This window comes from Amblyomma americanum, chromosome 1 (genome assembly GCF_052857255.1).
Source record: "Amblyomma americanum isolate KBUSLIRL-KWMA chromosome 1, ASM5285725v1, whole genome shotgun sequence".
Lineage (NCBI taxonomy): Eukaryota > Metazoa > Arthropoda > Arachnida > Ixodida > Ixodidae > Amblyomma > Amblyomma americanum.
In genome coordinates this window covers 267,051,492-267,123,580 of record NC_135497.1, presented here as the reverse complement: position 1 = coordinate 267,123,580, position 72,089 = coordinate 267,051,492, and the positions used below count along the sequence as shown (strand labels likewise).

General features: G+C 47.0%; 1 protein-coding gene and 1 pseudogene across 1 annotated transcript; one reads left to right on the top strand and one right to left on the bottom strand.

Annotated features, from left to right (window-relative positions):
• Positions 1–14,654: 14,654 nt before the first annotated feature.
• Positions 14,655–15,005, top strand: LOC144117531 (ubiquitin-like domain-containing CTD phosphatase 1). Its single transcript, XM_077651242.1, has 2 exons — positions 14,655–14,770; positions 14,871–15,005. The coding sequence occupies exons 1-2, from the start codon at positions 14,696–14,698 to the stop codon at positions 15,003–15,005; spliced, it is 210 nt and encodes a 69-aa protein (XP_077507368.1). The 5' UTR covers positions 14,655–14,695.
• Positions 15,006–45,925: 30,920 nt separating this feature from the next.
• On the bottom strand, positions 45,926–46,087 carry LOC144116789 (U2 spliceosomal RNA; annotated as a pseudogene).
• Positions 46,088–72,089: the final 26,002 nt, after the last annotated feature.

Genomic DNA, 72,089 nt, shown 5'->3' with positions numbered 1-72,089 from the left:
ACTAAAATTTAGATTTATTGTGGTACGAGGGTACATAAATACACTTCATGAACATGCTGAAACAATCAATTCATTGCCAACGGCTGTGTCGCACGCTCCTTCGTTTCTTGATTAGATGCACCTCCTCACTTCATAACAACACCGAGGGTGTGCTTACGCACTCGTCTTCACCGGCCTCCCATATCTCAATGGCTTCTTTTATTTCTCTTTCTTTTCCTTTGCCCAAGCTAAAATTGTAGTCCGATCAAAGTAAGGTGAACAATTGTGATTTGCGAAATGGGGGCGATGTTTCCAGGATTCGTTATTTTTCCTAAGTTATTACTGTGACCTTTCAACCTGGTGTTTAGACATCTGCCTGATTGACCTATGTAGCTCATGCCGCATGACAAGGGAATTTTGTAGACTATACCGGCGGTACAATCTACTAACTTTTCATGGTTTGCGATGCCACAAGTGTTAGCTAATTTTTTCCTCGACTTATTCATTTCATGAGAAAGGCTCACTAATTTCAGGGGTGCGGTAAACACCAGGGGAACATCATATCTGTTTGCTACTTTCTTTAAGCCGCGCGAAACATTATGTACTTAAGAGATGACAACCACAACAGCACCCTGCTCTGCATGCTTTTTCTGCGTTATTTTTCTACCCAGTAGCCTTTGTAGATTCTTTTCAGCCATAGACGTTGTTAGCGCATCAGGGTACTCACTCAACTTTAGCGTGTCAATTTGGCTCTTGATGCTACGCTCTACCTGATGAGAACATGATTTCTTAAGACACTGCGCCAAACCATTGCTCGCTTAACTCCTTTTCACCAACTTAGAGTGAGCGGAATGATTACTTAAGAAGCTTTTTTTCGTATTCTTCAGGTACGTCCAACACGTGTGCTTGCCACCTTCTTTTATCTCTATGTAAACGAATATAATCACAGAGTTCTGTGGCAGCTCGAACGTGAATTCCAGCCCGGCGAAAACCTCTCGGAAAACATATAATGTGCTGCTTACTGACAATCGGTTCGCAATCGCAAAAAGGAAACAAAGCAGGAAATCATAAACAAAACGAAATGCCTTTAGTAATTCAAGCTGTGCCAATCTTGATTTCAAGGCCCGGTTTCCCCTTGCCATGTAGATATCCGAAATGACCGGAGCAATGCACGACCCAGTGCTAATACCACTTTTTTTAGCATACGATTTCGAGCCAAATTCCACAACCAAAGAACTGAGGTATTTTTCCAGCAACTGTAGGAAACCTGATACACCAATACCACACTCATTTTTGAACCTGTCTGCCCCAAAGTGGTCAACACGTTCTTCAACTGCAGTTAATGCAGCCACGACTGGAATACTAAAGTACATGCCCTTAACATCCACTGATACACAGGCAACTGGTGTGCTTTTCTTCAAGAAGGCGATGACTTCTTCAGAACCACGGACTTTAAACGGGTCGTCCACCTGCAGTCTCGAAAGGTTCCTTTGTAGAAACCGCGCGACACACCTCTGTCACGTATCCCTGTCATCAATGATTGTCCAGAACGGATTCCCTTGTGTGTTTTCACGGTGAACAATGGTGTGAGGCTCAGCTGTTTGCAGTCCTTGAATTGTTTAGCTAGGTGTCCCAGATCCAGATTTACACAAGTCTGCTGCTTGCTTCCTCACTCGCTTTAGGTGTATTTCTTTCAAGTTGGTCTCAGCAAAATTCTTCTCCAGTGCAGTCAACGACATTTCTTTACAGTAACCGTCTTTCATCACCACGAACCTCTCTGTTTTATCCGGCAGTAGTAACGCTAAGTTGTTTGGCTTCAAAAAGCCCAGCGTCTCAAACAGAATGTAGCAAACAGATATGATGTTTCCCTGGTGTTTACCTCACCCCGAAATTAGTGAGCCTTTGTCATGCAATGAATAAATCAAGGAAAAAATTGGCTATCACATGTGCTATCGCACAACAAAAAAAGTTTGTAGAATGTGCCACCGGTATAGATTCCCTTGTCATGCGGCATGAGCAACATAGGTCAATCAGGCAGATGTAAACACCAGGTTGAAAGAGCACAGTAATAATTTAGGAAAAATAACGAATCCTGAAAACCTCGCCCCCATTCCGCAAACCGCAAATGTTCACCTTACTTTGATCAGACAACAATTTTAGCTCGGGCAAAGGAAAAGAAAGAAAGAGAAATAAAAGAAGCCTTTGAGATATGGGGCGCTGGTGAAGACGAGTGCGTAAGCACACCCTTGGTGTTGTTATCAAGTGAGGAGGTGCGACTAATTAAGAAACGAAGGAGCATGCGACACAGCCGTTGGCAATGAATTGATTGTTTCAGCATGTTCATTAAATGTATTTATGTACCCTCGTATCAGAATAAATCTCAGTTGTTAGTACGCGCTTGTCCTGTGTCCCCCGTTCCAGTTGTCGTTTTGTTAGTGTGTAGCGCGTTATTTCCACCAAATGTACAACCAACTAGCCAACATTGCTGCCTTGCTTGAAGCAACGTTATGCGTTATTTGGGTCGAATCCGATTATCACCCACCCTCTGATCTTCACCTTTGCACATGGGGTTAATCTCATTATACATGCTCACGGTCATTCGCCATGCTAGTTTGCAGACATGGTTGGCTAAGAGTAAACCAGGCAGATCGGAAATGGGACGTCATGTGACGCCTATTGTCCGCGGGCCAACGGTTCCTCGTGTAAAAGTGGCGTCAGCTCATAAGCATCTTCTGTTTTTGCTGCTTTTAAGCTAGGTATTAGCGCGTTTGGTGGCACACAACGCCGATGGGGTCAACCGTAGTGTCTGTAGTGTTAAGTTTTGATCAAAATATAATGTTTAGGCTTTTTTCCTCCAATGTCTACGGGGGAACACGGCTATTTCCTCCATTACTGGATTGTAGTATGGTCATTCTCTACGTTTCGTCCAAAGTAGAAGTGGTTCCATTTTTAAAACGTGGAGAGTCTACGTTATAGGTACGGAATTTTTTGCAGTGATAGCGCAGTTGCGTCTCTGCATCGTGCGACGCATTCGCTCAGCTTTTAGCATCTTATTGTTTCAGCAGAATATCATGCAGCCGGCCTTATTTCAAATGCGTGGCGTGAGTCAGTGGGCTGTGTAGACGATCATTTATCCCAGTTGCGTCCCTGCATCGTGCGACACGTTCGCTTAGCTTTGAGCATATTATTGTTCGACAGAATGTCATGCAGCCGGCCTTATATGAAACGCGTGGCGTAGGTAAGTGTCAATGGACTGTGTAGACGATCATTTATCCCAGTTGCGACTGTTTTCAGGCAAGCCACTGACTTAAGATGTCTGTCTTCCGGAGCTCAAGATCGATTCCACCGCCAAGATCATGATGGTTGGGAGCATGGAAAGGAGTATTCAGGATGCGTTGTCCACTCTGCCGGAGGACATCCCAGATGTGATGAACGACTTGAATAATGACGAAGACTAGAAGGACGTGCCGATCGAAAATCGCGAGGATAAAATTGCCAAGCGAATCAAAACCTACACGATCAAGTGGCTGAATGAATCAAGAGCAGAAGAACGGCTGCTGGTGCTTGACATTGACTAGTTAGTTATATTGATTTTAATGGCGCAAAAGCAACTATGGCTATGATGCGCCAAACACAAGGTTAGGTTCTTGTTAAATGTTACACTTTTTATACCTAGAGTTTGTTTAAAACATTGGCTTCATTAAGAAACTTAAAAATACTTGAAAGATCAACCAGTGCTTGATCACCTAAAAGCAACTTGGGGTGCAATGGGATGTATTCATTGTAGAGTGTTGTAAAATATTTTTTTCTCAGTTGTTCCAGTTTTGTACATGAAATTAAAATGTGGTTTACAGTGAGTACTTCGCCGCACATTTCGCAGAGAGGTTTTTCTTGTTTTGTCAGTAAGAAGTTGTGTGTAAGATGTGTGTGCCCAATGCGTAGCCGACATAAAATAACTTCAGTGAAACGTTCTTGATGTCTACATGATTTCCATTCTCCTAAAACGAGTTTTATAGAATGCAGTTTGTTGTTTGCCTGTTCTTCCCATGCAGCCTGCCACTTAATTCTGAGTTTACTGTGCACTAATTTCAAAAAATCCCTGTGTGGTATGTTATCTTGTTTTATTTGATGAATTCGAGCTTGTGCTGCGCATGCATCTGCTCTCTCATTACCTACAATTCCAACATGGCTGGGCACCCAGCAGAATATAATGTTATGATTTTGTTTTTTTATTTTAATTATGTTATGTATGATGTTTCCTATAATGGGTTCAGCGGCGTTTCTACAATGCAGCGCTTTGAGCATACTCAGTGAATCGGTGTAAATGACGCTATTTTTAATGTTTTCTTTTACTATTTGGTCTACGGCTACAAAGACTGCATAACTCTCGGCAGTAAAAACCGATGCATACTGTGGCAGTCGTATCATTTTTTCATTTTTGTCTTGAATTACTGCACATCCAACATGACTTTCTGTTTTTGACCCATCAGTGTAAAAGTCAGTGAAGGTGTCATATTTTTCTTGCAGTTCAAAGAATTCTTGTAGTATGAGCTGATGTGGCATTTCCTTTTTATGTAAGTGTGTCAGTGTGAAGTCGCACACTGAAGGCAGGTTGTACCATGGTGGTAAATTTTCATATTTTTGTGCAATATTCGACAGGGCATCCAGTACTCCTAACTCTTCACATTTATCTTCAAAGCGCATTATTAGTGGCCGGATGGATTGTGGTTTATTGTTAAATAATCTTTTGGATGGGCACTTGGTAACAATGGGATGGCAGAGATGTTTAGGAAGAGTACGGGTTTTTAGGACGTATGCGCATGTCAGTGTGACTCTTCTATCCTCTAGTGCAGGCTCATTAGCTTCAATATAAAGACTGTTTACCGGGGATGTTCTATATGCTCCAGTTGATAGTCGCAGACCAAGATTATGAACAGGGTTCAGTCTTTTCAAGTAGGATGCTCTTGCTGAACCGTATACTATGCACCCATAGTCCAGCTTGGAGCGTACCAGAGAGCGATAGATGTGTAATAGGCATGTTCTATCGGACCCCCACCGCTTTCGCGAGAGCACCTTTAATACATTGAGGGCTTGGGATGCTTTCTTTTTAAGGTTGTTAATGTGTGGTAGAAATGTGAGTTTCTTGTCAAAAGTGAGTCCTAAAAATTTATGTTCTGGTTTAATTGGTAGTGTGGCTTGATTCAAGTATAGGTTGGGATTGAATTGTAGGCCTCGTCGCAATGAGAACAGAACAGCTACTGTTTTTTGAGGAGAGAACTTGAACCCATTTATCTCTGCCCAAGCAGCTAGTTTATTTAGTGTGATTTGTATTTGTCTCTCGCAGGACGATATGCTGGAGGAAGTGCATGCTATCTGTAGGTCATCTACATAAACCGAATACATTATGGACTTGGGTATTACTTTGGCTAAAGAATTCATTTTTACTACGAAGAGTGTCGTGCTTAGAATGCAACCTTGGGGTACGCCATTCTCTTGGGTGAAAGTCATGGAGAGAGTTGTTCCTAGGCGGACCCTAAATGTGCGGTTAGCCAGGAAGTCGTTCAAGCAGTTCAGCATCCTGCCTCGGATACCTAGCTCTGCTAGGTCGCGGAGGATGCCGAACTTCCACGTGGTATCGTATGCCTTCTCCATGTCGAAGAAGACCCCGATACACTGCTGCTTGTGGATGAACGCCTCCCGTATGGTGTTCTCTAGGCGGACAAAGTGATCGGTGGTTGAGCATGCTTTTCTGAATCCACATTGATGAACATCTAATAGTTGCCGAGATTCTAGTACAAAGGTGAGTCTAATGTTTATTACACTGTCAAAAGATTTAGCAATGCAGCTGGTGAGGGCTATTGGTCTGTAATTGTCAGGACTTGTTGGTGATTTTCCGGGTTTCAGAAAAGGTACTATTACTGCTTTCTTCCACTCCTCAGGTATTCTGCCAGTCATCCATATTTTATTGAAGAATTTTAACAGTGCCTGTACGGCTGTATCAGAGAGATGGGCAAGCATATTGTAATGCACATTGTCTGAGCCTGGTGCTGTCTTTTTACCGGAAGATAATACACTATTTAATTCCTGGAGCGTAATGGGCTGGTTCTAGTCTTCCTGCATGCCTGTTCCGAATGGAAGTTTTTGTTTTTCAGCTATAGCTTTGTGTTTCCGGAATGCGTTTGTGTAGTGGGACGACCTTGAGACTTCAGCAAAGTGCTCGCCCAATAAATTGGCCTGTTCTTCCAACGATGTTTGTGTACCGGGTGTTGTCAAAAGTGGAAGTGTGAAGGAAGTACGGTCACCAGTGAATTTACGGACTTTGTCCCACATTTTCTTTGATGGTATTGAACTATTTATAGAGGACACATATTTCTGCCAGGAGGATTTCTCAGCATTCCTGCGCTCGTACCGCGCTCTGGCCTTGGCCCTCTTAAAGGCAATCAAGTTCTCCGCTGTGGGATACCGACGCAGAGAGCCCCAAGCTTTATTTTGTTGTTTTTTTGCCAATGCGCATTCTTGTGTCCACCATACTTTATGTTTTTTGTGTACGAGTCCTGTTGTTTGTGGTATTGCTAGTGTAGCGGCCGATATTATGCATGTAGTAAATCTTTCGTTAATTTCATCTATGCTGAGGTCTTCAGAAAATTCTTTATCTATAGAGTGGCACTTTCTGTAAAAAGTGACCAGTCGGCGAGGTGAAGTTTCCAGCGCCGTGGTCTTGTGGGGATGACTGCAGTAGACGATGAGAGGCTGATGATAATAGGTAGGTGATCACTTCCCAGAGGGTCATTTAAAACATCCCATTTAAAATCGGTAAAAAGCGATGGTTATGCGAAAGCTAAATCGAGAAAGCTCATTTTTGCCGAGCTTGGGCAACAATAAGTTGCTTTTCCTGTATTTAAAAGACAGATGTTATTTGAGAGGATAAAATCTTCGATTGTTTGCCCCCTAGAGTCGCAGCGCTCGCTTCCCCAAAAAGGGGAGTGAGCGTTAAAATCCCCAACTACCAGATATGGCTCTGGAAGTTCATCTATCAATTCTTCTAGATCATGGACTGTTAATGTAAAATGTGGAGGAATGTATACGGAACAGATTGTTAGTGTTTTATAGCTGACGATGCTGACTGCAACCGCCTCTAGTTTTGTATTGAGCTTGATTTCTCGAGCAGGGACGCCGCTTTGGACGACAATTGCGACGCCTCCTGAGAGTCGATTTGCCTGCTCGCGATCGCGTCTAAAAGTTTGATAATGTTTCAGGATATGCACATGTTGTGGACCAAGATTGGTCTCCTGAAGACATAAAACTATGGGTAACATTGACCCTAAAATATGTGTTATGTCACTATAATTCCGCATAAGTCCTCTGCAATTCCATTGAATTAAAAAAGCCATGCTTGTGTTTTTAAAAGAAAATGAAAGGAGATTTACTTACGTGGTGGGCCCGTTATGAGGGGCCTGTCTTTTTTTCGCTCAACAGAGCTGTTCCGCCGCTGTAATGGAGGCGGAGTGGGTGTTGTATCCATCACCTCAACAGAGGTGCTGGAGGACCGCGCAGCCGCGGTTGTGTTAGTTTCAGGCCTCTCCCGACGGGGGGAGGTCCTGCGGGATACCGACCCATAGACCGGCGGTCCCTGCTTTGGCAGTGACAGGGCAGCTTTCGCTGACCCTGCCTGGGGCGTGGATGGCCCTGCCATAGGCTCGGTGGGAGCGGCCTTGGCAGGTGCCGGAGTGCTGTGTGGTGCTACGCCCCTGCGCACCACATCAGCGAAGTTTTGTTTTGCTGTGAAGGAGAATGTGTTTGTAAGCGCAAAACGCCTTCTCTCTTCTTTAAAAGAAATGTTTTCTTTGGTCTTTATGGTGATAATTTCTTTTTCTTTCTTCCAGGACGGACACGCCCTGGAGTATGCAGCATGTTCTCCTTCACAGTTTGCATAGCACAGGGCTGCGTCACATACATCAGACTGGTGATCGTTAGAGGCACATTTTGCGCAAGTTTTACGACCGCGGCAGCTCTGTGAGCCGTGGCCGAACCTTTGGCAGTTGAAACACCTGCGAGGGTTTGGTATGTATGGTCGTACATTGATTTTCAAATATCCCACGTCGATTGTGTCGGGCAGGGTGCTGGTGTTGAACGTCAGGATCATGTGTTTTGTGTCTATTTCCTTGTTGTCCTTCCGGATTTTGATTCGGTGGACATCTATGACGTCTTGGTCGATGAGCCCTTCGAGCATTTCTTTTTCAGTTATGTGAAGAAAATCATTTTCCGATATTACGCCTCGGACAGTGTTTAGTGAGCGATGAGGAGTCACGGAGACCGGGATTTCCCCTATGGACGTTAGGTTGGAGAGCTTAGAATGTTGGACATTGTCACACAGTTCGAGCAATAAGTCGCCGCTGGCCATTTTTGACAGCTTATAGCCAATGCCTAGGGTTTCAGTCAAGCACTTTGACACAAGGAAGGGGGATATTATTCTTGCCTGTTTATCTTGTTGTTCACTGTGGATCACATGATATTTGGGGAAAGTTCCTTTTCTTTTTTGAAAGAAGTTGTCTGCCTCGTTCCGCCCTCTTTTGAGAGAGCGATCAGGTTTTGAAAGTTGGGGAGCCATAAAAAAACTTTGTTTTTCGGTCATGGTGTCAGCCACCCACCACGGAGTCCAACAAGGGGACGGGACAGGAACTTGATAGCAAGTCCTGCCCACGCCAGCTGTACACCTCAACTATAACCAAATATGACGCAACTCAGGGTAGTTGGTCACACAAGGTTAACCCTCGCCGCCAGGAAAAAAGGAAAAACCAAGAAGTGAGTAGGATATAGGAGAGTTGTGAGACAGAGATAGGAAAGTTAAAGATGAAGAGGAGGATAGGAAAAGGCGACTGCCGATTCCCCCCGGTCGGGTCAGGCCGGAGGTGCCGTCTGCAGGAAGCTGGGGCCATAGTGGTGTGTTGCTTCCGCCAAGAGGCCTTAAGGGTCCAAACGCTCGGCATCGGCTCAACCACCAGGATCCCCTTTTCCCCGGACACGGCGATGCCACGCACGGCGAGGCGCGGGTGCTCGGGTCCGTGGTGATGCACAGTTCACCATCATCCCCTTGCGGAGATGTCCCTGCGGATGCTCGGGAACCCGCGGTGTCGCCACTCACCGTCGCGACGCCTGCAAGCTGCAGGCGTCCCCCTGCGGGGTGCCATTGACTATACTATCTGTGGCAAGTACAAATATTGTGTTGTGGTAGTTCTACTTAAAGTTTTGCTTAAATATTTAGATGCTCACTGCCACATTTTGGAAAGATGGAAACAGCTGCACACAAATCTGTACATTGAAGAAATGATGCCCACGACCTAGATATTCAAGTGATTTCAAGGGCTGTGAAAAATCCATTCTTGTTCTTAGCTGCAGGTGAGGTTTATATGTAGCACAATCCCATAAGGAATAAAAACAGTGCTATTCCTAAGGTCTCGGAGATAGGAAGGCCGCTACTGAGGAAGATGGAGCTTAATGGACCTGTAGTTTTTTTCCTTGCAGGTAACTGTGATTACGAATTGGCATTCTTGTTTGTGCATTTGAGTACTGTTTTCCCACCAGTTCGAGCCTCTTTCTATAAGGGGCCTTCCGCATAGGCGCTTGACAGTTTTAGCACGTCAGAGGTGATGAAGTGTTTAAATTATTTGATAAGCTTCAAGAAAGGTCTTAGCAAAGTATTACTGAATTTTGAATTTAGCATTGCAGAGTTGTTATCCCAAGGCTCTTTCAATGTGACTTTCTAATCTGGAAATATGACAAGTAGTTATGCTAATGTGAAAAGTAGGTTATGCGTGCACTTTGATGTTTGTAGCTATTTGGCATGCTAATAATGGCAGTTAATGTTGATAGAGCCTGCTTTCATTTTTGTACTACTTCGTGTCTTAGTGCATTGTTCATGCTATTTTTACCTGCTTTTAATAGCCTGATCCTATTTTTTGGGCTCTGCATGCAATTTTAGTCTCCTCATTTGAATTAGTTAACTGTTGGGCTAGTTGGCATTTTGACATTATATTCATATTAATTAGTGCACAGGCCAGAACAACAGAAAAGTAGATGTAACAAAGGCGCGAGTCACAATTGAGCTTTTTTGTTGTCCTCTCTTTTGCATTAAATAAGATGAGTGTGATGTCATTATTTGAATGTAGCATTATGCGCTCAACCTGTTTTTTTTATGCGTGCATGCAAAATTTTGCAGCGAATCGGTTCATGCCAGCTTCAAGAAGGTGTCGCAGGACACCATGGCAGCAGGAGGAGGAAAATTTTGAAGCCAAATGAATGCTTTCAATTGGGAAGAAGTGGGCGCAGTGTATTTGGTAAACTTCAAGAACTTGGCATGTTGTATACCATTGCCACAGTGAGCTCAGGCATGCTACAGGTGCTTTTGACTGTGCAACCGTAGTTTAGCGGTTAGCTAAAGTGGGTTGCGGGTACAGTTCTGATTTTTTATTTTTCAAAGTCTTTCTGACATTGTCACAATACCTATATGCTTTCCTGCTTGTGGCAGGAGTTATCAGAGCGCTGTCAATTCCCTTTAATTCTGATGAGCTATGCTGCTAAGGCATAAGTTTCTAAGACAGTGTTGTTACTCTTTCAGCGGCCACTAACATGATGTGGATCGATGCCAAGCTTTGGGAACTTGGTGTGACCCGTCATGAAAGTACAAAAGTGCATTCCTGCTGGACTCCGGAGAAATGATTAGTTTGCACACATCGAAATATGGTTTAGTTAATGTGAGTGCATCGCTGCGATTTGTCATTTTCTCACATTTATTTCTGTTATTTCTGGCTCAGTCATTTTTCACAGTGCTTGGTGCTCATCACGATATTCTCTACCGTCGCAATATGCACCCTGATGGCGCCGACCTCTTTCTCGTCGTCCCGACACATCTCCGCCCCACGGTCCTTTCCCAGCTTCGTAACGCACCTACTGCAGGGCACCTCGGCGTGTCCCGCACGTACGACAGCGTGCGCCGGCGGTTATTCTTGAGTGGCCTTTACCGCTCTGTCCGCGGTTACGTTGCTGCCTGCGATCAATGCTAGCGCCGGAAAACGCCCTCGCTCCCGCCTAGTGGCCCGCTTCAGCCCATCGACATTCCGACTGAGCCATTTAATATGCCGAGAGCTTTTGTCTAACTGCTATCCCTACCACTTTGTGGAAAGGATCCAAAAACAGCCCTTGCAACCGAGCTCGGCCATTCGTACGTTTTTACCGCCACTGCTGGCATTCCGTATGCACATGGTATAAGGGAAGCGTTATCATGTATTTTTGCGGGGTATAACCTACGCATTGTACACGTGCCTTCTAGCAAACCTCGAAGTATGCTGGTGAAAGTCAAGGATTCCTTGTCAGATAACCACTTTCCCGGCATTTTCTACCAAATCTACAGAAAAATTCTCCAGAGGAATGAAAGAGCATCAGCGCGATGTCGGAAACCACGAAGTGGCTTCCAGTGCAATTGCCAAACACGAGCACGATAAGATGCATGATATTGACTGGGACAAAACTGCAGTCATATCAAAAGAGCAGAACTTGACTGCACGTCTTTTGCTTGATTCATCTTTTATCCAAACGATTCCTGATACTATGAACCGGAAGGAAGGGAGGATGCGAAATGGTATACATGCAATCATTACAATATATTCTGCGTATTTAAGTTTCGACAGCTTGCCATTTTAGCCTCAACGAGAAGAAGGAACCCGCACGGGTTCCAAAACGTAAATTTTTTATTTGACTTGGTCAGTGAGTTATACTTTTATTTCTACTAATGTCTGACCAGTAGAACTTTCGTTGAACCCTTGAATATATCTTCTAGTGTATTTTCAAAATATGTCAAGAAGTTGTTTACGTTTCGTGACGGCCGCTGACCCACCGACATGAGTGTAATGCCACATGAATCCACGACCAGAATTTCATAATCTTGTGGGCAACTGAATATTTTTCCAACAAAGCATGAGGCATTCCACGGCAAAAATGCAATGACACACTACCCCCATTTTTATTATTTCTGTGAAGGGAAACTTCTGAGTAATCATCGATGTAGTTTTGTGTAAGCTGTTTGTGAACCAAGTTTCAGTAAACGCTAAAACATCAAATTGAAGATTTATGTAGGTAGTGACATCAACTTTGTTCTTTAAGCTCCGAGAATTTAAGCAAAACATAGAATAGAGTTTACTTTTTGATGCAAGTGGTTTTAAGAGAGTTTTAAAATCATCCACACTATAATACGTTATTGAAAGGCGGCGCGCCCGGGCTATTGTGGAACATTTACATTCAGTTTTAGAATTGCGGATTTACTATCAACAAGTATCCTGTGCAACTCCATCATCTGAGTGGCGTCCAAAGGTACAGATGGTGGACGTATCATGGATAAGTCAGCTTCACTGGCGATGCGCAATGCCAGTTTATCGGGAGCCCTTCTAAGAAATACTGTGCCGTCGTTTTGTCATGCGAACTGATAACCCATTTCTTGAGCGCGTGTGTGTGCCAACCAAAGCTGGCGCTTGTTCTGCAGTGTCAGGTTATCATGAAAGCTCATTTCTGAGCTTTTTTCGCATTACATTATCATACAAGCTTACTCCTGAGCAGCTTCGCTGCTTCTGCTTTGTTTTTTCTTTCCAGTTTTTCTTAGTTTTCCTTGAGACAAAACGAATTAAAACGGGTCACCCATGCTCGCCCTTTGATGGAATGCGATGCAGGCCATCCAGTTCTTCTTTCAACGGAGAAACATCCATGGTTGTTGCGAACTCATTCACTTTCGCTGGCAGGTTTTCATTCTCCTGGAATTCAACACCATGGATCTCTAGGTTATTTCTTCGACCGTATTGTTCTGGGTTATTGAGTTGTTCTTTGAGGCATGAAACTTTTTTTGCTTGGGTTGATTTTTCCACGCGCTCAATGCGAGCCAATATGTTGGAAATAGCATGGTCTTGCTTTATCAGTCTGTCCAGAACCTCATCATATCTGTATGAAATATGCTGTACGGAAGCTTGAAGGCCGAGCACTATTTCTTTTATTCTTTCGAGTAGTGGTCGATCTTTCCTGCCAAAGGCAATATGCTGCGCAATTTTTCATGCATGGCCATTTACTTCAGTGGTTAAGTTATGTTCACGCGCTGAAGTCAGTCGAGTGGCCATGTGGCCCCAGCGTTCATTTCCAGTTGTGCATGTCCGGCATTCCCAATGACTTATACTACCATCACCTGTTTTGGCCCTGTCACCTTCGTCGTTAACCCTGAACAGTTACCGGTGGGGCAGCTGTTGTCACATTCAGAGCAGGTAACAAACAAGCTATTTTTTGGAAAACCAGACTGACACTCCAAGCAGGTCTCTGAACCCATTTCTAAATCAGTGACAATTGGCAGCAGCAGAATACATGCGAAGCAAAATGTAAAAGGCACCAACCTGAAAAACAGTGGAACCGTGGCCTGAGTTGCGTGTGCGCTGTGTTGCTACTACTGCCAAAGTGCCCGAATATTGTCGCTTTGAGCTATGTGGCGGTAGTGACAGAGAGATGTGCGCTGCATGCGTTGGTGGCAGAAACACGGCACTAGAGAAAAACGCGTTGGCACGACAACATTGCTGCAGAAAAGCAGCACTGGAGCATAGGCCGCGAGCGTGCTACTAGTGGTTTAATAAAATAATAATAAAAAGGAAGGATAAAATTTTTGCTAGCCCTAGCACATGCCATCGATACTAAAGCACCTGAGCAGGGGCACCGGAAATAAAGGATAGCAGACAGAATGGAGAAATGAAATGAAAAATGTGAGGAGACAGGAAGAGGGGATAGGGCCAGTGTACCATAGGTAAATTGGCAGTGACGATGAAAAAGTTGCAGACGCGCATAACTGGCTCCTTGGGTCAGTGGACACCTCATTCGTGCTTTCAGGTATGTGGCGGTGGTGTCCACTAGCAAAAAACTGTGCTTTCGTACAATATTTCGTGCTTAGCAATGTTAAACTGCTACCCATTTTTTAAGCCCTTGATAGTATTGATGAGAGCTGCTAATGAACATGGCTTCATTTGTAGCGCACAAACAGAAAACTCGGTGGCATAGTTTGTGCTCAAATGCCTGTAATGATGGCAATTCATGTTTCGCTCTTCGCTTGAGCTTGCCATACAGGTTATGTTCAGGCAAAGGGCAGAGGTAAACCATTCTTTGATCTAAGATGAATTTAGCTATAAGTTTCCGCATTAGCTCGTTAATTCCAGCACGCATTGAGACTATGCTACATGTAAATTTAATTTCTTTTGTTTTGGCTTACTTAGCATCATCTCGTGCAGTACTTGCTACATCAGCACTTACTGGCTGGCTGATTTCTGTCACATTTACACCAGCTAGCCAGATCCACGCTGCAGCAGTTTCCTTGCATGAGCTGCTGCCAGCTCGAATAAACTTTTTTACTAGAGGATGCAGTGCAAAAAAGAAAGAATGCAGTGAACATGAGGCAGATGTGAGTGCTGGGCCTTGTCTAGTTGTGTTACACCAACACGCCCATCTTTCTCAAATCTCTGTGAATACAGTTTTTATTGCTTTGTCCCTTCACTGTGCACTCCCCATGTGCTAAGGGCAATGTGCCAAATGCCAAATGTGCAATGTGCCAAATGTGACCTCCGCTCATTTATTGGTTTGCTTTCAGGTTAAGCCACCTGCATAGATATGGGGCCTGGTTTCAGCATACCGTACTGAGAACACAATAATGATCGACGACATTCGCAGGAACGTCGACAACATTCGCAGGAACTTACTCATGAATCCACAATCAGGTCTGAGGGTGAGTTAGTTCATGTTTCATTGATGGGAAGATTGCCCTGCTGGTGCACTTCCTTTACTGTTCTCGTGCAGACTTGTCACACGATGCCTGCACTTTCCAGGTGAGGCCATTCCGCAATGCACATCCTCACCGAAACACCGACCGTGAGCTGGTGCGGCTGGCCCGCTACCTGAAAGACATTGCTTGCTCTGTTAGTGACTTCACAGAGCTGAATCATCGCAACTGGAAAACGTGAGCTTGATTTTTTTCCTCTTTTCACCTTTGGACGGTGCTGTTTGCAGTTAGCAGGGCTAGCAGAATTTGTAGTGCTTGCCGCATGGGTAATTTTTTGTGTGCTTAAGTTGCTTTATACTTTCTGCGCGAGTGGTGGCATTCTCTAAACATTTTCACTTCATGCACCCTGTTGCATCCATCTCAGATTTTGTTAAGCTGCAAGTTTTGTGATTACCCTCTAGAGTCACAAGTTATTATCCAAAAGGATGAAATGTTCAGATCTTCAGTATTCTTCAAGGAACGTGACAAGATAGCACAGAAAAAACTCCCACCTTCCCAGGTGATTGTGATATACAGCTAAACCTGGATGTAACACTTTGCAATATAACGAAATTCTCAATTTGACGAAGTGTTTCAGTTTTCATAACTTCACTTCCTAGGAACACTATGTATTTTTAGCTCCAATATAAAAATGTACATTTTGCCGCACTTTCAATGTAACGAAATTTCATTGCTGGTTCAAAACAAACCCAAGGGAAAATTTTTTACCGCGGGCGAAGTAGCTCAGCAGAGCACAAATGAGATAGTGGGTGAGGCTAGCACGAGCACTGGCGGAGCTTTGGCAGCCTGCCAGGCCAGCCCACAGCTCTTGCTATCCCGCCCGAAATCAGTGCTGAATGGGGTGCGGTGCCTGTGCTCAAAGGCAGTGCACCACATTTATCGTGTTTACAGATTCCCAGAATTCGGTATAAGGACTGGAAATGACAGTGCCATCGGCACACCTGTCAGCTGGGAAGCCGTCTTGCACTTCACACCGAACAACCTAGATTCCCACTCATACAGTGCTCATATGCATGTGCACTCGTGCTCGCGGTGGGGAACACGAGGCGCGGTGTGTGCCTCATTTCATTTGTTGATGAATGGAGGACACTCTTCTTGCTCTGTTGCCGATGAGGACGTGGAGAAAGAGAGGAGTAGGGCAGGGGGAGGGGAGGAGACTGCATGGCCTGCCGTGAGGATGGCTACTGCTGCCGGCGGCCTACCTTCTTCCGTTTCCTTATCTCCTTCTCACAAGGCTGCAGCGGCGGCTGCGAACGCATCTTCATATTGGCAGTGTGCTTGGGGCACTTACAATACGATGGTGATGACGACAAAACTAAAACTCAAAAACAGGCGCACCATCCCCATCACCTGAGAGGAGCTCGGTGCAACAGATGTGTTGAGGCGGCTTACGAGTACACAGTATGCGCAAGAAATAATGATGTCCTAATGGGCATACAAACGGTGCAAAACGCCATTGTTGATGTTGAAGAAAGGGCAGAGGTAAAGCCTGATTTTAATCTCAAATAAAGCTTTTTGCCATGAATTACGTGCAGCGCTTTTTTAATAGATGCTTAGCATTCGTAAAAAATTGAATGTTGCAAACTAAACTTCGGATTTTACTGAATTCTTTAAATTAAGGCTCAACTGTGTCGCCAGGTACTCGTATGTTCATATAATGACTAAAATTATGACTGAATAGTGCTTTCAGGATATCATGTATACTTCGTTTGGTCATTCCTGGTAAAAGAAGTGCTTATACAAATAACCACATTTTTGGCCTTTTAATGCATTATTGTTTGCATAGCAAGCAAGCAAAACCCACAATCATCAGAGCTAAACCAGAGGTACTGTAAAATGCAAAGGCATCCGTGTTCACAATTTTCTGGGTTTTATTTGGATGCTTGGCTTGAAATTGTTCTGCACGGCTTGTTGTACAGGGGTCTGAAATAGAAGTACCAGCCATTCCCGCTGAATTACATGCTAGCAGTAACCATAACAGGCACCAAACACGTTATGTCCACTTGTAGAAATACTAATTGGAGAAGGCACCACTGAGTGCTTGGTGTTGCGACCAGTATTGTAAGCAACACTGTCTTGCGGTCTTGCTTGATTTGTACAAATCTATTGAGGCTGAACATTGTGTATGCAAAATTTCACACGAAGGCCCAAGCGACTAAGCAAGTGACAAGTGCACGCGTGATTAGCCAGTAAGACCCTGCTGTACACACTTCTGGGCTTTCGGTTTACATGCTGCTCCCAGTCTTTGCCTCGGCACATGGACCGGCCTGGTCAGCACTGCTGCTGCTGCACCATTGCTGTAGAGAAGATGTTTCATTTGCTCTGACTGCGTGGCACAGCCGTAAAATTAAAGAACAATCTGCTTGACAGTAATGGAGGACTAACAGCTATTGGAACGAGCTATGGGCAGGAGCACTGCAGAGCGAGATGTGTATTGAGCCGGCCATGCGACTGGCCTGGCACAGAGCAGACAGATGGGAGCTTGTCAGTGAATTGCTTTTGTAAGCTCACATTATGTGCGTTGTGATTCCTTAAGTGATTTTGTCTACTAGTGTATTGTGGGATTCACGCAAAGCACTTGGAAAAGACTGTCAGAGTGCCTTCACAGTTTGAAGTTTGAAGTTTGAGTTCGCTGATATGGCTTCCGAGCAATGCAAAGACCCGTGGATCATTTGCCTTTTTGATCTCCTATCTGGCCAATCGTCTCGACCTCCTTCCCGTGCTCTCCGTCGTGAGTCCCACCATTTCGCCATCCGAGACGAGCTCCTTTACCGCCGCAACTATCTCCCGGATGGTCGCAAGTGGCTTCTCGTCATTCCGACACATCTGCGCTCCTTCATTTGCTCTTCCTACCACGATGATCCCCAGTGTGCCCATGCCGGATTCTTGAAGACTTTCATCCATCTACGACAGCGGTACTACTGGCGTGGGATGGCCCATTACGTCTGCCAGTACGTTCAGTCCTGCACTGCATGCCAGCGACGGAAACATCCACGTCGCCGACCCACCGCTCCTATGCAGCCGCTGCCTTGCCCAGTATAGCCCTTCGAGCGTGTTGGCATCGACCTCTATGGCCCACTTCCCAGCACATCAGCCGGGAACCGCTGGATCATCGTTGCCATCGACTACCTTACACGTTACGCTGAAACATCGCCTTTACCATCTGCTACAGCCCACGACGTTGCATCCTTCATTCTCCATCGCATCATTATTCGCCATGGTGCGCCCAAAGAGCTGCTCAGTGATAGAGGTCCGGCCTTCCTCTCAGAAGTTGTAGAAGCTCTCCTTCAGGAATGCAACGTTGTTCACCGCACCAGCTCCGCCTACCATCCCCAGACAAATGGCATGGTTGAGCGTTTTAATCGCACCCTCGGCGACATGCTGGCCATGTATGTTGCTTCCGACCATTGTAACTGGGACCGCGTTCTCCCTTTTGTCGCATACGCTTATAACTCCGCTGCTCAAGCCACCACCGGATTCTCTCCGTACTTTCTCCTGTACGGCCGTGAGCCTTCTTGCACAATGGACACCATTCTACCTTACCGCCCTGATGCTTCCGAATTTACAACTCTTTCTGAAGCCGCAACTTATGCCGAAGAATGCCGACAGCTTGCCCGGTCCTTCACTTCTCACGCCCAGCAGCAGCAGAAAAGAACCCGTGATCCCCCTGCACTTCCTCCCGCTTACCTTCCTGACTCTTTGGTCTGGCTCTGTGTACCCTCCTCAGGTCCCGTCCTTTTGTCCAAACTTGTTAGCAAGTACCAGGGACCCTACCGTATTCTTCAGCAGACATCCCCCGTCAATTACCTCATCGAACCCCTTACGCCATCCTCTGATCATCGCCGCCGAGGCCGCGAAATTGTCCACACGACCCGCCTCAAACCTTACTACAACCCCGCCGTCGTCACATCGCCCTAGGCCGCCAGGATGGCGCCCTTTCGCCCGGGGGGAATTGTAAGACTGGACACGGGCTTTAGAATCTTTAGACGCTGGCGCTCAACGAAGAAGACGACGAGAACCGCCGAACACTGTGGCGCTCGAGCGCCAAACGCTCGGTCGCTCGTGCGTGCTCTGGACTAAACGCGGTCTCTGATCTGTGCCTGGACGGTTCCGCTGGTTGTTCGTGACGCTGTGCTTATTACTGTGGTGTGCTGTGTGTGCTGTATTAGTAGTGTGATATGTTCTTATTACATTGTTTACATATAAATTACACAAAACTGGCAACAAAACTGAACTCCGGTGTTGACCAGATTGCAAAACACTTGAGCTAAAGTAGTAACCTGTTTGCATGACCTGAGCATAGCTACAAAGGTAGTTGCAAAAAAATAATAAATACAATTTTTCACAAATCTTTCGTATCCTGTGTTTTGCACTGTGCTTTCTATTCTTAAATACTCTGAAAGCAACAGTGATGTTACTGGTTACCTGCACCCACTCCTTATTCACATACTACTCTTGTAGTGCATATGCATGCTTACTGCTTTGAAGTTATGCCTGTAAAATATCGGTATTATGGCTGCAGGGCAGTGCGCACACCCGTGAGCGAACCTTGGTGAGCCTCTGTGCACTTCTCGAACAGAGGGGCTTGACATCCCGTCTGTTTTGCATCAAGTAGTGCCGTGCAGTGACCGTACGCTCCGCGTGTGCAACCTCGGACGATTAACAGCTGGGCACCCTGCTGCAGCTGTTGTGTGCGAACTGTTGTGCGCGTGTTTTTCCGTTCTTTTATTAACTCTGCACGCGCGCGACTTGTACAAATGTATTATGTAAATAGTGTATTTATCACCTCATCCTCTCTCCTTTCTTACTGTCCGCTCACCTCTTTCATTTCATTTCTTCAAACTGCCTGCTGTCCTGTATTTCCGCTGCCCCAGCTCAGGTGCTTCAGTATCGATGACAGATGCCGGGGCTGGCAAAAATCTTTTCCTTCCTTTTTGTTAATTTTAAAATAAACACTTACTGCTATTGCTAATCACATGCTGTTGTATCATGAATGCAAACCAACAAATATTGAGCATTCATAATAAATGTTCAGTTTATTTATTTTATTTATTTAAAATATCACCAAAGGCCCTCATTCGAGGTTATTACATGGGGGGGGGGGGGGAAGTGGGTACAAGGCATTGTTTCAAGGTTATAATAATGCACTAAACCAAACCGGTGAAATCACAAACATCTTTTTTTATGGTGCAAAGGCATCTATGGCCAAAGAGCGCCATGACACAAGGTAATTTTCATTTTCTCAAGGTGGGGTCAAAGACCCATTTCCCAAGCATTTCACCCTAAATAAACCGAGCACCAGGGCAGGGGAAAGCTTGTACCCATTGTATCATCAGTGGGTACCCGGCGGCACTGGGGATCGAACCCCGCACCTCTCGCATACGAGACAGATGCTCAACAACTTGGCCACCGCTGTGGTTTCACAAATATCAATGAAAAATAGACATCCACAAGAAGAGTCTGAACAATGCACATAGCAGCAGAATTTTAGGAACAGATAACAGCACCGCAAGGAAAAGACAACGCCGGGAAAAGTGCGCTGAAGTACATATGAAAAATAAAAGAAGACAAGGCAGAAGACAGTACGCTGAAAAAAACCTTTTTAGTTGTTGAAACATGCGTGATTAAGGTCGCATATGGCAATGTGTGATGGTAAAGTTCAGTTATTGTGCAGGGTAAAAAAGAATATGCATAATGGGATGACTGGTAGTTAATGTGTTTAACTTTGTGAGGATGATCACGACATGGAAAGGCAATAGGCAGTGGCTTAAAGAATTCACCATGAAGGAAAGGATGGTGATAAAGGTTACGGAAAGTGATAGGCAGGAAATTTTCTTACTAGGCTGTAAACTTCAATGAGGTGACACTGGTGTAACATGAATAATCAGAAAAGATGAATCACGCAGCACGGTTTTGCAAGGATTTGATGTTACTTATGATATAAGTCTGATGAGGATCCCAAATGGCAGACGTGTATGAAGAGTTTCGGACTGAATAATGTGGTATGCGCAAGATTTTTTTACATTTGTTGCGGCCTCTCAAATTATGTTTGAGAAGTCTGAAAGTACGATTAGCGGAGGCAAGAGTGAGATTAATGTGATGATTCCATGATAAGTTGGACTGAAGGTTCACGCCAAGATACTTGTAACTTGTGGCGAGTTCTACACTATAGCTATGAAGAGAGTAGGTGGTAGGAACATGTGGCTTGTTGGTGAATTACATGACCTTAGATTTGGAAAGATTTAATGGCATTAACCAATTAGAACACTGTGCTTATCGCTTCTAGATCAGACTGCAGTGATTGGTTGTCAGCGTTGCAGGTTATACATCGATAAAGCACACAATCATAAGCAAATAGCCTGATTATAGACGTCACGTAACTGGGTAAATCATTAATATAGATGACAAAAAGTAAACTGCCTTCCAGACGTAACATTAGCAAAACATGAGTTGTCAACTGCTGTGAACTGGATTTTAGATGAGAGGAAATCTGCTATCCATGCAATAATATAAGGGTGAATGTTCAGTTGTGAAAGTTTAACAACCTTTGGTGAGGAATGCAATCAAATGCTTAAGAAAAATCGAAAAATATTGCTTCAACTTGAAAACCAGCGTCAGTCAGTGCATGTATGTCGTAAATAAAACCGGCAAGTTGGGTGTCGCATGAGTAGCCCTTGCGAAAACAGCACTGATGATCGAAGATAATGCTATGACCGTCAGGGTAGTTGATGATAGGAGTATGTATGATATTTACTGCATTTACTGGTCATTTTACTTGAGGGGATGCTTGTAGCGCGACAAAAAATAGACAAGGGACAGAAGACGAATGGGACAAGTGCTACTCTCAACTAGTTTTATTGAAAGATCGATGGCACACATTTATAAAATTTCTTTTTTCCTTCAAGAACACAATCACCAGAACACTCATGCGAATGACACACAAATTTCACACGCTTGCATCAGATCAGGCTATCTAAAAGCTTATACTCGTAAGAGTACATCTTCACCGAAGGGCTGCTGACGCAGTCCGACCCTTTCTTTTTAGCACCAGATGTAGAAAAATACATAACCTGTAGTAATCAAAATTTATATATACGATCAACTTGTATCATGTTACATGCAGTAAAGTATGCATAGTTGTGTGCATTGGCTGTATATTCGCTACATGAAGGATTGCTTTTTCTGAAGAAGTAGAACTTTGTTTTAGTTGTACTCCAGACTAACATGCAATAATTTATATATGAAGAAACAAGGCATGATATATTTGGAGTTTAGCAGTTTGAGGAAGGATCATTCGGCCACGTGACAATATTCCAGTAACAGCCGAAAGCTTTCGCAGGTAGTCTGCATGACTGTCCCACTGTAGATGAGAGGAGAAATAAACACCAAGGGTTTTATGTTTCAGTTTCAGTTTATTTATTTCTTGCTACAGAGAACTGGGCCCCGGGAAGAAATGCCGTAGCTTGGCAAGCTCCCAAGGCCCACAACATCCAGCAACAGTGGCACCATTGGTCACATGCAAACAAGAAAGGCATACATAAACCTAAGGCATAATTCACAATCCATGAATGAATAGCGGAAACACAAACTAAGCGCACAATATAACATAAAGAACAAGTTATATACAAAATTCAAAGCAAGCACTGGAAGCATGATTTAAACATTCTATATCTCCTTCAGCGGCGGTGTGTACAATTGTACACATCAAATTTGGCGCCACTTTGCGCTCCCGCCCTTGCTTCAAACGGGCCGACACCCCACGTGAGCATTGATGAATGCCTTATAAGTGAACAACTAGTGAAACCTAGTTTCACCTAGTTCAGACGGCATGGCTCATGACTTTGAGCTCTATCAAGGGAAAGGCACTGGCGCAAGCAACGACCATTCACATTTCGGCCTTGGTGGTTCGGTTGTGATGCGGCTTATGGAAGCGCTCCCGCATGGTCTCAACATGAGATGCTACATGGACAATTATTTTTCTTCTGTGCCGCTCTTCCGAGAGCTGAAATTGCTTGGAATTTTAGCGTCTGGCACGATTAGGGCCAACAGAATTCTAGGCTGTGAGCTGAAAAGCGAAAAAGAGCTGAAGAAGGGAGGGCGCGGAAGCTACGACTTCAAGATTGTTGAAGAGGAACACATGGTAATTGTTCGCTGGCACGACAATGGTCCAGTCAACATGATCTCTACAGTTGTAGGACTAGGCAGTATCACTAAGGTGAAGAGATGGAGTAAAGCAGCAAAGGAGCATGTCGACATCAACTGCCCGCAGGTAATCGCCGAGTACAATCGATTTATGGGTGGCGTTGACAAGTTGGATTTTTTGATGTCGCTCTATCCCCTTCATACAAAGACGAAGAAATGGCCAGTAAGTGTAATCTACCACTTCATTTCCTTTGCAGTTTAAGACAGCTGGCTTGAGTACATTCGCGATGCTAATGCAGAGGAACTGCCAAAAAAGGATGTGAAGGACGTTATGGCCTTTCAGTCCGACATTGCAAGGAGCTTGATTGCAAGCAACAGGACTGCACCAAACAAGAGGGGAAGACCGAGCACCAGCTCTGCAAAGCCTGCCCGAAACTCACATATCGGCATGCCCATGCCGACAAACTCTACAAGGTTTGACGGAAACAATCACTGGCCCATTCACATGAATGCCAACTTCCTGCAAAGGTGCCGAAACACAGGCTGTGTTTCGAAGTCTTGAGTTTGCTGTCGCAAATGCGCAGTTTTCCTCTGCCTAAGTGCCGCAAGGGAATGTTACTATGAATTTCATGCCAAAAAGTAGAAGCAATCGAAGTGGGCAAGCTGAGAGGCATTGAAAATTTATTCTGAAGTACTTGTGAAGAGTCACAGCACCTGGAAATAGTTCTGCCTATGTTAGTGGTTGTCGACATACTTTACGGCCTAGAGGCGCCAGGTGTACAAATGTCCACATCACAAAAATTTCTGTTGACCTAATAAACATGTTTTTCTTCATACCACTCAGTTTGGGTAGCTGTTTATAGGAAATATTTGAAGGAATCACAATTTTTCTTCTTCTTGTCTTAATTCGCGCCTGAAGGAGATATACAATTATAGCACTTAATTTCACAGCAGTGAACACATTGACAACGTATAAAAAAGAACAATTTTCAACATACATGAATGAAGACAACATGATATTGGCGTGCTGTCGGGTTATGCTAAGTTTTCAACGAACCTGCATATTTCGACCATATACGTAACAGCCACAAACCATAAAAAAAGAGAATTATTTAGTGAAAGAACGCCCGGAGGTCAGCATTGCTGCATTTATTAATGTCAATGCCTGCATCAAAGATGCGGTTGAGTAGTGCGGGTAGATAATATCTAAGCATCTGTATCCCGTAGTTAGTTCGTGGCGTGTTAAGGTTGTAGTGCCGCAGACGGCGTAGCGGGTATGTAGGTACAAGGGGCTCAAGCTTAGCGATTTGAGATACTGTTGAAATTTTGTCCCAAGTTTCCTGTTTGTAGCGCAAGGACAGACGTATATCAAAGAGACTAAATATTCTCGGCACGTTACTATTGTGAAAAAGGGCTGCGGAAGGATAATCATAAAGTTGGTTAAAAATAATTCTTAAGGCCTTCTTCTGAAGGAGGTAAATATTTTGAAGAGTGGTCTTTGGAGCAGCTCCCCAAACTAGGTTTCTCTTCAATGCACTTAAGAACAGAGCTAAACAGTTCTTTGTGGGGAATAGAATAGTAGAGATCTTCAACGTCTATGGCGGCAGCCAACTCTACCGGCACCAGCCCTTTCCTTATGCAATACGCCAAGCGTCTTGCCTTGCATGTCGTCCAAGTGATGTGGGTGATTAACACAGACTCTTGCGATGGAGAGGAAAACACGAAAGAAGGGCCCACTGTACTAGAAATGAAGTTCAATAAAACTTTTTGTTGGGCAAGTTGGTTCATTTTACTTGAGGCGATGCTTGTAGCGTGACAAAAAGCAGACAAGGCACAGAGATGAACGGGACAAGCGCTACTCTCAACTAGTTTAATTGAAAGATCGATCGAACATATTTACATAGTTTCCTTTTTCCTTCAAGAACACAATCACCAGAACGCTCATGCGAATGGCACACAAATTTCACACGCCTGCATCAGATCAGGCTATCTAAAAACATACTCGTCAGAGTACATCTTCACCGAAGGGCTGCTGATGGTCTGGCCCTTTCTTTTTGATATGGAACGCCTATATCAGTTCCCGCTTTAGCGCGCATTTGCTTTGACCAATGACCTCTTGTCTTTTTTAGGAATGACGAGCATTTGCAAGACTTGCAGTGAACTACCGGATTCGTTCCACTCCCATTCTCGACGCATTTTTCATGCTCGCACTAACACGGGAACTGATAGAGGCGTTCCATATCAAAAAGAAAGGGTTGGAGTGCGCCAACAGCCCTTCGGTAAAGATGTACTCTAACGAGCATAAGTTTTAAAATAGCCTGATGTGATGCGTGTGAAATTTGTGTGTCATTCGCATGAGTGTTCTGGTGATTGTGTTCTTGAAGGAAAAGGGAAATTGTATAAATGAGTGCAATTGATCTTTCAATAAAACTAGTTGAGAGTAGCACTTGTCCCGTTCGACATCTGTCCCTTGTTTGTTTTTTGTCGCGCTACAAGCATCCCTTCAAGTAAAATGAACCAACTTGCCCAGCAAAAAGTTTTATTAAATTACCTGTCATTATTTTCTTTATCCTCTTTTGATTTCATGTACTTGTCTAACAGCCGAACCAAGTTGGCGTTAATATCATTGCCCTCTTGTGTCATTCTAAGCATTTTCTTTCTAAATTTGTGGACCCTTTTCTCCGCTTTCACCGCCTGTGCGGCTTCGTCTTTATGAAGCGCAAGAAGCTGGTGCACAACGGAACTGCTGTCCCGCTTGCGTCGGCTTCTGCCGCCTCCACTTGTTCCTCCTCGGTTGCTGCAGCCCATAGTTCCACTCGTACTGGGTAGCACAGCCAGGGGAGACGTGCTCAGCAGTTGGGGGTCCGCTCTGTCTCCGAGGGGCTCGTCTTCCCCTGACGCCAGTACCTCGGCAGTGCCTGGCACCTCATTGACGACTGGCAGCTGCACACGACCAAACATAGTATATTGCATTTTTCATCTTCCCAGGTGAATGGTCAAAGCTGCCGTAATAGTATGCAATCATCAGCTGCCCCAACCTATGCCAGCTAGAACAAAGGGACAGTTCAAATCTTTTATCTGCATATAACTGCATAGATATATTATTGAAGAACTTAACACAGTCTAGTAGCTGCATAGATATATTATTGAAGAACTTAATTATAGAGTCTAGCAAAAACTAATCACTGAACAGCAATAATGAATAGCATGTTTAAAATGAATGAGACATCGATAGTGTCATTGGTAATATATAACCAGTCTTGTACACGTTGCATAAAATAAGTTACCAACTACAATTACAATAACTCCATCTGAAATGTAACTGATTACAGTGGTCAATTACCGCCCCAGTATGGCTAAACGGCTCTGTTCCTGAGACCTGGAAATTGGCCACTGTGATCCCAATTACAAAAGCAGGGAAGCCACCGACGGATCTTGGCAACTTCCGGCCTATTTCTCTAAAATCAACACTGTGCAAGCTCACAGAGGTATTTTAGCCGCACGACTGAGCGGCTAACATTATTATATATGTTATAATAATAACGCGGCTCAATTATTATATATGTTGATGTCAGTACCCAGGGCTGTGTAACAACAACTGCAGTTTACTGTCCCTGCAAGCCTGCACTTGACAAGACGGTCAGGTTTCGATTCGCTGGAACCTTCTTCCTTCTGTGCTGAGCTGGTTGCTATACAAGACTCGCTTCCCTCTGTAGCCGCAGTTACCTTGCTTCCCTACAGCCCACATTATCATTCGCACTGACGCCCTTCAAGCAATACGTCTACTCCGACGCGTCAGCCGCAGCCCAGAAATCTGCCAGAATATACATCGCCTGGTGGCTCGCATCCCGCAAGCCATTCGAATTGAATGGGTCCCACGTGACCTAATCAATTCACAAAGCTCTGCAGATTCTACAACCTGCTTGCCGACCCTACCCACATCAATGCCTCAATTCCTCAGTACAGATGATGCTACCCTCCACACAAGGAACACCTCCGGCGCCACACACGTGCTCTCGTCCCTCAGAGTGCGATAACCGTCCGCCTCACGGTCTTACCCGTGCAGAGGAGATTGTGCTCCGGAGGATCCGGGTAGGGGTTGCCCTCACTCCTGCCGTAACTGGGACGTGGCCTCAATTTCGCCACTTATATCCTTCCTCTTTTCTTCCCAACTCTCCTTATGCCCAGAGGCAATAAACAATGCTATAAAAATAAAGGATAACTGTATAACCCGTAATGTTAGTCTGAAAAAGTAATTGACTACAAAATTACATAAAATGTATTCAATTACAAGTAACAGATTACAAGTAATCAACTACGTACAACTTGGTATATAACCTTGGCAAGAGGCCAAACCAATGAACCAAAGTAGATAGAGATGAGGTGGTAACTGCAGTATGGCACTTTGGATTTAACTGCTGTGGGTTAAGAACCTTTTGTTCGCGCTTGCCTGACAACCATGGTTGTACAAGTGTCGTTTTTTTCTGTGCAACCTCTTCCCTCCCTTTTCTACTCAGTTCTCTAGTATCCGCAGCCGGCGTGCCTTGTGCAGTATTCTGTACATTTAAAAAATTCATAGTGATGGAATTCCACAGTGACTGAGCGGTCTAATAATGGGTAATGTTTGAAATTGTAAATTACCTCCAAACTTTCCTCGACCCGCCCATCATCATTGATGGGTAGGCTGCCGAGGAAACTGTGCAGCTGCCAGTAGAACTGCCACGGGACACCAGGAGAGCCAGTGGCAGTTCCAGTTCGTCTCAGCTGCCTGGAAAGATAGAAATGATTTCAATAATAAATGTGCTCTTGGCGATCTCTTTAGGCCATCAAACTTCCTGTGAACACTGGTACTTAAGACAAATGTTACATCAATACGCAGGTACCAACTGGCAGGTACTGGTGAAAATGTCACTTAACTGCACCAGTTGGAGCTTTTCAAGTGATTGGTTCAGCTGATAGCATTCTAGCAATATCTGCATAGTAGGCCAGTGAGGCCTAAAGATATATATTTCAGAAAATCGAGAAATTTGCTGAACTGTTATCTTAGCTGGTAGCCAGAAGTACCCGAGCACTCTATAAAGACACCTTAACTCAGAAAAAAAAAGAGTGAAATTTTGAAGCACGTTTATTCGGTTCTGCACGCAATGCTTACACTTGAGCGGAAGTTGATTGACTGAGAATTTTGCCTGCCAATCAATCAGTGCAAGTTAAATAGGAGATAAGTAATGATCACAACGCTGGCCATGCGTGCTGCCATGCGTGCTGGCGGCTGTATGGCAAGGTCACTATGTACAGCGCTCTGTCAGTTTGAAACAAAAGCTTTGAACGACAACAGCTGCCGCGAAAATGAGAAAGACAAAGTTTGCATGCAGAGCGGTGCATGCACGCGTACACAAACGAAGACGAAAAGGTGCTTTTCTTTTTTATTAACTCAGTACAGGTGAATAGCCACCCGATTCTTGGCCGATCCCCCAGTGTGGGTATGTGTCATCTTTTGTTAGGCCAACAACTACGCAGTTTACGAAGAAAAAAAAAACGGACTGGCGCTGTGTAACATACGCTGCTCCCGTCACACGGCACTCGTTGTTCAGTTCTTATATGAGTACATACATAATTGAAACATCTTGGGCGCTCGCGAGGTAAACAATACGCGACGACGGCGAAAAGTTTGCACGTTGCTGAACCAACACACTGCTGCCGCACACGTGGGGCTGACGTCGCGCCATAAAAACTGCGCTAGGTGAGCAATGCAATGAGAGTAAAGATAGCACTTACCGGTATTTTTTGTTCAGATTATCCATTTTTTGCTTCACCTGCTTTGCAGTGTAGGGGCCTTCGCCCGGCGCTAGCCCGGCGTTCAGCTCCGCCGCCATGGCAGCGTATATACGCGCATTGCGCGTATTTCCCCGCAGAGCGGGTAGCTGGTCCTCCCAGATGCGAATCAAAGCCGCTGTTGTTACATCAGGCCAGTTGACACGCCTCTGGGAGGACGATTGCTGCGACACTGCTGCTGCTGCCTCCATGCCTTCCACGGACGCCGCCATTTTGTCGGTTAAGCGCAAACGGAGGTTAGCCAGCTCGGTTTACGGTAACTACGGTTAGTGGCGTAACTACAGTTTGGCTTTCCGTGTGAGCGCGGCTAACTATAGTTAAGGGCAACCGCAGTTTACTTAACCATGGTTAAGGGTGCCCGTGTAAATGCGGTATCACATTGTCGCACTGCGGGGAGGCGGTCAATGGCCACTTTTTTTCGTTGAGTTGAAGAGCGAAGTCCCTGGGCATACACTTGGGGCAGGTTTCCTTTGGTGCGGTTGATGTTCGGGGAGGCTTGAATTAGAGTCACTAAAGAAAAATTTAGAGTACCGGCACTCGTTTCTCTTATTTGTCATGTGCCGCCACCACGATCATTGGTCAATTTGCATCACGTGATATTTGTTTACACTGCGACTGTTCATGGGGGCTGCCATTTTGTGGCTTATGCGTTTTAAGTCGGCCAACTGTGGTAGTCCCAGTGCTGCGACGCTATAGAGGCTAGCGACGCTGCAAGTGCTGTCAGTGGCCGACGCATTGACCACGAAATGCCTCACTTCACAGCATTTCAGCTGCACAAGAACATACGAGGATGCCGTCTTGGTGCGTTATTGGCTGTTTCAACTCGCAAAATTACGGAAAACGCTTCATGCGTTGTCCGTTGGGGAAAGAGGACGGTGCTCGACTACGCGCATGGCTGCAACTCGTGGGCCGCGGTGATTTCGAGCCTACTCCGTACTCCAGGATTTGTGAGGTGAGGCAGTTTGTAGTGCATTTGTGATTTAAATAATCGCTTTGTTTAAAATTTAATTACCGCACGCTGTTTAAGTTTGTCTCCGCGTTTGCATGCCGTTGTGCGGACGTCTAAACTCACAAGGTATTCTGATTAACGCTGGTGCATTCAGTGTGGACCTTTTCCCCCTTATTTATGGGAATTTGAAATTGCTTGAGGGATTTCATGACGGCAATTTAGCGTTCGCCGAAGTGCCAAAGAATTGTTGTCACTTCTTAGGTTTTTTTAAAAAATATTTTCGGCGTGCACCTCGTTGTTCACGTGCGTGCTTTTCACTGCGATGGCCGGTCACAAACCCCTTTCTCCTATTCTTTTGGTGCCTGTTCGGTTACAGTGATTGGCCTGTTCACGTTACGTAAATTTCCGTGTTCCATTTGACGAATATTCGCCCATGTTGCTACAAGGTTTTGCATCCTTGAATATGACATGAAACTTGGCACCAATAGCAAGTAAACTTAATGCATTCTTTGCAAACTGAGTAACGAATCTACTAAAAGAGTCCCAAAGCGTTTTCACAGCCTATACGATGTAACTGAGCGTTTAGGCGCTAGCGTGTTTTAAAATGCCTTAACAAATATAGTTCAAAAACAGCTTACTTCGATAGCTCTTGTACCTTAATTGTCACTAACTTAGGCTGTCCCATTTGCGATTTCTTTCCCTGTGGGATAAACTCAGAAGCTCTAATGTGATGCTGGTGAATAGCTGTACCTCTGCACGAATTTCAATAATCATTAGTAAACCTGAGAGGGAGGCATTGAAGCAAATTTAAAGCATTCAAACAATGTTTTGCATTCACTAAAATTTTCATTGTTTGCTGATTGTTTTCTATTTTTGCTACGCACACTTTGAAGACAGCCAGTTTGAAACAGGCAGGTCTGACGGCCGAAAGCTCCTCAAGTGTAATGCTGTTCCAACAATCCCAGCATGTGACAACCGGCAAAAACTGGCTAAGCGAAAGGTTTCCAGGAGGCCAGACAGTGACCAAGCGCATAGCATGGCGTTTAGCTGATACACTGCTACATATCTTATCATGCATGATTTCAATGGTGTGTAAGGTTTCTGATTTTCTTGGCACTTCAGACACATTGGCTACCACCGAGGTGCTTGCTGCCTCTACCGCATTTCCCGGCAATGTGCATGGCTGTGAAGTGCAGCTTCCTACACCAGAGATCGAAGCTCAGCCTAATGAGACAGGTAAGCATATCTGTGTGTGAAAGTGGATATAGTTCAATGAGGCATAGGTGTGTATGGGTGAGTTGGTAATCTAATTCAAGCTCATGGCACGAAAGAAAAAGGCAGGGAGTAACAGAATAGGGTACGTGATGCATTGTGTCATGCGCTTTACTCTGTTCATCTTTTTTGTGGAGTGAACGTGAAGTATTATAGTTGTAGACATAATTTGGCCGGGAGTTGTGTTGAAGATATTTAATATCAAAAATTTGAATGCGTTTCAACTTTCCAGAAGCCTGCATAACAAAATAATTACGTTGTATTTGTCTTCGAACCTGTCATTTTATTAGTGTGACTTCTTGATTGTATAGAAGCATTTCCTTATTCGACCACGTGATGTTTACATTTCAGGTGTGTGTAAGCAGGCCGGCAGGCAGTCAGTGAAAAACAGCGTTTATTGCCGATAGGAAACTGGTTTATGAAGAGACAGGAGGGTGACGTAATAGGTCACGATGCTAGGTCGCTGTTACCGTGACGTCAGAGTGACTCAGCTCTGCTACAGTGTGTTTAAGTGCAACTGTCAAATAATGTTAATCAAATCAATCAAACCAAAGCTGCTTTGCTGAGTGATACTAATGTAAACAGTTGCGATAAAGATGTATTTCTGCTTTTTAGCACTGCCATGCACCACTGAAGTGGTTGGTTACCTGAGAGTCATCTCCACTGGGAATGGAAGTAGAGGTCGAAACAAGTAAGTATTACGCTATAGAGTTTACTGATTTTCTATATCTTAGAAATAGGAACTCTGACAGCACTCTTCTGGCAGGTGCACTTGTCCTGGAAAAACAGCACATGAATGCTTGGACCATGCCTGATGAGCAAGGTGAGGTACCTACCATAGTATGAAAGACCAGCGGCCGTAATACCAGAGTGGTTGTGTGCAAAATGTGGCAATAAATGTTTCATCATCATCAGCCTGACTACACCCACTGCAGGGCAAAGGCCTCTCTCATGGCTCTCCAATTGACGCTGTCCTTTGCCAGCTGCGCCAACCCTATGCCTGCAAACTTCCTAATCTCATCCGTCCACCTAACCTTCTGCCGCCCTATGCTACGCTTGCCTTCTCTTGGAATCCACTCTGTTACCCACAAAGACCAGCGGCTATGTTTTATTTATTTAGTTTTATTTAATGACTCTAGCTTGAATGTGACAAGATTCCAGAAGGAGCTTTTTGTGGTAATTTGGTTCCGAGGGTACGGGTTATGTTTGAAGTTGATTCTATGGTCGGAGTCCTCGGAATGTTCGGCTACAGGATTGCGCTCTCTTGCAAAGTTGCTGGAAGTCGTTTTTATGTTGCCGAATTCTTTCTTTGAAATTTTTGGTTTCGCCGATGTAGCTTGCGTCATAGTAAGCGGAAGGAATTTTGTAGAGACTGCCTTGGGCTCTTTCTCTCCGCGGCCGGTCTTTGGAAACAGGTAGGCAAAGCGCAGCAGTGTTTGTGGACTTGTGCGCAACCTGGAGACCCCCTTTTTTCAGGATTCGGGCGATGGTTTCGCTGACACCTCCGACATAAGGTAAAATGACGTATTTTGGCAGTGGCGTTGGTCTTTGTGCGTTGATTTCTTGACGAAAGTCGTGTTTTTGACGTCGAATGATTTTTTGAATAAAGTCGTTTGGTTAGCCGTTCATGATGACTTTGAATATCGTGCATTGTTCTTTCTTTCTGTCAAGTTCTGTGCTGCAGTGTGTCTCAACTCTTCTTGACAACGTCTTCACCACTGATGCTTTATGAACTGCCGGGTTCTGTTGCAGCAACAGATGTCATCAGGCCACATGTGTTCCGCTCGTGATCGCCAGGATAACCTGCGCAACATAGAACAGAGTCCTCGTTAGTGACTTGTTGGTCCTGGGTCCGCCGTGTCCACTTATATTTTCTGATAATGTGAAATAACTAGGAGCTCTGTTCAAGAGTGATATTTCTTGGAAATGCCATTTAACCTTTCTATGCAACAAACTGCGTGATTCATCATGCGTATTATATAATATTAGAATCTTGTTCCCCTCCAAACTGAAATTAATCACAAATTTGCTCATTTATGATGCTATAAGATATGGAGTTGATCTATTTTTTCGTTGCTCCTCTCTGTGGCAATCGAAATTACTTAGGCAACATTTGCCGAGCTGTGCAGCGGAAGCGAGAGGCCCTACTAGGAAGGAGGATCGGTGGTAGTTGTACCACAGCGCACGTGGAGAGGAGGGCTGAGTGCGTCGAAGGTGTTGTATACAAGATCCCTCTTTCATGCGGTGGATGGTATGTCGGCCAGACTGAGCGTTGTCTCATCGAACGCCTGAGAGAGCATCATAATTCTTTGGACAGGGCAGCCGGTTCGAATTTAGTGCTACACTGCAGGCAACCTAAGCACATGTGTGCCCCATTGCTTCAGCAGACATCCGTCGTCTTCAAACATAAGGATCAGATAGTAAGGGAACTAGTAGAGGCATATCACATTGACAAGGGGGTTCAGCATGCGTTAGCAAGCCCTCATTATCACTGGCTAACCGCGAAATCGCCTTTTCCGAGCATGCATTTGTAGTAATGTAGTTTTAAGATGTTCAGTGATGACGCAGTGCTTCTTCAATATTTTTTGTTCTGTTTAGTGTTTGGCGGGAATAGTATATGTACACATGTGCGTAATCACCAGTTGAAATTCAGCGCTCGTGTCGTCATGTTTGTTCCGTCCGTTTTTTTCCGCGCTGTGTTAACATGGATAATAGTAATCATTTTGCCCACCATTCTGTACTTTTAAACTCAATCCTTAAGCACATTCTCTGATCTATAGCATAGATATGTTGCAGATATTCCGCCAGATAGTAATTTCTTTTCTGTTTTGCAACTTCCCCCATCTGATGCTCTGTTTCTTCACAGCGTTGTTTGCACTCATTTTTTGGCAAAGTCATTTTCTTACTACCGATGTGCCTGTATGTTCCTTTCGCCATCAGTCAAGGTATGCTGTCCCTCGCTGCTACACCCATATTGGCTCTGTAGCTTATGTTTTTCTGTGGTATTATCTGTATATGCTTGTCATTTCTTGTGAAATGAATGACTGTGCCCCTCCTGCTACAACCATATACATTTCTGAAGATTTTAAATCAATAAATAAAATAAATTCACTATGTACTGTTAGGGATTGGGGTCCAAGTCCATCGCACGCCACCAGTGTTGGAAACTGCGCTTCAATCCCACCGGTGCCACCAGAATTGGAGACAGAGCCCTTGAGTAGGCTGACTCCTCCAGCACTGCAGGTCCCGTCTCTGAATGACGTTGTCGGACTCCGTTAAGGAAGGAAACTGTACAGTAGGGTTTATTTACATTTTACAGCATCAAAAGTGGGGATCTCTCCGAATGAAGGAGCTTAAGGGAGGATCATAAAGCAGGATCGGATTGGAGGAATCTTCACTGGACTCCCTGTCGAGTTTTATACCGTTCTTCGTCCCTAAATTCCCTAGGTTGAGGACGCCTTCGTCGGGCTGGGAGTGGCCTGAAACTCATTCACGCGCACAAACTCGATCCACCGCAGACAGGGACACGCCCCCGTCACATGTCGAGCCTGGGGGAGAGGATACCGTCAGGTCCATGTCGACTGCGGAGGGTGATGCTTTATCTGGCGAGCCGAAGGTTCCCAGGCGCTGCTAACACCTGTTCTTCCTTATGGTGTCTTCGACTGGTCGCTCCCGCTATCCGGTTAGGATCTGGCAGAGTGGGCGCCGCTCTTGCTCTGAGCGCATTGCGAGACTAGTCAAGCCGAATGGGCAGCGAGTTTTTAGAGCGGAAGCGCAGGGGGCAGAAGGAGCACGTAACTTCCGGAATCACGACGCGGCACCGCTGCTGATGTCAACAGTAGCCGCACGTGGTCGCACAGAGTTTGCATCGCGGTCACAACTTAGCCTGTATCGATCGCTACCCCGGCTTTCCGTCCCACGGAACGCTCATTTTTCTAACATCGCCTTGTGGATAGCACTCGTTCTCGTCTGAGCTGCGGCTGGAGTCACTATTGTCATGCGACAGCAACACAGACCGCGTTCCTAGCGTATGCTTATCCGGCGTTTCTTGAACATTTTGCCTCACATAGCACGGAACCCGCAAAACAACGCAGCAAGCGTGACTGCGTCAAAAGCCTGCACTTGCTTCTGCCTATACGAGTAGGGGACGCCGAGGCCTCGCACCGCTTTCGCGAAATGGCGGAAGTGGCTCTGTCACATGAACTGATTTCGGAGCCGCTCCGACTTTTTTCTCGGAGCACGTCAGAGCGCTGTGAGCTGGAGGCGAGATCTCAGAAAGAATGTAGTCAGAGCGGCCGATTGTGACCAGCCGAATGTGCGGTCACCTCTCGGAGCACTCTAGAGCGATCTAAAGCGACCAGTCGAACACACCATTAGATGTCAGCCGCCGCGCCAGGCTAGATCGCAAGGTCGGGTCGAGAAGCCGCAAGGGGCCGTTTCATCCTTTGAGATGCCTGCGAAGATTGCGGACAATGACCGCTAGCCCTTTCGCGGTACTATAGGCACGCTGTCCGTCTTCCACCGGAAACGAGGCCCCATTGTTCCCCCCACATAGCCAGGACCATTGGGGAAGATAACTGCAGCTCGTTCGCTGGGGCGGCGTCTTTCAGGCCTCCGCTCCCTCGGTTCCCAGAATCCAACCGGGCGACACTCCACGAGGTCTTTGGTGGGAAGCGTGGGAGCGATCACTATCGCGTGGCTCAGAACCATCCTGAAGGAGCATAAGTGTCGGCTGCGAGAAGGCGAGACCTGTCGCGGTTGCCAATCCAGACGGGCTGTCGCCGTCCGTAACAGTACCCTCGGTTTTTAACTCACTGCCTGTTACTACGTTTTTAATTTCGTCAGTGCCCTTTTTAAAGAGTTATTTAAGAGCTAACATGTTGTTTATTTGAAATTATACTTCAAACATGTCATGCTTGAACACAGTTTATGTTCATATTGTCACGCCTGTTTGTACCTCTTCTTTTTAATTCCATGCCTAAAGTTGGCCTCCCCGTCCCTCCTGTACTGCCGGGTACAGACGTATTGGCTTGGGCAGACCTGACTTAATCATATGTAACTCTTTGATGAATAAACGCATTATTATTACATTCAAAGGCCTTTGACTCACTGACCAGTTGAACGTGCCCGTGTGAAAGGGGTATTAGCAAAACATTACACAAAGCCTTTTCATGTCTTAGCAATGTGCAGAACCCTGGGATGTTACCTGTGGCCAGAGAGCATACGGTGACACCTGCATTGTTAATGGTCTCCAGATACTTCCTGAGTCCTTCCTTCTCCATCGCTACACTGTTTGGCACTGGATGTGACTGTGAAAGGAACAAAAAATTACAACATGCTGACTCCTTGAACAACTTCCATTTTTTACAATTGGGGCTCTTGGAGCATCATAAGGAAACACATCATTTTTATACTCTGTGATTTGTATAGGAAACAAGACTGAGCTACCTCATTTTTCTGAAGTAATAGACAAACTGCAGGGCATGGAAAAATAAAAGATCAAGAACACTCAAGATAAACCAGCACTGAAATGCAAGCAAATTTTTTTTGACATAGTGTTGTTAAGTGAGTAATGTGCTCTAAATTTTTGCACAGTGCTATATCAAGACGCCTTTTCAGTTCACTGAGTACTGAAAATTATGTTATCAACTGGTGCCAGAGAAGAGAAATCAGTTTCATTACAAAGTTCTGCCCAGTGAGGTGATAATTAAAAAAGTAAACAAACAAAAAGTAGTAGCCCAGCTGCTTTTCATATATTCCTAATTGTTTTAATGCTTTTGAATGGCGACCTGCCTATATAACGTTACTTTTCCCAACTACACTAACAATCGTATGCCATTACAGTCATGAAATTTTTCCGAAAATAAAAACTCTCCCATAACTGGCAGCTTGTATACAAGCGTCAGGCCGTGACGCCAAGGAGGTGCTATGGCGCTGGCATTAGCAGTGAGTTTCGTTGTGTAGGCAAAAAGCGCGACCGTCCATATTCAGTGCGCCACACTTGCATGCTTTTTGGCATAATTTATAGCGCCCCGATAAATTGTAGTGCTGTTGGTCAAGCTGCAATGCAGAAGGAAGGAAGCGTCATAAGTTTCCGCAAGTTTATTGCAGTCAGATAGGCGCGAAAGCAACGGGCAGGGGACAAGGAGCAGAACAAGTATATCGACAGATCGGCTTCACGGCTACCTTTGCGTTTCTGCTCTGAAAACTAATCAGTTAGTTCGCGTCTCTTAATCCGCATGGTTGCTCTCTGGTAGCATGACGAAGAGTGCAAGAATCAAGTAACGCCTGCAAATCCTTCACATTGTTGTGCTCTCAACATATGTCCAGGCGCGATATTCCGTGTCCTTGTGATGGTAAGTTGAACGGAGGAGGCCATTTTGAGATGCTAATCACCCGAACAACGTCCCGAGCTTCGCTTCGCACGCGCGCGCAAAAAAAAAAGGCTGCAGCAAGTCGCCTCCAGTGTGCAGCATGCCGCTAGGTGTGCGACATTTCAAGTAGCAGCCGACTCGGGTATTAGCACGCACTACGCGTAGTTTGTTTTTTTTCTCTATTTTCATTTTCGCGACCTTCGACAAGTGTATCGTTTCAACAGCGGTCCAGCGTCGCTGGGATCTCGGCAAAGTGACGCAATGTTATAGTTCCGAGATTATTTGAATTTCCCCATTGCAGGTCAATCAGAACTTGGCGAACACAACAAATACCACAGAATAAGCCATTACGATCAAGCACAATACGCGCACATTAACGCAAGTTCTTAATTAGGAAGCAAAATTATTTACGTATATAGCTTAGCAGAGTGAGCGCAAATATCGTGTGGAGCTCGAGGAAAACGTCTACGTATGCGATTGTGCAGCTCTCGGATCGCATTGCCTTATTCAAAGCAGCGATAGGACTTAAATGTTCAGTAATTTTTACTGTCTCCGGAGTGAATTTGCTCGGCGAAAATAGAAAGCACATCACAATGTTTGTCATGTGAAAAAGCTACTTCGCGTTGTGCATCGCGTCGCCATTTTGGACTAGCAATCGGATAGTCTGTCCGTCTAATTCCGTCTGGCGAACAGGTTGAAAGACTGCAAAACTACTCTCCAAGCCGAGCATCAACAAACATGTTTATAACCACAAGAAACGCGTACGCTTTGAAATATTCACATACGTGAGTTGGTTTCAAAGAACGTCGCTTGGTGCAGTGTAGGCATTCTGTGTTTTTGCCTACACACCGCATAGCTACCGACCGCAGCGCCACCTTTGTTTACAAACATGACGCTTTTCTATGCACGCATTTTCCTTCGCAACAAAATGGATGACGACGGAGGATTTGAGGGCCACTATCGCAATTTTTTGCGCTACAGCTACTTCCTTGGGAATGACTGAAATTCCTTTTTTTTGCTGTCGCGAAGACTGCAGCTTGCGGCCAAATCACGTAGGTACACGTACGACATAGATGATCCTCCACGGCATTCACACGACGAGCATACATATATTTATTATAGTCGCTATAGTTCCGTGTGCATTTCATCCGTTAGCTAACAGATAAAAAAATATAGACGAGGCTGGTGTTGTGACCAGTCATCGCAGTTGCGCACGTTATTCGATCGCTGCATTGCGGTATTGCATGCAGTAATACTTACTTTCGTAGTTTGAAGAAATAACATCGACAGAGCTCTCGGCTTCACCCTTAGCTTCTTCATATCCGCACCTGACCGCCGCACGAATAGGCGAGAAATACCGGCCACAGACACGGGGGAGCTTGTCCGACTGGCAGCTAGAGTCCGATGCGCTGGAGCGAGACAGTGCCTTCATCTTTCGGCAGACCGTGCCGAATGGTAACATCATGGTCCCTGGCCAACAACACAGCACGGCCCATTCATTCTGATAGCGCATGCGACGGAGGTCGGGAGCGAAATCGCTGGAAGCACCGCTTCTAAAATTCCGAATCTCTGCATTTGTTAGCGAGCGTCCTTTTCGTGTCTATGAAAGAGGCGACCGTAGTGTGTCTCCTTTTGTTCTTGCGGTTTTTCGGCCCCACAGCCACAACCTTATGGTTTCGACGGCCGAAGTGCGGACCCAAGAACTCTCCGGTGTTTGGAAAGAGCCACTGCACGTGTGCGCGCAGCTATGTGTGTTTGTGTGTTTCTTTTGTGTAGCGCTGTGTTTTTCCGGTCTCTTGAATTGGTACGAGCACACTAGTGTCGAAAACTGGAAGTGGAGTACTAATTTTTATTGCTGCACACACAATAACCGGGTAAGCATGCACATAAACGACTACTTTAATCGCTAAGATGAGAAACGTTTCCGAAAAAAGCAAAAATTTAAAGCATCTAGCGCTTTTATTTCGGTAATTACTGGCCGATGCGTTTGGTCACGTTGGCATGGCGAACCAATGATCACACCCAGCTGCTGACTTCACATGCGTGATATGACGCAGTCTGCCAGGATTCGCTCAATCCCGACACCGCTTGTCGCCGTGAGGTGCGACAGCGGGGTTTTTTAAAAAATGCAATTGCCACTTGCCCATCCTGGCATTGCGCACCAGTTCATTGTTCTAGGAACAGACAGCGTCCCGACGCACTATTTGAGCAAAAACAAGCCTTACTGCAGCACGGGATAAAAAACCTGGGGCTCACAAGCCACACGTGTAGCTGTGTTTCAAACCGCCACCTGCCGGGGCAGTGGCGTATCGCTTAAACTCTGCACTACTGCATCAGAAGTGAAATGTATGAATCTTAGAAAGAGACTGAGTACTTGCGCGGGAGGGATACCTAATGCTATCGCATAGTACTCCTAAGGAGAACTTAAGCGTCGCCCAAGTTTTCTTTTTCTCTGCATGGATGCTGGTGCCGTTTCTACCTGGTATTTCTATCTACATAAACTATTGGCGACTTAGCGGAGGTTCTAATTGCAGCCAGCTTTCACAACTCAAGAAGAGAAAAATGTCTACGGATACGACGAGAAGCAAAGAAAAAACATGAAATATAGAAGGGAGTAGGTGGGATATTGGCAGGTTATCATACAATGCAACGTGACAAGCATACTTTAGCAGCAGTAGTTTTGCATTTCACTTTTACAGTGATCGCCTTCAAATTGCGTCTTGGAATTAGATTACGCCGTCGCTTTTTCGTTCCGAAGCTGCGTAGACATTTCTGGTGGGCGAACACTTCCGGAGGGGAAGTTAGTGTGGGTGCAGGCTTTGGACACACAGACCACGGCGTTTTCGCCGAATAAAGAGGACTATGATGCTAACGCAGTGATAGAATTACGCGACAGAAGACTGGTGTGCCGGAGGACGAAAAAGATCTAACAGAGTGAGGACGGCGACGCTGCTGCCCGTTCTGTGGAGAATGTATTCACTCGGAGCTAAGGCAGTGCCACTCGCCTGGGAAGAGGCTTTGACGTCTTTGCATCGGTACCACGGCTTTCTGTCCCGCGGTCCTCGTCCTGTCGGCAGCACCGAACAGTTGACCCCAGCAGTGGCAGCGACCTTTACACGGAAAGATCTTTCACCTACAGGATTTACATCCTCGAGTTCCGCTCCTCCGACGGCCCCCAGTGCTCTGACTGTTAACGGCACCAACCGACCAGGCCGACCATGCACCGTAAGCAAAGCGACATTCGTACTGGGTATGTTCGCTCTGACTTGGAGATCAGATCCAGGGGATTTTAAATTGTGCTTTAAATTTAGACGCACGATTGGTTATTTAGCTTTTCCGGAGGAGCCTAGTGTCTTTGATTGTTATCAATTCCCGATTGCACCCAAGCATGGTATTTGTGACCTCCCTCCCTATAGTGCTTTTGTATGCGCGCACGCGCTTGTGGTGCCCGCGTTTTTTCTCTTTGTGTATGTTAGTTATTTCTGTTTGGTTGCCTCGCCGCATGCATAAAATGTCTGCGCTGGTGCCAACGCTAGTGTCCTCGCTCCCATTGTCCCTCTGGTGGGCCTCGTCTGGAATGCGTGACACCGCCGCAAAAAGAAAATGGAAATAAAGCAAAAGCTTGCGAGCTACCATACGACGCGATGGAACAAATCTGCGTTACGACAGCAGCAGTTGTACACTTCACTTTTAAGTTAATCCCATTTCCATTGTGTCTTTGAACATGTTAGGTTAAAATTAGCGTCGGTTTTTTAATAACCATGGTTTTCCCCGCAGAGCTGACGCGTTTGCTTATGGACTCCACTTGGCGCGGCACTGTACTAGTGCGAAGTCAGGATTGTACGCTTTGTGGCACTGCTATATTTGTATAGTTTTGAGAGATGTTCTGTAAGCCCCGACTAAAGCTGTGCTTTGCTGCCGCTTCTGTGTGTCTCTTGCACCCCCCCCCCCCCACTTCCCCGTAAAAACAGCAAGCTCTTTCCCTTGTACAGTGGAACTGTCGGGGTTTCAGACAGGACCAAACGCACAGCGCAAATAAATACTACGACGCAATTAAGACAAATGGAACACACGAGCGCTGACTTGCAACAGTTTATTTCGAAACTCGGACCAGTAATTATAGCTGAAAAACCAGGCAATTATCACACATGCGCAGTTGGTGACCCATTCATATGTTGGCGCAAATATAACAGCTTCTTACTAGTAAGAGCAATAGATGGCTTGGCCACGCAGGACCCACCCAACCGGGCTATCATTTCAGCCTCTATAATCTCTCGTGTGAGTTGGTAACGGTTTTTGGCAATAATAGAGCATTCTTGGTAAGCAGGCTGGCACACAGACCCTTCATCTGAATCGCTATCATTCATGTGTCTTCCTTGTGTCCTCGTCTTTATTTGCGCTGTAAATTTCCATCATGAATCACCAACACGCCCAGACTGCCACCTTAATGGCCAAATGCGCCAACTTAAGGACGTACATTGACAACATCGAACACCCCGCCGCAGTCCTTGCGTTGCAAGAAACCGGGGATGCGGTCAAGCTTTCGGGCTATAGTACTTTTCAACCAGACCCTGTCTCCTAATCCATAACGCCTACACAGCGCAGGAGGTTAATCTCGACCTAAATCTGGAATATTCGTACGTCATGGTCTCTGTCCTCCCTCTACGCCGAACAGATAGCCCCACACACTTCCTTAATATCTACTGCCCCCAAAACTAAAAAAAACATCAGTTTTCTAATATCTTTAGCGCAGCACTAAGGATCGCGGCAACCCCCTCACGATAGTGGGCGATTTTAACGCCCCGTGTCCCATTTGGGGCTATCGCAAAGAAGAGCCGCGTGGTTGTAAGTTGGCGGAACATATCTACGCTGGGCATCACTCTTCTAACCGATCCAGCCCACCCGATACATGTAGGGAATTCCGCTACTAGGGACACCTGCCCGGCCTTACCCTCACGAAACCCATCCGACACGCAGTGTGGATCAACACTGAGGACACCCTCGGTAGCGACCACTGCATACTGAACACTGTCATTTACACTCGACCCTTACATCGCCCCCTTGCACAACCCAACTTCCCGTCTGGAATGCTTTCCGCCAGGCCCTCCCAGCGACTTCTCCCTTGAAGCAAGACAGTTGGACACACGGACTCATGCAAACACTCCGTTCACACGAAAAGAAATCCAGCTTACGGAGCGTGCATCGGACGTGGATAACCACCTGAAGCCCATCTGGGAAGCTCGCCGCAGCCTCACTAAACGATGGCGGCGGCAGAAACGCAATCGTAAACTCCGTGCTCGCATCTCTGGCCTCACCCAGCAAGCTGCTGAGTATGCTGCCCAGCTCGCTGACAATAACTGAGTAGATAGATGCAACAGCGCAGGAAGACAGATTTCGAGCCGCAACACTTGGCATCTCTTTAGGACTCTCAAAGACTCTACACAAACACGCTCGGAAACCCGGAAACACCTCACTCGCGCGATACACAATTTTCAAGAAAACACAGAGCGGCTAGCGAACGTCTTACGCTCAAAATACTTCTATCAGGATCAAGCCCCGCGGGGGCAGGATTATTCATATACAGGCAGCGATAATCCGGAACTGGATCAGCTTTTCCAGCTCCACGACCTTCGCGCGGCTCCTGCCAAAATGCGTAGGGGGACGGCGCCCGGGAGGGATAAGGTAACAGTCAAAATGCTGCAAAACCTTCCCGATCGGGCATACGAAACCCTATTTGAATATATCAACGCCATTTGGACCGGGGACACTCCGTTGCCACCCGATTGGAAGACATCATTGGTAACCTTTATCCTGAAGGCGGGGGAATCGGTAAACACAGACAACCTCCAGCCCATCTCTCTCACTTCATGACAAAGATTGCTTTGAGGTTGTACTCCGCAGAATTTTCAAGAGAGCCCTCGACCTCCCGATCTGCACTTCCAACGCGCGACTACTCCCGTTAGGGGTGGTGAACACCTATCGGGAACTTCGCGGGGCGCATCTCGTTAACCTATACACTCGTCTCGCCCAGACAGTGTCCGGTCGCCGCCTCTTGGACCGGTTACATATCAAACATGACCATCTTACGATGAAACGGGTTCGAATGCCCGAACTGCGGAGACGCGCCCTCTACGTTCGACCTCTTCCGGCTAAGATGAGCAAGGAGGACCATAATGGCCGGCGCCAGGCGCGGGCAGATGCCCTGCACCGCCACTATGGCTCAAAGAGACACGTATTCTACGTCGACATTGCAGGCCCCTACCACTCCATGGGGGAATGGTACACGGCTGCAGTCATACACGATGGAAAAAGAGGTGGACGGCTTCTCACTCAGAGCACCCAGCTCGAGTCATGCGCAGGGGGTAGCGATCGCCCTCGCAGCCTCCCATACCAACTCTAAATTCATCCTCACAGACTCTCGCGGAGCCTGTCGTAACTTTGAGTGCTGTTGGATCACTCCACTTGCTCACAAAATTCTTCACCACAGTACTCGCGACTGCGATCCCACTCATCGCTTAATCATAGGGTCCCCGGCCACCAAGGCATGCCAGGTAACGAAGCCGCCCATGAGGCATCCCGTGCACTCACTTACCGGGCACCAGGTATTCCTTAGAAATACCTTAACCCAGATCACAGCCCTCTTCTTTTTTTAAAGATATTACTGAGCACTACCGTGCCGAACACCGGCGCTACCCGGTTCCTATGAAGTGACTGGGTAAAGCTGGCGAACAATTAGGCTCTTTACAAACACCCTGCGGTGCCCGGCGGTTCTCAAGCACATGAATTCTTCTTTTGACGGCCGCTGCTCATTCTGTGGGGAGGTGGCCGACACCTTTCACAAGGTTTGGGCATGCAGGCAGAATCCTTCTCTCCACCCCCTCCCCATCACCCCTTGCCCTACCCGAGATGACTGGGAGGCGGCTCTGCTCGGCTGCCAGGAACTATCGGCCCAACATACCCTGGTTCGGCGGATCTGCTCAGCGGTCAGGACCAACGGGGTCCCGGAATGAGAGACTCCACCTTCTACGGTAAGGGGTGAGCACACACTAGGGGCCTCTCCTCGAGCACCTCTCTGCATATATAGATAAATGCTTTTCACCACCATCATCACCGCGAGAGAAGGAAGGAAGATGGGAGTGAAATGTTCGGTTTGCTATAGGGTTAAATGCCACAAAGCGACTCGGGCTACGCGGGGCGCCATAGTGGAGGGTTCAGGATAGTTTCTACCATCCGGGGCTTTTTAACGTGCGCTGACATCGCACAGTACACGCGTCTCTAGCACTCCTCCCTCGATTTCGACCGCCGTGGCCGGATTGAACTCGCGCCTTTCGGGCCCGCAGCCGAACACCATCACTACTGAGCCATCGCAGCGGCTCTGGGGCAAGTGGATTTCCTGTTAGTATACCAGCGCGTGGACCACAAGTACGCGCATCGCGAGTAGCATGTTCGCGCCAGTGTGTTTACCAAGTGCAGCACGTGAACAGTCTGGCATAGTGCGACGTTTTATTGGAACAGCGACACAGCTAATACCGCTTCCGCTCGACATTTCCACCTTATTCCTTTGAGCACATCTTCCTTCTTATAAATACGTTCAACGTGTTTGTGTTTGTTTGCATATATATCTCAGCAAAACATCTGCGCATGTTTCTAATAACTTCTCGTACGCCTAAGGCCCACGCGCGCAAGCGTGCAAACCAAACTGTGTTTAAAAAAACACAATTTGGTCACATCACAAGCTCGCAAACTCAGAAATAAGGATAAACAATCTGTCCGGTGTCCTTCATTCGCAAGACGAATTTATTTCTCGGGGCATGCTACAGCGTAGTGGTTTTACTTGAATTCCTTTGCGTCAGCAGTGTTATGAACGTCTGTCTGTCTGTCTGTCTGTCTGTCTGTCTGTCTGTCTGTCTGTCTGTCTGTCTGTCTGTCTGTCTGTCTGTCTGTCTGTCTGTCTGTCTGTCTGTCTGTCTGTCTGTCTGTCTGTCTGTCTGTCTGTCTGTCTGTCTGTCTGTCTGTCTGTCTGTCTGTCTGTCTGTCTGTCTGTCTGTCTGTCTGTCTGTCTGTCTGTCTGTCTGTCTGTCTGTCTGTCTGTCTGTCTGTCTGTCTGTCTGTCTGTCTGTCTGTCTGTCTGTCTGTCTGTCTGTCTGTCTGTCTGTCTGTCTGTCTGTCTGTCTGTCTGTCTGTCTGTCTGTCTGTCTGTCTGTCTGTCTGTCTGTCTGTCTGTCTGTCTGTCTGTCTGTCTGTCTGTCTGTCTGTCTGTCTGTCTGTCTGTCTGTCTGTCTGTCTGTCTGTCTGTCTGTCTGTCTGTCTGTCTGTCTGTCTGTCTGTCTGTCTGTCTGTCTGTCTGTCTGTCTGTCTGTCTGTCTGTCTGTCTGTCTGTCTGTCTGCCTGCCTGTCTGTTGCTGCCAGGAAGAAAGAAAGGAAAGTGCACAGGCCTGCTCACTGGCTCAAGCCGAGCCACAATCGCTACCACGTGCAGAAAGAAGGAGAGTTGAAAGATGGGACAGAAAGACAGGATAGAAAAGACGCGCTAAATACAAGGCCGATCCCGGAGGTAGTGTAATACCGGGCCAACCGGTGGCGGGAGTGAAGCATCCTTCAAACTCTCCGCCACATTTCCTAAAATAAGTCCAACTTGGACCCGTAACAGATACTCTACGGGGTCCGGACATTCGCAAATCATGAAGAAGAAATGACAGTAGAGAAAGGCTTTGACGGCCAGAAGATGAGTGCTCCTTTTACTTTATTCCTGTCTCGTGCTAGCGCCTTAGCACGTGCTGCACATAGTTGCTTTAATTAGCTGCTGTGTGAAGCTTATTCACTCAGGTTTCTTTTTTCCTCCTCCACAACCTGCCACACCAAGAGCACGTGATCAGGTTTTACCCATTTTTCTCTTCTCAGCAGTGCATGCGCTTGGCCGCTGAAACGGCCGCCCTCCTCTTGCGAAGCTTGTTTCGGATAACTGATGCGAAATTTCAGGAACCATCGGAAACAGTGAATGGTGGAATGTATTTCGCAGTGTTGTATTCTTGTGTCAAAGGCTTCTTGCTTCGTTGTTATAGGAGGTTCTTCGTGGAGCTCTGCTCCACAGTATTTGTCGTTACCCAAACGCATAAGCAATGCAAAACGCGCATGCTCACGCTAACACTTAAACGAGACGCAATACCGGGAACCACGTTGGATTCTTTGAAGTCACAATTGCAGCCCTAACCGAACACCTGTATTCACTGCTTTACGGATTGTCTGCGTCGACACCACGCTGTTTAGCTCAGCATTTCGATAAAGATTTATTTTGCGTGCGGAATATCCGGTACAGCGAAGCGTGATTCCTTTAATTTCCATGGTTCCCGCACGGATACTTCCCCCTTTCGTGCATCGTGGACTGTTTTTAAATCTTGGAAAGAGCTTTTGGATTTATGTGTTTACGGGGGTTTAACGCCGCAAAGCGACTCAGGCTATGAGGGACGCAGTAGTGAAAGGCTCCGGAAATTATGCCACCTGGGGTTCTTTAACGTGCACTGAAATCGCGCAGTACACCTGCCTCGAGAATTTCGCCTCCATCGAAATCAGACCGCCGAGGCCGGGATCGAACCCGTGTCTTTCGAGTCAGCAGCCGAGTGCCATAGCCACAGAGCCACCGGACGGCATCCAATATAACGGTGCTTTGTAATGGCGAGGACCATGAAAGAGCTGTATACATAGGCATTGTTAGCGTGTGTACTGCTTTCACGAGATAAGAGCTGCACCGACCTTTTTTTTTCTGCCTCACTCTTTCGCTGCTATGGAAGGAGGAGTGGAAAGGAGGAAAGAAGGAGTAGGAGGATAGAGACAGAAAATGAGAGCAGTGAGTACAGGCAGCGTAAACTACAGGTATACATGGCCCGACTACGGGAGAAAAAATATCCTTGTGACAATCCTCTACGACAGCGCATATACCCTTTGAAAACAATGAGCGAGTTCACTTGTAAAGACCGAGGCGACTAGAACTAATAATAATAATAATAATTGGTTTTTGGGGAAGGAAATGGCGCAGTATCTGTCTAATATATCGTTGGACACCTGAACCGCGCCGTAAGGAAAGGGATAAAGGAGGGAGTGAAAGAAGAAAGGAAGACGCGATCCGCTTTGCATATAAGCCTCAAGGTGAACAATCGCTACTTATTGTTGCGCGTAAATGAAAACCATGCACTAGTCCAATGCGCCTTTAGGTTCCATTATCCAGCCCCGCTGATTTTACAGGAGCTCGAGCTGCACGTCATATACCTATAAGGAAGACTCATTTGCCTTGTACGGGCGACAGAAAGCTGACCACCCTCTCATCAGTTCAGACAAAACACGGCCATTGCGGTATCTGATAAGTCGCAGAATTCGCGTCTCCCTTTTTTCTTTAGCAGTACACGTACACTGCAGTGAATGACCGGCTGACTCATTAATGTGACCGTAATTCTTCAAAACCTAACTGCGATCGATCCTCGCCAGCCACCAAGCCGATGGCCAAAATGCGAGCAGGAAGTGACCGGCTGCGTGAAAGCATACGTTGGCACACACGTGGAACTGAAACATACAAAGAGTATGGTGGAGCTGCCATAAAGAAACGTAAACCAATAAGCTCCTGCCTGTACCACTAAAGTATCACAGGCTTAACCCAATCGTAATATAAATGAAAAGGCCCGAAGGCAATGTTGTGCTTTTGCCACCCGCAGGTGGGAAAATAAAAAAATGGGGTAATGCTACTAAGCCACCCACAGCCGGGGGAGCGGGCCCGGGGAGACTCCCCTGATCTCCCCTGGGACGTAGCGGAGGGGGTGGGACATAGGTTGTGGGAATGGGACTGAGGGAAGGGTTATGGGTAATGTGATGGGAATGGGGACAGCGAGATATTGACCCTCATTTTATCATCGCTCGACTCCTGTCTGGCCAGGACAGGGAGGGCGTCGATGTTGTCCAATGGTGCGGCTCCACTCACGGGATGCCCGACCACCCAACGACGCAATAGCTCCGACTCGGAGACAGGGAATCCTAACCCGGGGCAGCTGCCTCGGGCTCCTCCACGACTTTCAGGGGTCCGGTTCGGACTTGCGTAACGCTGCCCAGCTACTAACCGTCAAGTGTTTTTCGCGGCTTTTCAGACTCCGGAAGTATGTGTGGTGGATCCAGCCAATGGAATTAGACTCCCGGGGACCCACCTGTGCTTCCAACCAACCAACCTTGCACTTATTTCCTCCCCTGGCTTGCTCCACACCTACTGAGGAGGGAGTGTTCAGGGCCGGGCTGACCGGGCCACAAACCAAGAACCTGGCCGAGGGTGAGATAACCCGGGCCTACTCCACCGCTACTCCACAACATCGACGGTTTTCGCATCGGTCGTACTAAGGTCCCCCTTACCTCGGCGTCCCGCGCTCTAGCCTCACGGCCCCGCGGTCAGCCATCCCTGGCTGCTTCCCCGAGGACATCGCTCCCAAGGAGCCCTTCTGCTGGAAACCCCCGCGCGGACCTGGCCTCTCCGTGGCCAGAAACCGACGCGCCAGCCGGTAGCCACGCACGCCCCCGCGTGCAGAGGCCTTTTGATTTTCGAGCACTTTTTGAGCCCAATTCCGTGAGTCCAACCTGATTATGAAACCAGGCCTGCCTCCGCACAGGCATCGGACCTCACGTGCGCGACTGGCCCACTCAGTCGCTTGGGAGTCGCTGCCACTCCCATGGGGTTTTGCATCCCCAGAGGACGGGCCCCGGCCAGCCCATCCCCACCGCTGGCGTTGCACCGGAACAAAGCCTAGTAGCCGAAACTACACCGGCCCGTATCCGGTGGCAGGGGGGGCCACGGGCAGGCCGCACAGTCGGATTCCCCCCCCCCCCCTGAAACATACAGCAGGCGCCAACAAACCAGAACTGGTATCACGTTTTTTTTGAAGCGAAAAGCTTCACTACGCCAGCTTTTCGAGCCATCAGCAGGGCCGCAAGTTCGAAGTTGAACATATAGCTAGAGGTCAGTGTGGCCGCAAGTTTCACCTTGAATGTACGTAGAGGCCAAACCATGAGAAATGACGCCTGTCTACCGAATCGCGCCGTAAGGGAAGGAAAGTGAAATAAACTTGGAGTTAAGGAAATGAAATGACGCCTGTCTCATAGGTGGTCGAAATTATTCCGGAGCCCTCCACTACGGCACCTCTCTCTTCCTTTCTTCTGTCACTCCCCCTTTATCCCCTCCCTTACGGCGCGGTTCAGGTGTCCAAACGATATACGGGACAGATACTGCGCCATTTCCTTTCCCCATAAACCAATTATTATTATTATTCCTTACGGGCGCGGTTCGGGTGTCCACTGAAATTTGTGTCAGGTGTCATTTCTTTCTTTGACCTCTAGCTACATTCAAGGTAAAACTTGCGGCACCGCTGACGGCTCTTAAAGCAGGCGCAGTGAATCTTTTCGCTTCAAAAAGTGAGGCTGTGGACTAGCTCAGCTAATCCAATATATACATGCGAAAGCTGCCGGCGTTCATTGCATTCATTGGCGTTGGCGTTGACACCGTTCCAGACGCCGATTAATTTGAGGAAAGGAAAGACGCATAACTGGCTCCCTGGGTCAGTGGACGCCTCAGCTTTGAGGTACGTGGCTGTGGTGAGAGATATAGATGAAAATTGAAATTGAATTTTGGGGAAAGGAAATGGTGCAGTATCTGTCTCACATCTCGGCTGACACCTGAACCAAGCCATAAGGGAAGGTTTGGTTTAGTTTATAGGGGTTTAACGTCCCAAAGCGAATCGGGCTATGACAGACGCCGTAGTGATGGGCTCCGGAAATTTCGACCACCTGGGGATCTTTAACGTGTACTGACATCGAACAGTACACGGGCCTCTAGAATTTCGCCTCTATTGAAATTCGACCACCACGGCCAGGATCGAACCCGCGTCTTTCGGGCCAGCAGCCGAGCGCCATAACCACTCAGGCACCGCGGCGGCTGCGATAGGGGAAGGGATAAGGGAGGGAATGAAATAAGAAAGGAAGAAAGAGTTGCCGCAGTGGAGGGCTCCAGAATAGTTTCGACCACCTGGGGGTCTTTAACGTGCACTGACATTGCACAGCGCGCGGGCGCCTCAGCGTTCCGCGTCGGGTTTCGAACCCGACAGCGGCGGCTGCGTTGGATCAAGTCGTTTTTTCTGTTGTCATTGCTGTTGTTGACGGCGTGTTGAGTTTTACGTTCGTTCACTTCCTCCTACTTTTCAACACACACACACACACACACACACACACACACACACACACACACACACACACACACACACACACACACACACACACACACACACACACACACACACACACACACACACACACACACACACACACACACACACACACACACACACACACACACACACATATATATATATATATATATATATATATATATATATATATATATATATATATATATATATATATATATATATATATATATATATATATATATAATAGCTTAACGAGGGTCTCAGTTCTGGCAGTCTTGATGCCAAAGGTAGCATAAGAGGGCTCTCGCACAGTTTCCGCCCTCGCCGTTAGATGACGTTCCACGTCACGCTCGCGGTATTACAGGACGTGCTACGTCCGCCGCTATGGACGAAGGTGGCGCTGGTGAACACTCTCAAGGTTCGCGTACACCAAATAAACATAAATACCCGCGAGAGCAGCAGATTGGATAGCCGTCGCCGTAGCTCAATTGGTAAGAACACCGGACGCGATATTCGGAGGTCGTGGGTTCGGATCCCACCGGCGGCATGGTTTTTTTTCTGCTGCTTTATAGGTAATTTTCTTTAAGCGATTTATTAATCTTAGTAATATTATCCCACTGATAAGCACAACACATTAAAAAAAAGAACGTTCCCCTATGCACCCTGGTTTCGGTGACTGTTGGCTTCCTTCATAAGTTTGTCAAACGGGCCCCTCATTTACCTTTCCTTGTCTCTCTCTCTCTCTCTCTCTCTCTCTCTCTATATATATATATATATATATATATATATATATATATTGTGCCAGCTCGCCAGCCCAACGGGGGCTCAGAAAACAAGTTGCGTTTTATGTCAAAAGCTGGAAGCTCTAAGGCCATCTTTGAGCCGTCTCAAACTCTTCCGCATTTCAGAAATAAACCGACTGGGGCAAAAAAACAGGAAAAGGTACACACAGAGGATGTTTTGCCAAAGTCTTTACATACATCCCCCCTGTTCGTAGGGGCTTCGGGTAGTTAGTCTGGCTTTCCGTCTTTTCCCAAGGCGAATTTCATCTTTTGGCTTTGTTATTTAGTCCGGTATGAAGACTGACGAAAGCTGACGACATTGTTTCATTCTTGTAACGTCAACAAGTTACATACCTAGAAATCATACCTGCGTCTGCCAAATGTTTACTGTTCGGATTTCATCAAAGCGCTGAGTAATGCACACTTTTCGTTGATTACGTGCCCATGACTGCGTAAATCTGTTCCCAGCACGCCCACAAACAAAAGAAAGAGGGCACTTTATATCTGTTCACTACTGCTCATTGCCACGCACACATGAGGCCATCTGTTACCGAAACAGAACAGCACGCCTTTTGTCCCTTTGCTCCACGCTTCAGGCTGTGTGGAAATGCACTGACAGCTGATACCTTGCGAGGGAATAGAAAGCAAAAAAACTGCTGATGCCCTAGCTCTGTTAGGCCTGCATATACGCAGCAAAAGCGCCGCGACTTCTGCATCGGAAGAGTGCATTTATATGCGGCCATGCAGTATATGCAGCCCTGCAAGAGGCATCTAGCTGGCTCCACTGTCTGGATGCATGTGCATGCGTGTCTCCCAGATGTTTGATGTTTTGGAAGGAGGGTTCATGCAGGGGTAAGGTGGCCTGGTGTTATGTGGCGTAAGCGTGCTTAGATTCTTCTTTTGGGCACAATTTCTATGCAATGAAGAAAACAAAATTAAGCTGTCGTGGCGAAGTAGCAGCGTCTTTGCCTCAAACGCTAGAGGCCCTGGTTCGATTCCGAGCCTCGGCACATGTTTTTTTTTCATTCAGTGAGTGTGCTGGGGGTTTCAGTGGCTCCCATAGATGCCGCCACCGAATTTGTTGGTTAGCGGTTAAGCGGAGGCTCTGTTAAAACGCGTTTATACGGCGACGTAACGCGCGCGCGCCCGGCGTTACGCCAGCCGCCGAGTGGGCCAGCCGCCGCCGGCCCGGCCAGACCGGTTCGGCTCCGCGGCGAGGCACGCGTTGTAACGTCACGTGCCTCCTCGGAGCACCTCCACGAGGAAATCGCAAGTTCGCGGCCAGTAAAGCTTTCGAATTAAAAGGAAGTGCGCAGCAAGCTCAAACACGCTTCACAAAAGAAAGTGGAGTGGTGCGCGGCCTGTCTAGATGGCGTCGCACATTGTGCAGGGAAACACAGGTCGCGGATCATTTTTGCTCGCCTGTGCCGACAAAGTTAAAGGATTATGCGAGGCGATAAACTCAAGAGAAAGCACCTGGCCTGTACCAGGGCTCTATCTGCGTGCTTGCAAAAATGGCCGCGAATGCTCCAGCACACATGCGTAGTCGCTTAGGGACGTTGAAAACCAATAAGCTAAGCTACGACAGCGATGTAACTGACACACATATAGGCGTGCATCGTGCGCGTGCGCCTGCCAGGCGCCTCCACAGTCAGGGGCTGCGTTCAACGCCACCAGTGGCCAGTTCTGTGTCCCGAGTGGGATAGCGCCCCGTGTGAATATCTGTGAAAAAGTTTTTATAGCCTGCAAAATTCTGAGTCAATGTACGATTTCAGCTGCAAGGAAGGAGCTAATATGGGTACCAGGTCACCAGGGAGTTGAAAGAAACGAACGCACACACGCTTCGGCCCGAGCTTTTCTTCCCTGGAATCCTTCTAGGTCCTCCCTTACTGATTCAGGCTCCTCCTCTCTTTTAACAACATATTCAGAGATATTACAGCATTTGCGCTTTGAAAGGCAGACACCCCCGAGGCCAGCGAAGGGTCTAAGTAAACCAGAAGAATGTTTTTTTTTTTGATAGCGTTGTTTATTGCCGCTGGGCTAAAGGGGACTTGGGAAGAAAAGAGAAAGGAAAGAAAAGAGTGGGTGGGTGTTAAATAAAGTACGAAAGGTAGGCCGATCTAATGAAGGCGAGGAGGGAGCGGTGATGTGGCCCCTGCGTCCAATCAATATTTGAGGACGGGTTGTCTGGGTGGAGACCCGCTGATGCCGGGTGGCGAATTCTAGTTGGCTTCAGTGCCGGGCAAACCCAAAACAAGTGGTGAATGTCAGCCTCAGTGTCTTGCGAGTTGCAGACTGGACATCCTAGGCGGGGATATAAGTGGCGAAATTGAGGCCACGTCCAAGTTACGGCAGGAGTGAGGGCAACCCAGACCCTGATCCTCCGTAGCACAACCTCCTCTGCACGGGTAAGACCGCGGAGGAGGGTTATCGCACACGGAGGGACGAGAGCACCCACTCAATTCGAATGGCTTGCGGGATGCGAGCCGCCAGGCGACGTATATTCTGGCACATTTCTGGGCTGTGGCTGATGCGCCGGAGTAGACGAGTTGCTTGAAGGGCGCCAGTACGGATGATAATGTGGGCTGTAAGGAGCAAGGTAACTGCGACTACAGAGCGAAGCGCATCTTGTATAGCAAGCAGCTCAGCAGAGAAGGAAGTAAGGGGTTCCGGGAATCGAAACCTGGCCGTCTTGTTAAGTGCAGGCTGGCAGGGACAATAAAGTGCAGTCGTAGTTACACAGCCCTGGATAATGGCATCAGCATATATAATAATTGAGCCGCGGGGTAGGAGACTCTCTTGTTCCGCGATTCGCTCGCGAAGGGACGATGCCGCATAAGGTGAGGTTGGGTGACGTAAATCGGTTGGTTTGTTGCCACTCAGCTGCACAAAGTCCCATGGAGGAAGAACTGACGTCGGCGGCGAAAGTATGGTGCGTGATGAAGAAAAGGTCCGGAGTGCTCGCGGTGAATGCGAATGGGTGGCCTTAACGCTACGAGCATCATGGCGCTGCTGCTCAAGCTCGTCAAGGGGATTTAACTGAGCATTTTCTTTTGAAGTGCCACGATCGGTGTGATGCGTGGAAGGCAAGTGATAGCTCTCATTGCTTCTCGATTTACGGCCTTCAAACGATCCCACTGAGCTCTGGTTAAGTGTTGGAACTGTGCTTGGTAAATGAGGAGCGGTTCCAAAACCGCTTTCGCCAAATGTCGTGCTACATTGGAGTGAGCGCCGCCGGTTTTGGGAGCAATACGTCTGATTAGGCCCAAGGTCTGCAACGACTGCTTTTCAGCCTGAGAAAGCCAGGCAGTATCCGTTCCGGAGTGATGTATCGACAAACCCAGAATTTTCAATGTCGAAGATTCTTGAACTGGGGTTCCAGATAATTGGAGACGGATTGGCGTGGCAGCGAGTTTACGGCGTCCCCAGCGGTTGGCCACTGGCGTGAACGTAGTTTTGCTCACGGAAAGCTGTAGGCCGACAGACAGAGCATAATTGGCAGTAATATATAAGGCTGACTATAGGGCCGCCACTTGAGTTAGCAGGTCATGGTGAGTGCTCCATACCGTACAGTATATCGGCGTACAGTAAGAACTTAACGTCAGGAACATCATGTAAGCGTCATGCAAGAGGAATGAAGGCAATATTGAACAGTGTTGGTGACAGTACCGAGCCTTGGGGTACACCGTGAACAGACTGAAATGATCCCATGGAGTCACCACTGAGGCGTATGGCAAATCGTCTGCCTTCAAGGAAGGATTTTATAAAATTGCATACTTGAAGAGCGAAATACAGCATGTCAATAGAATGCAAAACGGCAGCATTACTTATATCACCGTAAGCCTTTTCGATATCCATGGCGAGGATGGTACGCGCACTGTGGCTGCGAGTTGATGACCGAACCTGCAACGCCAAGACAGCCAAACCTCCTTCAGTACCGATTAATGGACGGAAGCCAATTTGGGCGGGGTGGTAGAAACCGTGGTGCTCCAGCCACCACGACAGTCTTGCGGCTAACATTTTCGATCTGTGTCAGCTTGCATAGTGTTGATGTTAGAGAAATAGGCCTGAAGTTGCACGATCCGTCGGTAGCTTCCCTGTTTTTGGAATTGGGACCACAGTGGCCAATTTCCAGGTCTCAGAAACAGAGCCGTTTAGCCATACTGTGTTAATGGTGTCGAGAAGTTGAGGGAGGAGAGCACAACTCATGGTCTTGTACACCTCATATGGAATGGCATCCGGACCGGGCGATGTCTTTCGTTTAGCCTAATCTATTGCTGCAAGCGACTCAGGCATGGTAAAAGGAGACGCAATACCATCGGAATCTGGTGCTGATGGCAGTTTATCCACGTGAGCTGGAATCCCTGCCAAGTTAGATGGGGTAGCTGAGGGCGGCAGCACATCATATTTTGGAAAGAATTTCTGTGCCGCTTCTCTGGCGAATTCATCCGGAGACAAGTTAGCTGCGGAGCATGCAGTGCTAGCTGCGTCGGGGCGACGGTGACCGTGTTCCATTGCGCGGAAAGTTCGCCAGAGAGATCGATTCGACGACTTCGCAGAAAACCGCTCGCACCACGCATGCCACTGCCTTCGTGATAGATCGCGTTCGTAATTGCGAGCCTTAGCAGTAATATAGCTCAGTTGCCAGCTCGGCCTGTCGGCGAGCAGCCCACAAGTTTAGCAGACCGGTATCTGGAACCGGTCGATCGATGTTTGCCCAGGTGGTAGCCCTGTTTAACGCCCATTGTACGCGGTCGACAAGCGATGGTGACTACTCTGCAGGGAGATCCTGGCGAATAGTACGAAAACAATCCCATTTGACCACCGTGCATTTGCGGCGTAACCGGCGAGCACGTGATGGATGGACACCGATGATTAGAGGGTGGTGGTCACTCCCCGAGCAGTCAGGCTCAAGGTGCCGCGAGGGAGTGCCGGGGCCAGACCACCAAGTCAGATCAGGAGCATAGGTGGTACTGTGACTGTGACGCATAGCCCGCGTTGCCCGCGCACACGGCTGCCGCGGGGGCTCGAACTAGCGTACCCCCAGTCTGGGTGTGGGGCGTTGAAGTAACCTCCCACTAAAATCGGACACCCGGGGTATTTCCTATGCACAGTCAATAACCAGCCCAGATTAATACAGGACGAAGCGCCACCCGCTGGTCTTACGTAGTTGGATACCACCGCAACAGTTGCCTTCGATAATTTTACAGCAACTGCAACTACCTCCTGATACGAGGTGCACCAAGTTCCCAGAGAGAGTCATACATGAGGGAAACGCGTGTCAACGTACACCGCCGCCTTTCCCGGAGGGGAAGCAGTGTGCACACGATGGTCGTTCATAGAAGGCGACGCGTAACCACTGAAACCCGGAATTGCTGGTAAGGCATTGGTCTCCTGCAGTAACATGCCCCACATCTGGAGCTTGCGCAAGCGAAGACGGGTTTTGAGCTCTCCCACTTTAGTGGAGAGGCCTCTACAGTTCCACTGGAGCACACCAGAAAAGCCGGAACGCGCCATCTTCGTTTAGTAGTCCATGCGTTGTAAGAGATCAGATGTCAGGTTGGATAACTGGGTAACTATGAAGCGGAGCAGGGATGCTGTAGAGGTATCTGGCATTGTAGCAGGTACTCATGGAGGTGCGGTGAAAGAAGCTGGTGAGCGGGACATGCTCGGTGCTGATTCATCATTTCTAGTGGCGGTGCCTGATCCCGCTGCATGTCTACGGCGGGCAAGCAGTTCACGGTGTTGTCGGAGCCTTGAGACCTCTGCCAAAAGGCGTGCAATTTGGTCATCAACTGCTACCATGTCATCGTTGAGAGGTTCCGGGATGCTACGCTGTTTTGTAGCCTGCTGATGTCGGCAGTCCTTTACGCACTTTTTCGCTATAAGACTGCTGGGTAGCAGTTTCATGCGTGTCCAGCACGGTAAGTTCGGGCCACTCATCATCATCCGACTGGAGAGGTGCAAACCGGTTGGAAGTCTGCACAAGGGGCGTATTCACATTCGCAGTCATTTGCTTAGAATACCCACGACGAATTTTTTCCGTTGCCTTCTGCTTTGTGGGGCAAGTGGCCGATGCGATGTAGTGGTCGTCAGTTTTGCAGAGGTCACATCTGTATGCCGCTGCGCCTTCTGACGAAGGTTCCACTTGACTTGTGAAAGGGCAGGATCTACGCATATGGCCAGGTCTGAAGCAACTGTAGCAGTAGACGGCGGTTGGTTTGTATGGCCGAGGCCGTAAAAATGCATCCATAATAGTACAAGCAGGCCGGCGGTGTTGGTGGGCCTTGCAGGGTGACGAAGCATGATCGCCCTTTTCCCATGTAACGTGCTTGGATCACTCGGTGAGTGGGACAATAGAGCTCACGCTGAAGGGGGGCCTGGTCCTCATTAACATCGACGTTGTAGACAACACAACGTTGCAAGTCGGATCCATCAACCAGGCACACCTGTACCGGTACCGAGACCTCGCTGCTAACTGTAATGCACTGTAGCATTTGCAGACGTTCCACGGCAGCTAAGGTCGGGAGCCACACAGCAATGGTATTGGACTTCTTTCTGGCCGTAAAGCCGCGAAAACATTTCGTTCCGAGACATGCATCCAGGTTTGCCTGCAGAATTCTGGTCGGTCTATCTGTAAGGCTTTTCGTTTACAGAGATTTGATAGTGGCTTTGTAACTCAATGAGCCGTGGGTAGACACGACTGGGTGGTCTGTGGTTAGGCAGGAAAGTTTGCCTTGTGAGTCGCCGCTGGCCGAAGAGGAACCCGTTGCAGCGTCTCCCAAAGGGCGCTTTTAAGGAGAGCGGAGGGCCGGCGGCCCGATTGGCGGTGCTGATGGCAGGTTCATTGGAGTGTTCAGCGTGTCATGTGGTACTGGTATAGGTCGATCCAGAAGTATAGGCTGAGCAGCCGTATCTGTGTTCCGTCCAGAGGGTAAAGCGCTCACGAGCTGTTGTACACCTGGAGAAGGCAGGGCAGGCACCGTATCTGATGAAACAAAGGCACGATTTTGGAGGTCCGGCCTATGCTCAGTGGGCCGCTGTACTGGCGCAACGAGGAAAGCGGCGCAGGTGGAGCTATCCCCGCCAGCACGTCACCGGAGGCGCTAGGCCTAGCCTCGGTGCACAGTTCAGGTCCAGGAATAACTGCGTGACATTTGATGCATGCGACGCAATCAGGCGGCAACTGAGCGTCCGAAGCCCCATCGGATGACGTGAATCCAGTTCGTTTTCTATATTGAACATGGTTACGCGGCAGACGAGATTTTCACAAGAGCGATGTGAAGGCACCTTAACAAGGACACTTCGTCTTCCTCCAATCGTCCTCTCTCTAAAACAAGCATCCAATACTCTCAGGAACATCGATTTAAGAGTATGTTCTCAAGATGAGGACTTCGTAAAAAATTCCAAACGCATGCGAATTCTCATTAAGCAACGATACCCCCCCCCCTTCCGCCATTGTTGACGATGCCATTCAAAGGGCATCTAAACTCAACCGAGTGAAAATAATGGAGGGACGTCAATACAGCGAGGAAACAGATCATCAGACAAATCTCGTTCTTACCTTCACCAGTAACCCGCCTAACGTAAAGAAAATCCTCAAAAAGAAATTTGATCAATCTCGAACAAAGTGAGCGCCTCGCCAAAAATTTGCTCCCCATCACGCAGTCTACAGACGACCAAAAAACGCTCGCAACATTCTAGTACACTCAAAAACAAATAACCAGCCGGGGTACGGTGTGCCGACCCTGTGGAAAAAGTAGATGCCACGTCTGCAAACACATACAAACATCAAGCTGTGCAATAAGCACAGCTTCAGGCATCAAATGCAAAACTAATGGCAACTTTGATTGTGATTCCTGGAACTTAATATACCTCCTAGAATGCAGTGCGTGCAGTATGCAGAACATTGGGCAGACCATTAACCCTCTACGAATTCGCTTTAATAACCACCGCGCGCATATCCTATGCCTGCCCAACCTCCCCTTGTCAAAACACATTAATGAGAAAAATCCCCCATTTGACTCAATTAAGTTAACAATCCTACAGGGTGGGCTCCACAACACCCGGTAAAGAGAAATGCGAGTCGTGCTTTATTTACAAATTTGAAACAATTCCTCACGGCACTAATGAAAGCCCGGGTGTATTGTCCTCCATCCGCCCTTGCAGAGCCAGTGCTGACCTTGCGAGTGCCGACTTGGCATACCTCGTTCGTTTCTCGCCAACGGCATCTTTTTCAAGCTTAGCCCATCCGCTTACACTAAGCTATTCATCCCTCACCCCACTCGCTCAACTGCTCCCGCCATTCACATTTACCCCCCACACGACATATTCTCTAACTCGGATGTGTTGCCGCCTTTTTTTCATTCTTGTGTGCGTGCGCGCGCGCGCGCGTGTGTGTGTGTGTGCGTGTGTGTTTAAGCTCACTGCGACCCTAATTCCGCCTTGACTCTTCCTGCGGAAGTCTGAAAATGACGGAAGCCTCCTGCCCTGTCTGGATTTTATTATGTTTATTTTTTTACTCTTTTTGGCCGGCGGCACGCGAGTGCATGGATCTCTAATTCCTATATATTCGGCGATTCCGGCACCGCCTGTTTCTGTGCACCTTACGCGCCGCCGCTCTGTTGTTGCCTTGAGGGGTGCCTATTCTCCGCTCCCACTCCTCGTTTTTCCTTTTGTAGCGATAGCTAGTAGCATTTTGAGTCTTCAGCGTGGCTGCGCCGCCACGCAGTCACGTGGTTGGTCACGTGGTGCGGAGCAGCTGCCTGCGGCGCGGCGCCGTGGCTGATCACGTCACCAAGGTCCACTCGGCCAGCTGGAGCTATCGCGTCACTCAAGGTTTAACCAGAACTAAAGCCCCACCATTTTTTTCCTTTTTTCATCCTGCTCCCCGGGGCTGCTCGGTCGGCGGCGGGCGACAGCGCATTTTTCTTCCTCTTTTTTGTTTCTCTCTTTCTCCCGTTTCTAATATTTTTCTTTCTTCAATGCCACCACCGTAAGAAGAGGGAGATCGTTGTAACTCCAGTCATGAAAAAGGACAGGCTCTGTCCGAAATGTCGACTCAAAATAAATCTGTCTAAATGAAGCGTTTCTCAACTTTGCATTTTACCTCCAGCAATCAAATACGTTTATCTTTCAAAAAAATATATACATATTTTTGAAAGATCAACGTATTTGATATATATATATATATATATATATATATATATATATATATATATATATATATATATATATATATATATATATATATATATAATTTGGTAGCATGTTGTCTTACTATTGTCGAGAGTACCTGATAGCATAGGGACTGAGCCACGTTGTTTTCATACGGTGAGGTAGGAGGGCGCCCCTGCTTTGTGTCGTCTTCCACCTACGTTCTCTCTGAAACGAACCTTCTTTGCCACTCGAAAACTCGCGCCCGCGATAATGTCTCGTTCCCGTAATCGTCACGAAGGAGCTCATACGTCTGTGTGGCTGTCTTTCCAAGCTTCACACAGAATTTGATGCTTACACGCTCTTCGAGGTGGACGCCCATCTCTCCACATTTACTCACTGCATAATGCGCAAACGACCAGTGACAACGTATTTTTCTACATGTAGTCCATCTAGCAGGAGCTACAGCAATTAAGATAAATATCTCAGGTTAGCCCTTCTACAAAAACGCATTCATTGTCGGCGTTTCGACTGCGGTCCGTAGTGGAGGGCTCCGGGAAAATTTCGACCACCTGGGGATCTTGTGTGTGCTGTCTCCGTTTTTTAGCGCCAATACGCTTCTTGCGTAAACCGTGTCATGCTACAACCAACCAGCGCAAATCGAAGTCTTGCCCACATTGGTCCCACCGTTACTCACATGGGCCATCTGCAATGGCCCCAAATGGGACCTATTGGGGCATTTCAGTGCAGCCCACTTGGGGCTGACTGTGGCACGCGATGCAAATCCACATGGTCTCATCGGGGCTCATATGGGCTACCCATATTAGACCTACAAGGAGCGTCACTTCATTGCCCACTTTGAGCTACATGGAATGCTAAAACAGTCTACCTACCGTTTGGCACTGCGTATTTTTAAAGCTTTTTTCGTCCAGACAGCGAAGTACTGGAATCGCCTTCCTGCCGACGCAGTTCAGTACTTTCATCTAGCACACATGGAGGCATTGATTGAAATAATCATGTACAAGCGGTAACGATTCACCCTCATTTAATACCTGGACAGAGGCATTTGGGTTGTCAATAAAAGAAAATAGCTTAAAGAAGAAATTAACACTGAGGCTTTACACTACGACTCAAGGTACGATTGGGCCCGGTATCTGCGCTCTTTGACAACTCAGCAAAAGACGTAAAGGGTGGTGGAAAAAAAAACGACAATTCGTACTTAAAGAAAGGCGGCCCGGTGCTTTCCTTCATGCATTAAAATTAATCGGTACCTCTGTTGGGTTTGACCTCTGTGAGCAGCAAAGGTGACATCAAAATGCCCCGATCGTTAAAGGGTGTGCTAAGTGTGAGCCTCCGCAGCTTAATTACGTGCCGTGTTGCTTCTCACATTGCTCGAATGCACAATTTGGTTGCAGCAACGAAGTATATGCATCAGCCCACGTTCTCGGGAACGTCGCTGTTAAGGCAAAGAAGACACCGGTATGCACGACTGGAAACTCCTCTACAGCCCCTGGCTTTTAGTCGCCATCCATTCCTTTCTGCAACTCCTGACGCCACGACCAAGCAAGCGGACGCTGCGTGAGTTCAGCTTCCACACGCTGCCTCCACACGCTAGTAGAAGAACATCGGCCTAACGGGGTCGCATTTTTTATTGTGGCAGTGAGGCTTCAATTTTGGATTTCGAAGTGGTCTGTCTGTATGTCTGAAATTTACTTGACCTAAAATAAAATAATCGGAAATGTTTTACGGCCGCGAGTGAGTTTCGAACCCGGGGCGGCGAGAACACATCAGTTTTGCTGGTTACTGCATTAGACAACTGCAACATGGCCGCAGCCGAAAATTCTGCGTCCTAAAATACCAGTCTCTTGCGCTGTGTTTTGGATATCATCGTCTTCACCAACTGCATCCGTGCGCAACGGAACCGAACACCGAAACAGCACTGAAATCCGAAGTGCGAGCACTCCTCATTTGCATTTGGCGAAACCACGCTAAATCATCCGAAATTTGTTTTTGTGCCACTCTTTACCTGTGCCATGCGCTGTGCTTTTAACAATGCTGGTGGAGTTCCTTAGGTTGGTGGAAGGCATTAAAGAATGTAACTGATCTTCAGCAGAAACTCTGGTGTCCTTTCTGGCAGATTTTTGTCAGCGTCTGGAGAGACCCTTTGCCAGGACAGGGACATTAGCGGTTGTGCTTTTTTTATGACAGCCTGGAGACAAAAGTGCATCCATGACCGTTCCGGGTCGTTTTCACAGACGCGCCGACTACGTCATGCTTCACACCGTAGGGGGCAGAAACACAGCGCATTCAATATTCAAACACGGACTGCGCGCTCCACGATTCCAGGAAAAATAAAAGGAGGCAAAAAAGAAAGGCAGGCAAAGGCACAGCGGGAAACCCCTCCCCATTGTCCTTTTCTCCCTCCCTCTTACCATCTGCAACTGGGTGCCCGTGTACCTCTTAAAAAATAATTTCCCCCTACTTAAGCACCTACTCACATCCTTGACCCTTCGCGCTACCGCCTCTCCCACTTCTTCACTATTTGATGCTGCGAGCCGTGCGTCTAGTTCTCGTAGCCTTTGTGGGAGGAACACTGCCAAAAATTGTGCCCGAAGGGTAGAGGTAAATTCAAGAAAGTTTTGGTTAAGACGATTCCCAATTCTTGCTTATTTATTTTAAAAACAAGCGACAACAGCAAGGGCATATCGCTTTAAGCATGCGGCTCGAGGACGGTGTGTGATTCGTTCCCCAGTGCCGCCATTTACCCACTGGTTTCCAATGGGCACAAGTTCTCTCGAAGCCTGGCGCTTGGTTTCTTTGAGCTGAAGCGCTCGGAAAATGGTCTTTCACCTAACCTTGTGTTGAAGAAAACACTTCATCCCATTGCGCTTGGTGCGAGGTTGCCATTGCACTATTAAAACTCATCATCAGCAAAAGAAAACATTTCTAAGAAATGGACACCCAAGATTCTTCACTCGATGTATCATCCAAAACCGAAAAGGATGCAACGAAAACAACTGTGTATGCTTAAACGCTGAGGACATGCCGGTGGCAAAATCGCGTATGCAGCTCGTACGTAGAGGGTGTCAGCGAAACCTTGGCCAGTATTCTCTGAAAGGAAGGGATGCAAACTACACACAAGCCGGCCACCATTATCGGACGCCTCCTCTGCCCCTTCAAAGACAGTCATCCTAAAGAAAATGCCTAAGGCGTGGTCATGATGCAATATATACCTTTCTTCGAGTGCTTGGTGTCGTAGGCTGTGGAAACAAGTTATGGCACATTTAAAAGTCGCCGGATAGGGTTAATCATTCCCTGGAAACAGCTCCCTGTTCTTACTCCCTCGGTTTGTGTGCTTATAAAGCCCCTGCAACTCCCCGGAGCCACACAGACGCAACAAGTGACGAAAACACAAAAAGGAAACTAAAATTGTGGGTGGCCCGGCGATTGCTATCTAATCTCTCAAGCACCGGAACTGCAACCGTCGGAAATAAAGGCAAATAGAGAGGATAGCGAGAAGTACATAGAAGAGTGACAGAAAAAAATAATCAAAAACGGGGGTAGGTTTGCACGCCATATGCAAAAAAAAAAAACATATGTTCGCGCCACTCTTGCGACAGTGCTTATAAGTACTGTTGCACATATTCGCAACACGGTAAATTCACTGCATATTCAGGGCCGCGCGCACGTACCGTCCTGTCGCTAATCGCTCGTGCGAGCGGCACATTGAACAAGCGGGCTGGACGGAGCGCCCAGCCGCCACGCTGGAGATAACCAATAAGCTTTGAAACGTCGTGTTATCGGACAATAACATCTGTTCATTTCTCAGCAAATTTAAATCATAATATTTAACGGGGTTTGATTCTTGATTGCTGCTCTGGGTAACGGCGTAGTTAATAGCTTGCCGTACTGATGACCCACTCTTCAGAATAGTTCCCAGCATGCCATTCTATGAATTCTTCGTTAGCGGCTTATAGTTTACGTACACCGTTGACATAAATGCCGAAACTAGCATCGATTACAGCAATGATAAAGTCCTTATCGACGGTGAACGATCGAATCGTGAGAGGCACTATACCAACCTAGAAAAAATGTTGTGAACTACCACACACTAATTTTTACATTGGACAAATCACCTACTGCCATAAAACGCAGCGTGAGGTTTGCTGCCTCTTATAGTGCAGCACTCAGTCACTTCAACGCGTACGTGCTGCACTTTCACCACATCGACAAAACTTTCGAAGAGCTGTCTGCTATTGAGGCTAAAAACTGGAGTGTTAAAATGTAGTCATTAATACACGATTTTAAAATTTTCAATGCGCCGGGCAAGAACCATATACAAGTATGGGTGAGTGAACTCTAAGTGTGAGCGTCCGTGCGCATTTCACTGCTTGAACGAAAGTGCCTGGAAGTTTCATTGCTTTGCACTGTTAATTCGCACGCAATTCCACTATCACCTATGCCCGTGTCGTGGGGTCACTGTATGCGTCTAAATAAATGTACCTCTCAAGCAAAAGAGTCTCCTTATAATTTCTTGTATACATCTCATAGTAGGCACGCGCTTTCTTGTAGAACTTTATGTAGCAGCCCATGGTCGTAGCCTCACACCGATGGGGGAACTTTTGATAAAAGTGCGCATTCGTACTGCACGGCTCAACCTCCCAGAGGAACCTACCAAAACAGGGGCATTGTAGCAGGGACACTGTATCAGGGCCACTGTATCAGGGACGTGCGCCTTGCCAACACACTGAGAGAGGGCTCCACGCGTTTCTTGCCGGTGCGGGGGATTCCTAATCAATAGAAAAACAGCGCAGGAAATCTTTTTCTTCACTTAATGTAATATACTTTATATTTCTTTAAAGGTAGTAAATTACGCTACCTTAAGCTCCGAGAGCTTGTCGATGTATTTTAAATTAGGGCTTTGGGGAGCGATAAAGTGAAGTCAAGTGGGGTATATTTTGGGACCTCGCCATAGGCTCCATGCTATCGTAGCTCATTGCGCATGGTAAGCGCAGTATGTAAGCTACATTGATGAAACTATTAAAAGAAACTTTAAGAAGCATTTAACATATAGGCGAGAGAGCTAATCGTTAACTTTTATGCACGACTAGGTATTAATTTTTATTTTTCGTCGCCTTTGAGTTACGCGCCGTCGCGCCGCCGGCTGTCGCGAGATGGCGCGACCGGTTTTTCGAAGCGCATGGGCCAGGATCCTGTGGATAAATTATGCAGTCTTAATAGACGTGTGATTCCTAGCAGTGATTGACGCAGGTGAGAATCGTGCGGTTGAGAGATTTGCTACAGCATCGGACGCGGTAGGTCTGTTTACATGGTGTGTTTATAATCTGACGATGCCGGCTCTTAGCGCTTCATTTTATAAATTAAAATTCGTCGCTGTCGTTGGGTTCTTCGCCGGCGTTAAGACGGCTGGCGTAATGGTTTACAAATGTGTTTTCTGTTGCTATATTAGCTCTTTCGTGCATCAACTCTTTCGTGCACATTCTTTTTTACCTCTACAGTCTGAAAACAAGCACATCGACATGTTGCGAATTGATTTTAGTCTGTGCAGGATTAGAGCTCGCTGCCGTATTTAAGATTTTATCCGCCGCCGAGTACCACGTACGGCAGACAGTTTAATGGCACGCATGCGTTTTTCCGTTGCAGTATCACCTTTCGCGCATATTTATTTTGTGTTTACAGTCTTTCGTTTTCTTTTTTATGTTTACACGGTCGTCTGGACGAGCACGTTCGAGGAGCATTATCCTCTTGAGGACAACAACAACAATAGCGTCAATAATGAAAAAATAATGGCATGTTTCTTTAGCGCCATCTTCGGAGAGCGGACACTTTCCGTCCCTGCTGCAAGTAGACTGACTGACCGATAGGCGCTGCCACAAGTCTAATTTAGGTGTAAAATTATTGCAGCAAGAAATGTGCAAACTGTTGAAAACGCGTTTTTAATGATCGCCATTGCGAAGTTTCCTGATTTCAGAAAGCGGGAGGCTATTCTCAGCAGCATTTTAACAAGGCGTCAACTAATTGCATACAGAAAACTAATCAACAGCAAGCTGGTTGCGATGTCGCTGAAGGTGTGTCGTATACATTAGAAAAACAGCTTGAGCTCGTCGCTGTCGTCGTCGAGAGCTCCCCGCTGACACATTTTTTTTTATTTTGCGCTAATAGCAGTTACGGGGTCAGCCTAAGGACGTATTGAACAGTATGTTAATAGTAATTTAGAAAAAAATGTAAAAAGCCAATGCGTAGCTCCAAGAATGCAGCACTGTAGTTTAATCAGTGCGAAAGAACAAATTGGGGGGGGGGGGGGGGGGTTAGGGTTCCGATATACGCGCCGACAATTTTCTAACACTGCGTGATACCTTTAGACATGCCAGTGGTCTTCGCAATGCTCCACAGAAAACAAAATGGCTACTGCATTGTGGCTTATGTCTACTCACTCCTTTTGCGTGCTAGAGGTGATTTTCAAAAAAAGAACAGATGTTCATGGTTCAAGGCACTTCCAGAAATCTCCTCTTCAATGAATAGGCAGCAATGCCGTCTATTTATCTGCAGTGTTAGCTCCCACGAAAGTGGCTCCCCAGATTTAAGCTGTGCACAGCCTACGACGTTCGATTCCGAGCCATGTGGGACTCTGTAGTAGCATTCCTGGAATCATCGGAGGGGCGACGGCAACTGCTCTTGCCATTGCGCTCGTGCTCGAATGTTTTCGGCACCCTGTTTTCGGCTTGGAAAATTGCATTTGACGTCTGGCGTTCGTCACTTCCATATCGTTTGTTGTCATACTTGAAGGTTCGAAAAATGCCTATAAAACTGCGTTTGAAGAAAAGCCAGTACCTAAAAGGCACAAAAAGATTTTCATATACCTGTAAGTGCTTTGGCATGCATCATGAAAAGTGCTCCGACCGAACACAGATGACAAAAAGCGAGCAACCACACTACACGGGGGCCAGCTTTCAAGTAAACGTGTTTTGGACGCTTCAGCTCACGCCTAGATATGACCCCATGCCCACAATCCCGCGGCACTTGCATAAATTAAAACGAATAATATGGTTATTAGAAAAAAACAAAGTGCGTGAGTGCCTAGCGTGGACAATTAGTGCAATGAAGAGGCACATGCTGTTGAAAATGTATATTTGATGCTAACTGTAAATTAGAGAACAAACTCGAAAAAACTTTCGAGTGGGCGGTTAATTTTTTTTTACCTTATACGGATGCCGTACTCTTGCTTAAACTGAGATGTCTAACTTTTCTCGCACCTCAACAGTGGTCCGCAAACAAAAGTAAGGTATAATATTTATATTTATCATCTTCAGATATTAAGAAGTTCAAAGAAGCACATAAAGAAAACAAATGAGCTTAAGGAAAATGGAATGGTATGCGGTGATGGGCTGGTTTTTCTGCTGGTTTTTCCTTTTCACTTTCTTTTGATTTTTTTTCATTTATCACATCACTTGCTGACAATGTTCAGCAAGGCTCTTTTTTGTGCTAGTCTTTCGTATCGTGTCCCGTTCTTGTTGCGCTGTGAGCAAAAACGCTGACAATGTGCTTGGAGAAGTTCGCACACATTCGGTGAAAGAACATTCAACATCGTAGCTTCAATTTAAACACACAACAAAATTACAGCAAAGCGTCGATCGCTTATGGTTCATGGGAGTTTAACGTCCCATAGCGATTAGGGCTATGAGGGACACCGTAATCAAGGACTCTAGAAATTTCGACCACCTGGGGTTCTTAACGTGCACTGACATCGCACAGTACGCGGGCCTCACTCGGCCGCGGTGGTCGAATTGCGATGGAGGCGAAATTCTAGAGGCCCGTGTATTGTGCGATGTCAGTGCACCTTAAATAACCCCAGGCGGTCGAGATTTCTGGAGACCTTCACTACGGCGTCCCCGTAGCCTTAGTAGCTTTGGGACGTTACACCCCATAAACCAAGCCTAAACCAAACCAGTACACGGGCCGCTAGAATTTCGCCTCTATCAAAATTCGACCGCCACAACCGGGATCGAACCCGTGTCTTCCGCGTCAGCAGCCGAGTGCCACAACCACTGAGCCACCGCGACGGTGCGCGTCGATCGTTGCGTTTCTAAGTAGTGTATACGCAACGAGAAACAATCAGATATCAGGTCACGTGTCGAACAAGAGGTGAAACCTGAAGTGCGGTGTAGCAAACTGTGACCAATACAGGCGCTTGTAATCTTTCGTGAGTTTGGGCGTTCGGCATGGAATGGGTGGGATCCAGTGCATTTGCTAAAAGTCACGCACTCCTACGTGAGATGGAGGCGGATGCGGACGCTGCGCTGTACGCACGTACAGAACGTTACCTTCTTCCACACTACCAGCGCCGCGCCGTTCCCTCCTCTCCCACAGTGCATTTCACTTAGCTTTTCTTTCATGCAGGCGTGGATGATGTACGCACTTCTAAAACCCAAGTAAAAGAATGTAATTAACTTCAAAAAATTGACTTGCAAGTTCAATGTCTGCAATTGTGTTAGGACAAGAATGAGCAATTGTCGCAAGCGCGTATTTCGGTGCCGCAGGCAGGGCCTAAATAGAAACGACGGAGCTTTCTATTATGCCGCCCGCGAGGGCAGTCATTCAGATAAAGCCGTCCTTTAATTGTCTCTCTCAAGTGTCTTGCTTGATTGGCTTTTTGATAAAGCCACTGCCCCACAAACAACTTTAAATCGAAGGAAACGACGATGTCAATCTCCAGGCAAATACAGCTTTCGCTAAATAAACCCGTTCCATCACACCATGATATTCTGTAATTCATGTTGGAACAGACATGGTTTCAAGCGTCTAGAGCCATTTTAGCAATATATTTATGTTTCACGTTCAAAGACTACAAAAAGCCCTTTTTTTCTGCATTTTTTTCTGAAACACGTACAGCAAGGCTATAGGCCGTAAGCACCGCATACGCCATTTATTGCTACCTAGGGGGGCACAACGGGGGGGGCGAGGTGAAAAGGGGTTACGGGGTGCTCTCTGTGGCCTTACTTGGTGCATGACCAAAACTGAAGAAGCTCATATGTACAAGAGCATGACACAAAGCCAGCTCACATCTTTATTCAGAGTCATATCAATCTGCACATGCCTTTCTACAGCGCTATACGTTCGACTGCTCTGTGTTTAAATCAAACTGTTGTATGTAGCGTTCGTCCCTGCGTTTCTCTACACATCTTTCATCTATAGTGGCAATTTCTTTACGTTCAGATATTTCGTGCGGTTTTACTTCCCTAGAGACGAAACTTTATGTCCTTTCTCAGTGGCTTTCACCTTGTAAGATTTAAAACTAATGGTTAAATTATTCTTGACCGGTTGGTACTACCAGGATACAACTAACCTAATTAGAGGTACTTAGAAATTAATTACCGTTCTTTCGAGCTGGACTCCTTCGTCAGATTGAGAGCGTTTGCCAACCTTCCCAAGGGCACAAAAATGCGCGCGGGTTTTAAGAAGAGCTGTAATTGACGGCTGTGGAGGGATCTAACACCTTCTCGCGTGGGACGAAATGCAGCTGCCACGACAAGTATCAAGCCTCAAAACTCATGCTCAGAAGCAGAACGTAATATCAGCTGGTTTACTGCAGTCGGTCCCTTTACTGATCCGAAAGTATTCTGCATTATCGGCACAGAACAACGCCTGCCTTTGCCAGAAATCACATCATTAACCAAATTAATCCATGAAACTTACTTTGCACAGAGGGTAAAATACTTTTCAAGAACCACCGAGCTTCGTGCTCCAAACTGTAACAGACGGTGCCAAAGCAACGGTGATCACCAAGCAGGAAAAGACGTTTAAACCCCATGAATATAGTGGCAGACGTTCGCGTCCAGCCCGTTTCTAAAGGCTGCTATTGCTAGATGCGGACAGTGCTGCCAGGAACATGCCGGGAGCGTGCAGCGCAGGGATTCTAGACTACTGTTTTCTCCTCTATCGGCATAAAGGTGCGCATACGACGATCTTCTTTGTATTTTACACATAATCACAGTCACCTGTTGCCCTAGGAAGCTTCTGTGTGGACCGTTCAAACTCTTAGCGCATCAAGAAAGCGCTGAAAACACCTCGTCACAGGGATTGTTTTTTTAGCATTTCATTTTTGACCTTTTATACGCGTACCTGTGATTATAATTCCTGTTGCTCATGCAGTTGTTGTTATCGCTGTTTCTGTCGCCGTTCTTAGCGATACTGCTGTTGATAGCAGTGTTTCCTGTAAAAAACGGCTGCCCGTGGTTTCACTGGCATGTATGACAGCGATCTCGCCTGCTTTCCCTTCGCAGTTCGTATCATGAGACCGCTGCTATCTTTACGCGATAGCGTAAGGAGCTCATTCTGCTGAGTACGATATCGGCAGTCGTCCTGGGTCACTCGGAAAAAATGCCGCAATATAGCAAAATCAGAACATAAAAGTAAATCATTAAAAGAAAAAAAATTCAGGGGGGGGGGGGAGCCCTTTGTTGATCTAAAGTGCGGTGAGGCGAAAGCCTTTAGCTCGGTGTTGCTGCTTGTGTCACTGATGTGTGGCTAAGATGTTGATTAAGTACACAATTGTTCGTGAATCTTAAATGCGGGAGACACTGGAGGTAGTTTGGGAGGTGTCCGTCTGATTCGACGCCTTTCTGCGAATACTCTCCGTCGTCCTATACAAGGTGAACTAAAAATGCGTTGGCAGGAAGTGGCGATGTGGTTGGCACGCCCGGCTGCGAAACGGTGGGATGGTGGTTCGTATCCCATCGTGCACAAATATTTTTTCCCTTATCGAGTTGTTGAAGAGCGCGGCATCGGAAGGACAGGGTCATGGCCACGAGTATGAGCCATTAAAGGCTTTCGCCTTAAAATAGCCGCCACTGCGGTTCGACACTACGCCCTTTGTGTATCAAACGCCTAGGCCACGACGGTGTATTTTTTTTTGCTTTATTGCATGGAAGTACAATCACCCTGACCGGATTGAAGTCCGACTTAACCGGGTGGCATCCCACAACCCGTCATACACAGTCACACCAGCACGCTGCTCTCACTTTGGCCGCACATAAAAATTCCGGTAGACGCACACAGGCATCGAGTAAGGCAGCCAGGAAAACAGTGTGCATTGCCGTAGGCCGCGAAGGGTCGTTAGTTTGAGTGTGTTACAGAACGCGTTATGGTGTGTATGGCTTAGTAACACGTGTGGGATGTGTACTGATGTTACAGGAATTAAAAGGAAATAAAGCAAAGTATAAATATACTATTTAGGCGTCAGAAATTGCGCGGAATGAAAAGGCGATGTTATTTCTTCTTTGTTATTGCTTCATTAATTGTAATCCATGGCCGTGGTCGGTAATGTTATTCTGGATTAGTAATCGGTGAGAAATGAGAAAGAAAAGGAATAAAAAAGGAGGGGAAGGCGCTATCGCGTCTACACTTAAGCCGAAGCTGAAGCGTTCTTGTAATGCTTTTTTTGTACAGCGTTAAGTCGCAAGTGGACACGCACTGAGATTCACAACATCGTCCACTAGTCGCCCGGTGGGC

Bases quoted from the DNA above. Each gene is read 5' to 3' on its own strand.
- LOC144117531 (XM_077651242.1), top strand. From the start codon at position 14,696: ATGATCGACGACATTCGCAGGAACGTCGACAACATTCGCAGGAACTTA. The intron at 14,771-14,870 runs GTGAGTTAGTTC...TGCACTTTCCAG, and splicing joins ATCCACAATCAGGTCTGAGG to GTGAGGCCATTCCGCAATGC.